Source organism: Mobula birostris, chromosome 24, assembly GCF_030028105.1.
Source record: "Mobula birostris isolate sMobBir1 chromosome 24, sMobBir1.hap1, whole genome shotgun sequence".
Taxonomy (NCBI): domain Eukaryota; kingdom Metazoa; phylum Chordata; class Chondrichthyes; order Myliobatiformes; family Myliobatidae; genus Mobula; species Mobula birostris.
Window position 1 is genome coordinate 51467510 of NC_092393.1, and position 72089 is coordinate 51539598.

The 72089-nt window shown below is 44.0% G+C and overlaps 2 protein-coding genes across 2 annotated transcripts; one reads left to right on the forward strand and one right to left on the reverse strand.

Moving 5' to 3' along the window:
• Positions 1–16141: 16141 nt before the first annotated feature.
• gpr142 (G protein-coupled receptor 142) lies at positions 16142–38848 on the reverse strand. The gene is made up of 3 exons (XM_072242257.1): positions 38807–38848; positions 36342–36500; positions 16142–17146 (listed from the first exon to the last, which is right to left on the reverse strand). Exons 2-3 carry the CDS (start codon positions 36469–36471, stop codon positions 16365–16367), a joined length of 912 nt encoding a protein of 303 aa, XP_072098358.1. The 5' UTR covers positions 36472–36500; positions 38807–38848; the 3' UTR covers positions 16142–16364.
• Positions 38849–53646: 14798 nt separating this feature from the next.
• Positions 53647–59086, forward strand: LOC140187261 (galactosylceramide sulfotransferase-like). The gene is made up of 3 exons (XM_072242394.1): positions 53647–53666; positions 56486–56605; positions 57901–59086. Exons 1-3 carry the CDS (start codon positions 53647–53649, stop codon positions 59027–59029), a joined length of 1269 nt encoding a protein of 422 aa, XP_072098495.1. The 3' UTR covers positions 59030–59086.
• The last annotated feature ends 13003 nt before the right edge of the window (positions 59087–72089 follow it).

A 72089-nucleotide genomic window follows, 5' to 3' on the forward strand; every position in this document is an offset into this window, starting at 1 on the left:
GATAAAGTGGATATGGAGAGGATGTTTCCTATGGTGGGAGAGTCTAAAATCTGAGGACACAGTTTCAGAATAGAGGGGCATCCTTTTAGAACAGAGATGAGGAGGAATTTCTTTATCCAGAGAGTGGTGAATCTGTGGAATTATTTGCCACAGGCAGATGTGGAGGCCAAGTCTTTATGTATATTTAAGGCAGAGGTTGATAGATTCTTGATTGCTCAGGGCATGAAGGGATATGGGGAGAAGGCAAGAGATTGGGGCTGAGAGGAAAATTGGGTCAGCCATGATGAAATGGCAGAGAAGATTCAATGGGCCAAATAGCCTAATTGTACTCCTATAGCTATGGTCTTATGGTCTTTTTGAAAGCCAACTCACACTGCTTTGTCCATTACCATTTCTTCCTCATCCATAGTAATGAGTTCAAAGTGTGAAGCACAGTAGCTAGGTTTGGCAGGAACCTGTTATAGTAATTGACAAATCCTTAAAAGGTCCACAACTTCGACATGTCCTTTGGTATTGGGGCATTCACCACTGTTTGAATTTTTCAGCACTCTTGTGTAAATCTTGTGCATCAATGGTGTGACCACAATATTACAGGTTCCTGCCAAACCTGGCTAATATGCTGCATACCTTGAACTCATTACTATGGATTGGGAAGAAATAGCAATAGACAAAGCAAAGATCAGACAATTTATTCAATTCAGCTATGTATCTTTCTTACATAAAAGTTGCTGGTGAATGCAGCAGGCCAGGCAGCATCTCTACGAAGAGGTGCAGTCGACGTCCTGACGAAGGGTCTTGGCCTGAAACGTCGACTGCACCTCTTCCTAGAGATGCTGCCTGGCCTGCTGCATTCACCAGCAACTTTTATGTGTGTTGCTTGAATTTCCAGCATCTGCAGAATTCCTGTTGTTTTATGTACCTTTCTTAACTTGCTTTTAGTTGACCCTATTACAGGGGATGTGGCATGTAAATAGTGAATGGATCTCCAATCAAGTTGTAGTTGTCTCAGCCAATCATGGCCCCACAATGCTGACCCTTCTGGTTCTACCACATAATGTGGCTTGTAAGTTGTTGTATTTCACTGTTACGAAAGTCATTCCCACGGGAGTTATCTTTTCTCCAGTGTATGTTCTAATTGGATATCTGTAGGTTTCAGTTCAATATCTTTGAAATGCCATTCAAATTTATTTTGTGGAATAACTGAAACAGATGAGCCAGTGTCCAATTCTATTTTTATTAATTTGCATTCACTTCTGGTGTAAGCTATGTTGCCTTTCTCCTGTTAGTTTTCACATTGTAAATCTCAAAGCTACTCAGTCCTGTGTCACTGTCATCATTATCAGATTTTTCATCAACAGGATGCAGATTAGTGCTCTTTTGGGAACTGCAACTTGACTTTTTATCTGTTTCTCTTCCCTGTGCTGTCCATTTATTTTTGTCTGCCTAACATGGTCTTTGGATATGTCCTACTTTGTTTCATTTTCTGCAAGTTGGTCTGGTGTGTGTGAGCCCCTGCCACAATGGTAATGCAATTGGTTTGGCCAGGCAAGTTTCTGTTAAGATACTTCAATTTTGTACACATTCACTTTCATTCCTGACTGCAACTCAGTTGCATCTCTGACTGCTTTTTTCATTGATACAGCAATTTCAACTGCTCTTTTAGAAGTGAGCTGTACTTCCGTTGGGAGCCATTTTTGAATGCTTTCTTTTAAGATTCCATGAACTGAACAAACTCTCAGTGCATCCTCAAGCCTTTCACTGAACGAACAATGTTCAATTCAATCACATAAGTTGAAATGGACTCCCCCTCCTTTTGATTCTGCTTATGAAATCTAAAGTTTTCTGCAAACGATGATGGTTTTAGTTCTAAATGCTCCTGCATTAAGTTCACGATATCAGCAAAGTTCATTTCAGCTGGTTTGGTTGGAGCAGTTAACTTTCTAAGTAATGTGTATGCTTTTCCACCTTTTGCACTCTGCAACACTGGCACTCTTTTTCCATTGACTATTTCATTTGCTTCAAAATATTGCTCAATTCATTCAGTATACATCATCCAGTTATCTGTTCCGTAATCGAATGCATTTATCTTTCTGATGTAACCAGCCATTTCTGCTTTTATTTATTTATTATTATCACCTATTGCTTACTGTATATGAAGCCATGGCCATACACATTGCTGCTTAATCTTGTACAATTTCTGACCTTTTTCTTTAACTAAAACATCTCTCTCCACTTCCAAAGAAAAACGTGCTACATTTATTTTTCAACTCAAGCTTCTCTCTGCTTCTGAAGAAAAAACTTGCTATGCTTCAGCAGGTAGATAGTCATCTCAAATTCATTTTAAAACTTCCTTGTCGTCACTGTTATGTTTTGTAACTCCAAAAACTAATCAAAGGGAAATCATGTGAGTCACAGATATGGGCCAACTTACTTTTCTCTTAGTGAGGCACTCACCCATGGTGTCTGGCCATTCACATACTTCTTACATATAACCCATAATGAACTATGTAACTAAACAAAGAATACTTAATCAAACAATATGTTTACGATATTACTCAAATATTAATGAACTATTAAATACACTACAGCCTCCATGATCAGATTTGGGAATGGTCTGTGAGCCCATGCACACTACTTCTTTATTTTGCTCTCTTTTAGCACTATTTATTTATTTTTAAAATACATTTTCTGTTGTAACTTATAGTAATTTTTGTGTTGCACTACATTGCTGCCATAAGACAATAAATTTCACAACGTACAGTATGTCAGTGATAATAAAGCTGATTCTGTTTCTCTGTTTCTTTCATTGTGAAGTCAGTTTTGTTACTACTTGTGGAATTTTCGAACAAGAACGTCCCTTTTGAATAGAGATAAGAAGGAACTTCCCTAACCAGAGGGTAGTGAATCTGTGAAATTCATCTGTGGAATCCATGGAGGCCATGTCATTGGGTATATTTAAAGCAGGAGTCAATAAGTTCTTGATTAGTAGGGATGTCGAAAGCTACAGGGAGAAGGGAGGAGAATGGAGTTGAGAGGGATAATAAATCAGCTATGGTCAAATGACGGACCAGACTCGATGGGCCAAATGACCCAATTGTGCTCCTATGCATTCTGGTCTTATGAACTTTGAATTAGTGCCATACGAACTGTTACACTCCCCTGAAGATTGAGGAGATGGAGGTGGGGGGGAAGGTGGAGATTTGATCGAACCACCTTACTGCTCAGACAACACACCACTCCTTCAATACTGCACTGAGGACGATGATGTTTAGTGTGAAAGCCTGAATGATGTGCTCACTGATTCAGAACACCAGCCTCACTTGGAAGAGTAGAACGTGATGAATACTGGTCTCTCTGTGGCTGCTATTTCCCCATAGGTCCACAATGAAGGATTAAGGATGGTCTGGGATACAAAGGGTGAAAATTAACCATACTTTATCAAGAAAAAAGAAGGAATTCAGAACTCCGTTGGGAAGGCTGGCATGCATAGATAATCTACTTATTTTTGTTAGAATCCCAAAGAATTGTCTACTTATCCAAGAATTCAAGTCTAAATTTTGGTATTGGTTTTTCTCTTTCACTCCTTGATGAACCTTCTTGAGGCATTGAAATGTTTCAAAACAAACTCCCAGAGAGGGACCTGGTAATGTGATGGAGTGCTCGGTTATATTTGTCAGGTTGGAGCCCCTTTGACAACACAGAGGGCAGGGCTCATCATTAGATGCTGTGTGTACACATTGTGTGATGTGTAAGACCATCAGACCATAAGAAAATGGAGCAGAATCAGGCCATTTGGCCCATCAAGTCTACCCTGCCTTTGCATCATGGGTGATTTATTACTGCTCTTTACACCATTCTCCTGCCTTCTCCCCATAATCTTTAACATCTGGACTAATCAAGAACCTATCAACCGCTGCTTTTAATACTCCCAATGACTTGGCCTCCACAGCCATTTGTGGCAATGAATTCCACAGATTCACCAACTTCTGGCTAGAGAAATTCCTCCTCATCTTGGTTCTAAATGGATGTCCACCTCTTCAGAGGTTGTGCCCTCTAGTTCTAGATTCCCCCTCTGTAAAAAATAACCTCTCCACATCCACCCTATCTAGGCCCTTCAATATTCAATAGGTTTCGATGAGATTTTCCCTTCATTCTTCTAAATTCCAGCAAGAAAAGGCCCAGAGCCATCAAACGCTCCTAAACATAGAAACATAGAAAATAGGTGCAGGAGTAGGCCATTCGGCCCTTCGAGCCTGCTCCGCCATTCAGTACGATCATGGCTGATCATCCAACTCAGAACCCTGTACCTGCCTTCTCCCCATACCCCCTGATCCCTTTAGCCACAAGGGCCATATCTAACTCCCTCTTAAATATAGCCAATGAACTGGTCTCAACCGTTTCCTGTGGCAGAGAGTTCCACAGATTCACCACTCCCTGTGTGAAGAAGTTTTTCCTCATCTCAGTCCTAAAAGGCTTCCCCTTTATCCTTAAACTGTGACCCCTCGTTCTGGACTTCCCCAACATTGGGAACAATCTTCCTGCTCCTCATACATTTACCCTTTCATTCCCGGAATCATTCTCATGTACCTCCTCTGGGCCCCCTCCGATGCCAGCACATCTTAGCTAAGGAGTGCGGTCTGACCAATGTCTTAAAAACCCAGAGCATTACGTTCTTGCTCTTATATTGTAATCCTCTCGAAACGGATGCTAACATTTCATTTGCCTTCCTTACCACAGACTCAACCTGCAAGTTAGTCTGAAGAAAATCTTGCACAAGAACTCCCAGGACCCTTTGCTCTTCTGACTTCTGAATTTGCTTCCCAATTAGAAAATAGTCTACATCTTTATTCCTTCTACCAAACTGCATGACCGTATAGAATATCTCCAGCACGTGTAACCCAATCTCTCTGGTCACATCACTCACCATTAGTCTAGTTCGAGTAGTGTATTGACACCACTCAATGAACAATGACTGATGTTGTTTTAAATAAATAATGCAGAGTTTTTGTAGTTGGGTTGTTTTTGCTTGTGCCATGACTTTCACAGATGCCCAGTTGAGAAAAGTACTTTGCAAACCAAAAGAATGTACCAAGCTATTGGACAAGACCAAAGTGGTCTACAAAATCCACTGGGAGGGGGCAGGGCTGCAACAAACATTATGTCGGCCATACTGGAAGAAAACTAGCCACAAGGATCTGTGAACTTCAACTGGTTGTAAAGCGGCATGACCAACTCTCCCTCGTCTCTACCCATGAAGATCAAGAGGAACACAAGTTTGACCAGGTATCAGTGAAAGTCTTGGCGCAAGCAAACACGCGGCATGCAAGAGAATTCCTAGAAGCATGGTTTTCCGTGAACAATTCTGTAAACAAACGTCTAGCCCTCGATCCTATCTATGAGCCAATGTGAGCAAAATTTCAGACCACAACACACAAAGTTCACTAAACAACCAATTAGCAATAGGACTTCCTCTGTGCATCACAACTGAATTTCCAAAATGACAACCAATCAGCTGATTGATCAGTATATAAAGGCCAAGGAGGACAGCTCACAGGTGAACAACACACTGATGATGTCTCCTTGTGTGATGACGAAACATTTGCAAATGGATTGGCAAGATTGGAGAACAACTCAACCCAACCATCAACCACCCACGCTACACACCTTCCAAATTATTTCCAATTTTTGTAGTGCCCTGAAGGTTTCACTTTGAGCAACGGGTAATCTTTCTGATGTCTAATGCCGTTTATTAAATTCTTGAGAATAATTCAGAACAATTAAGCAGGGAGATGAACGGTTTAAATTGGCACCATGGTCAGTATGGACATGATGGGCCAAATGGTCTCTTCCTCTAATGTACTGTTTACTGCTAAGCACACTGGGCACGGTATTGTGGCAGCACTTGCAGGCTGCCCCCAGCACATCCTTAATCTTCATTGCTACAGACGGTTGTGGAGGCCAGTTATTGCGTATATTTCAAAAATTCAAAGTACATTTACTATCAAAGTATGCCCACAGCCTGCCGGCTGGTGGGGTAGTGACATCAGCACTGGGGCGGAAGGTCCCAAGTTTGAATCCAGCGTTTGATTCCCTTGCATGCTTTCCACCCGTGCTGGGTTGAGCGGCGAGCTAGCAACTCGACCTCGTAAAAAAGAAATTGCCTGCTACAGAAACACCAACAGCAAAAAAGTTGATGGCCTATGCTCTCTCGTGAGTTTAAAGGCAATTCCTCTCTCTCTTTCTATGCCCGCAGCCACAAAACAAGTGGAATCTAGTCAAAGAAAAACATCAAACCCCCAACACACAGTAAAAAAGAACAATTCACGCAAATCGCAAAAAAAATGGGCGAGAAACACAGACTAGAAAACATCAAACCACTAAGTCAACAAAACAGAAGGGATGTTCAGTTTCAGCTCGGTTCAGTTCAATCTAGCACTCTATATTTAAAGCAGAGGTTGATAGGTTCTTGATTAACAAGAGAGTCAAAGGTTATGGGGAGAGAGCAGGAGAAGGGGATTGAGAGGGAAAATAAATCAGCCATGATTGAATGGTGGGCCCGGCTCAATGGGCTGAATGGCCTAACTCTACTCCTATGTCTTATGGTCATGATTGTTAACACAAACGATGCATTTCGCTATTTGATTTGCTGTACACGTGATAAGTTAATAAATCTGAATCTAAATTTAAATTATGTTCTATGAAGCAAGTTATTGACAAGAAATCATTTCACATTATTATCCAGACAAATTCCTGGTTTTGCTATTTCATCAAGGTCTGCAGGTTTTCTTTGTGTGTGTGTGTGTGGGGGGGGTGGTGGGATGAATGATCATCAATTTCTATAGAGTTTTCTAAAAAAAAACTAGAAAAAATGTTAGATGAAAGCAGACAGCAGAAAGCAATCTGATTATACACATTTTCTACTCTGATTAGATGCCCTGAGTTTAAACATCTCTCCTGCTGCCATGGAAACTTGACATGAATAAAATTGATATCCATGCAAACCTGCGCAGGGAACAGTTGTACTATTTTCTCTCTTTACAAAGCTCTGGTGACAAAAGCACTTGGGACACACATTCCACACTTCTGGGCAAAGCGCCATCAGGGCAACTGTGAATCGCACCTATTTTACACAGAAAATTTAATTTAATAGATAGAACGGACGTAGAAGACGATGTCTCCAATAGTGGGGGAGTCTCATCAGAGGGCACTGCCTGAGAACAGAAAGACATGCTTTGGAATGGAGATGAGGAGGAGTTTCTTTAGCCGGAGGGTGGTGAATCTGTGAAATCCATTGCCACAGACGGCCCTGGAGGCCAAGTCATTGGGTATATTTAAAGCAGAGGTTGGTAGGTTCTTGATTAGTAAGGGCGTCAATGGTTAAGGGGCGAAGCAGGAGAATGGGATTGTAAATCAGCCATCATGGAATGGTGAAGACCCAATGGCTCAAATGTTCCCCCATGTCTTATTATCATCTTAAAATTCCACTCCTCTCACAGCACCATTTTACACCAATGTTTGAGACTATTTGTCCTAAAATGCAGTCTGTGGTTGCTAGGTTCTTGGTTAGTAAGAGTGTCAAAGGTTATTGGGAGAAAGCAGGGGAACGGGATTGAGAGGGAAAGGAAATCAGCCAGAGTAGACTGTATGGGCCGAATGGCCTAATTCTGCTCAGATGGCTCGTGGTCACAATTGTTAACACAAATGACACATTCCACTATATGCTTCAATGTACAGCTCGAAATTGCTGAGGAAGTTGTGGTTGAGACTGCTTTCATGTCTGCAGAGCAGGCCGAGAATTACCCTCACTGAGGGTAGCGATACCAATTTGCAGTTTAATGTTCTGGACTCCACCCCCTCTTAAACATGCCATTTTCACCCTTACTCCAATCAATGCTATCCAAGGGAAGCATCGAATTAGCATAATACAGAAAGAAAGTAGGCCTTTCGGCCCAACTCATCCACGCCAACCAAGCTCGCCCCAATTGCCTGAATTTGGCCCATTTCTATCAATGTGTCTGTCCAAACAACTTTTAAATGTTGGTCACAGACTTATAGAGAAACATCATGGAAGCAGGCCCTATAGACCAACTCCGCTACATCACCTGCGCTGCCCAGGGAGTTAGTACCATCTGCCTACAGTTGGCTCATAGCCCTCCTCACCTCTCCCATCCATGCATATATCCAGATGGCTTTTAAGTGTTGCTGAGTTCCCTGCCTCAAATGCTATTTCTGGCTGCTCATTCCAAGCACATTCTGTTGCATGAAGAAACCGGCCCTAACGTCCATTTTACAACTCTGACCTTAAACTAATGCCCTTTGGATTTTAGCACCCTTTTTAGTATGTTGCTTACTTTATTTAGAGATACAGCACAGTAAAAGGCTATTCTGGCCCAACAAGCCCACACCGCCCAATTACACACCTACTAACCCGTGTGTCAATGCAATGTGGGAGGAAACCAGAGCACCCGGAGGAAAGCCACATGGTCGCAGAGAGAACATACAAACCCCTTACAGGCAGCAGCAGAATTGAACCGAGGTCATCGGCGCTACAATACTTAAACTGCAGAACAAACTCAGAGGAGAAAGCGGGAAAGGAGGAGGGGTGAAGGGGGGGAAGGAGTTGGGGGGGCATAATTGTCAATGTAAACATGAGGAAATCTACAGATGCTGGAAATTCAAGCAACACACACACAAAATGCTGGTGGAACGCAGGAAGAGGTACAGTCGACGTTTCGGGCCGAGACCCTTCGTCAGGTCTAACTGAAAGCAGAGATAGTAAGAGATTTGGAAGTGGGAGGGGGAGGGGGAGATCCAAAATGATAGAAGACAGGAGGGGGAGAGATGAAGCTAAGAGCTGGAAAGTTGATTTCCCACTTTCAAATCTCTTACTAGCTCTTCTTTCAGTTAGTACTAATGAAGGGTCTCGGCCCGTAACGTCATCTGTACTTCTTCCTATAGATGCTGCCTGGCCTGCTGCGTTCCACCAGCATTTTGTATGTGATAATTGTCAATGTTTCAGGTTGAGACTTTGCAGGACTGTGAGTGGAGAGGATGATTACTGGTATAAAGGGGAGGAGAAGTCGAGTTGGCTGGACGCCAGTAGGTGATAGCTGGACTAAAGAGAGATGAGAGATGATGGACAGATGGAGTCAAATGGATATACAATCTCCTGAGTCTTCATTGTATTGCTTTCTGCATAGTGTACACACATTAGGAGATAGCAGTCAAATCCATTGTGTGCAAGCCTAAGGCCAGGACCAGGTATAATTAAAGTAGAAGTCGCTTCATTTATCTGCACATGCTAACTGTGGTGTAAAAAGAGATTATTTTGTACAACTGTGATTGACTAATTGGTCACAAATGGCTGCCATTCAACTCAGTGTTAATTATTTTACAGTTTGTTAAGCACCAATTAGCAGGGAACTTGCAAATTTACTCAGCAGCTAATTTGTTTGATTAAGGTGTTGGTTTTTTTTTGCAATTAGAGCTTTGGAAAGAACTGGAGGAGTGAATGAATCAGGAGAAATAGAACATGCCAGAGATCAGGCAGCTGCTGGGCAGAATTCAAAATTCAAAGTTCGAATTTATTATCAAATACATACTGTATATGATACCATACACTTAGTGGCCCTAATTGGTGTTCCTAATACTGAGTCCAAAGGGCAGTAACACACAGTATTAGGAACACCAATACACCTGCCTTTTAATGTAAATATCTAATCAGCCAATCGCGTGGCAGCCACTCAATGCCAAAACGCATGTGGACATGGTCAAGAGGTTCAGCTGATCCAGGTAGGGGAAGTTAAGGATATGACGCAGGAAACTGGGTGAGGAGTCAGAAAACTTGATGCAGTGCTAGTTTTGTGCTGTGGGGAGTATGTTGCAGTTACTGACTGAAAAAGCAGAATTATTTGCAAAATCGTATGTCAGTGTACATAGTCTGGCCAGTTTAAGTGTAGAAGAGAGGTCATGCAGAGAAAGTTTTGGCAAACAATCCTCAGATTTCCAAGAGAAAAGAATGTTCCAGTTCCTGCTTGGATGTAGAATTTACGCTGTCAGAGCTATTATTGATGCTGGTCAGACACCGACTGGGAAAGATGATATTTGCTATAATATGTTTATATGGTTATCAGATTCTAAACTTAAGTTGGTTTTGAAATTCTTTAACACAATATGAGTTGAAGAGTGACTTCCTGCTTCCTTAAAATTAGCAGTTGTTATCTCTGTATTGAAACCTTGTAAAGGTCAATCAGACCCTTCCAATTATAGACCTATTTTGTTAACTTCACATGTATGTAAGATAATGGATCAAATAGTTATAGCAAGGCTTTCTTATTTTGTGGAAGGTAGTGGAAAATTACCTGTATACCAATCCGGATTTTGTAAAGGGGGAATGACCATGGACTCACTGTTAAGTTCGCAATCTGATATTCATAATCATTATCATCATCATGCTGTGTCATATTGACGCGAGAGATCCTGGTCTTTCCAGTGACCTTGATTGTTCTTTATAAATTTTTCTACAGAAGTAGTTTGCTCTTGCCTTCTTCTGGGTGGTGTCTTTACAAGATGGGTGACCCCAGCCATTGTCAATACTGTTCAGAGATTGTCTGCCTGCTGTCAGTGGTTGCATAACCAGGACTTGTGATGTGCACCAGCTGCTCGTACAGCCGTGCACCAGCTGCTCGTACAGCCATCCACCACCTGCTCCCATGGCTTCACATGACCCTGATCGGTGGGTGGGGGGCGGGGGAAGGCTGAGCAGGTGCTACACCTTGTCCAAGGATGACCTGCAGGCTAGCGGAGAGAAGGAACGCCTTCCACCCCCTTTGATAGAGACGTATCTCCACCTTGCCACCCATGACATTTCTAAAGCTCAGGTTGATAAAGAATCTCTGGTAGCAATTTTCTTTGATGTAGAGAAAGCTTGTGATATGTTATGGACACAACGATTGCTGCTCACACAGGAAAAGGTGGAAGTAGGTGTTAGAATATTCAATAGGGTTCAAGATTTTTTCATGTAATGGATACAAAGTAAAGTGGAAATAATATTCTCTAAGGTGCATGAGTGAGATTGGGATTCCACAAGAGAGTGTGCATAGCCCACTCCTTTTTAATAATATCATTAATGATTTTGTTAAATGTTCACTCATCCATATCTTTAAATGCTGATGATGATTCTGTGTGGAAGAGAGGCAGGAATATAATTATACACAGTACTGTTTGTTTTTTTCCCTCTTCCTCCCCCTCCCCTATCCTACTCTCCCCTCCCCTCTTCCCCTCTCATGATATGATTCACTCCAGGTTATTGAAGAAGGCAGGAGATTGAGATTGCTGGGCCCTTGACCAGTAATCAGGGAAGCTGAATGTTGATTTTGAAGCAGCTCCCATTTGATACTTCAGTTATACTAATACCAGTTACACCTCAAACGGGAGTGAAGAGAAGTTTTATATAATGCTCTGTAAAATCTGTGTAGGTGGTATAGTGGTACGGATGGAAACTGTGCAAGGAACCGGCCGGATTCAGACCTGACACTCCTTGATCCGAGATCCGCACCCAGGGTGGTATCCGCGCCCGGACTTTGGAACAAGGAGCCCCAGGTTCGAATCCAGCCGGCCCCTTGCCCACTTTCCAGCCGCACTGGGTGGAGTGTCGAGTTAGCCACTCGGCCTCTTAAAAAGAAAAGACAAACGCTCAAGGAAAGGCAAGTTTGCCGTCCAAGGCGCGGAGCGGAACTTTTTATTGAAACTACGGTTCGTCAATTTTAATCTTCATGCATCATAGCTTTGTTTATTCACATTCTGCTATCTCAGTGATGAAATGGGCCACTGGGTTATTTGGCAAGGGATTGTTTGATCTATTTGTGATTTACTGCTGTATGTTTATTCAGAGACACAGCACAGCAACAGGCACCTCCAGCCCAATGAACCTGCAAGGAAATGTCATTGGGAGAGACGTACACTGCGTTGGGCTTTTGCTTTGAGACTGGGCTGACGTGATGACATTATTACGCAAAGGTTTTTGAGCCCGCTTTTGTGTTTAGGTTTGGAGTTCAATAAAATGTGTTGGGGGTTTCACTAATCATAAAACGCCCCACATCATTTTATTTGCGAAACCCTACAAGCCCACGCCACCCAATTACACACACATGACCAGTTCTCATACAGCGGAAAAGTTGAGAGCTTGTGGTATTGGGAGAGATGTGAAAACTGGTTATCATGTAATAAAGAGGAGTTGGGATAAATGGCACAGTAGTGTAGTGGTTAGGGTAACGCTCGTCAGCGCCAGCGATTGAAAGATCAAGGTTCAATTCCTGCCACTGTTCTGTGGGGAGTTTGTAATTTATCCCCAGCTGTGTGGGTTTCCTCCCACATTACAAAGACATACAAGTTAGTAAATTCTGCGTTTGCTCTGTTGGTCCCAGAAGCTTGGCCCACAGTACATCCTCAGACTGTGATGCAAGTGGCTGAAAATTTCAATGTACATGTGACAAATAAAATTTATCAGATAAAAAAGAAAATGGGCCTTTTTTTCCTGGTTAGAAGGAAGTCCCTTGCAGTTCTTGGCCCTCAGTATTTACCATTTGCATTAATGACCTGGAAGAGGGAGCAAAGTGTAAGGTATCCACATTTACTGTGACAATTTACTGTGTCATTCCTGCCTGTGACCATCAAACTTTACAACTCCTCCCTTGGAGGGTCAGACACCCTGAGCCAATAGGCTGGTCCTGGACCTATTTCCTGGCATAATTTTCATATTACTATTTAATTATTTAAGGTGCAACTGTAACGAAAACCAATTTCCCTCGGGATCAATAAAGTATGACTATGACTATGACTATGAAAATAATAGGGAAAGGGCATGCTGAAATAAAGATATTGTGATCCTTCAACAGGATGTGGATAGATTGAGTGGTTGGGCAAATAGAACTCAGTTCTATGGGGAAGAGTGAGATCATGCACCTCAGGAAGAGGAATCAAAAGGCACCCCGATGCCAACACAGTGTACCCACAATGCTCAGCAGAGCAACACAGAACACAACAAGCTGACAGCAGCAAAACAAGCCCCCTTTCCTCCCTCCCACCCACACACAGGCACAGTCCTCCAACCCCCAAGACAGGCCATCTTCTTCGGCCTCCAGTCTCCATGAAGACTCGGATTTGGACTTGGACACGTAGACATTGGGCCTTCGACTCCTCCACGGATAGTCGTTTATCAATACAAACACAGGAGGTTCTGCAAACGCTTGAATAGGGATGCAGACGAATAAATTAATTAATTCTGATCGCGATACAAGGACGAAGATTGGAGCAGCATTTCTTAACTATGGCCCTCTTCCAGTCATCGTGGCGTACCCAGTGTTAACTAAAGGCCCACACACAACAATCGCTGGAGGAGCTCTGCAGGTCAGCCAGCATCTATGGAGAGGGATAGACAATTGACATCAGGACTGGAAAGAAGCGGGGGCGGGAAGAAGCCAGAATAAGAAGGTGGTGGAACAAAAGGAGTACAGGCTGGCAGGTGGCAGGTGAAGCAGGTGAGGGGGGATGAAGTGAGAGGCTGGGAGGTGACAGGTGGAACAGGTGTGGTAAACCATATATATTTATTGTAACTGGGTTACCTGCCTGGACACGCCCCTCTGCTGACTGGTCCTGTGGCTCCTCCCACAGACCCCTGAATAAAGGCGATTGTGCCATTGCTCCTCCTTCTCAGTCCAGGGGCAGATACTCAGCATGGTGGAGGTCACATTTTACTGCTAATAAAAGCCTTTCAGTATTTACTCTACTTCCTGTCTTTTGGAGTTATTGATGGTGCATCAACAGATAAAGGCCTGAAGAGGAAATCTGTGGAGAGGAGAGTTGGACCATGGGAAAAATGAAAGAAGGTGAGGCACCAGAGGGAGGTGATAAGCAGATGAGAAGAGAAAGGGGTAAACAGGGTGCCAGAATGGGGATAGTCATTTAACATTGGTAAAATAGAATCTTCAATTGAATTCCGAAGAATGTAAATCTTCACTAATGAAAAGTCAACAGCATGGACTCTTACTTCTCTGCAGATGCTTCCTGACCTGTTTGGTATTGTACTTTGCTTCCACATGGTCAAGATCTAGGGTTACGTACAAGAAGAGAAACTTTACCCAAGGTAAACTGAGACATTAGCACCGCTACATTCCCCCCAGGGTTGGTGGGAAAGTCAGAGAGGATTTCGTGGACTGGTGAGGGAGAGCAGGTCCTGGGGAAGAATCTAAGGAATGGGGTTGACTGAGAGCCAGCACAGACTCGTTCATCCATGAGGAATTACGATAAGAAAACATTTCAGACACCAGACTACATTTTGTGGACAAGGAGCACTAATTTATGGACCAATTCAGTGCACATTTTACGCATTTAATACAGGCAGCGATGAAGGAAACAAATGAGGTGGTCACAGAGGAAACCATGTTCTCATGACCTAATGTTCACGTATTTGGAACGAAAGCCACCCTGTTGGTGACACTGTCTTAAGTAAATGAAGCAACTCGTATGAAATGCTGGAGGAGCTCAACAGGTCAGGCAGCATCGATGGAGATGAATAAACAGTCAATGTTCCAGGCCGACACCCTTCTTCAGGATTGAGAAGGAAGGGGAAGATGCCAGAATAAAAAGCTAGGGGGGAGGGAAAAGAGGCTAGCTGGAAGGTGATGGGTGAAGACAGGTGGGTGGGAAAGGTCAAGGGCTGGAGAAGAAGGAATCTGATAGGAGATGAGAGTGGACCATGGGAAAAAGGGAAGGAGGAGGGGACCTATGGTTTGTACAAATGAATTTTGTACAAGAAACCAAAAAGTCACTCAAGGAAAAGTACAATTAGTTCTTGAGAACTTCTAATTTTTAATCAACCTTATTCACATTGGAGAGTAGACCTTGGATACATAGAATTAGATCAACGTTATTGCTCAGGAGCAGGCTGATCAACCTAACTTGTCCATGCCCCCCACCTCATACTATCAGAGTAACCTTACACTCTTCTTCTCAAAATTTGCTGTTAATCTGCTTGTTGTGGCTCGATTAATTCAGGGTTCATTTTATTGTTACTAGAAATTATGAAACAATAATTATTCTCAAACCACCTGCCTCATGAAGTTTAACTATGGGAGTGCAGTTTTTATACTGGTGAATTTAGACTGGTCACCGATCAATTTCGTCCTTTTAAACGGCAACTGAATAAATTGCATTCCATTAAGGTTCCAATTGGAATTATTGAAATTGTCTTTTTTTTAATTTATGCTGCAAGGGATTGATTGCAAATGATTAGCTGTAAAACAGATGAGTATTTCCTTCTGGACATCCCGTTCCCCTCAGTTAGCTGGTGGGGGTGGGGTCGTTGCCTTGCTGATGCTTGTGCGTAGGAGGGGGAGCTGGGGGTGGGTTTGGGGTTCTAATGTTTAACTGTCATTCACTCTTTGGGCACTCCTCTGCTTTCGGGGATGTTTGCAAAAATAAAATAATTCAGGATGTATATTTTATACATTTCTCTGACATTAAATGTATCTATTGAACCTATTGAAATAAAGATTACTATTTCATGTCCTATTCCACTCTCATTGCTGCTATCTCTCCAAGGAGCATTGCAAGAGAATACTCTTAAAATATAACAATTTCTACTCTGGTTAACCTGTATCCCTGGCAAAAAGTTTTTCCCTTGATGGGTTACAGCAATGGGGGTACGGGTGTTACTCTAAAGCCATGATTGTTGATTTGGTTATCATCATACACTTAGTGGCCACTTTATGAGTTACACCTGTACACCTGCTCATTAATGCAAAATCTAATCAGCCAATCATGTGGCAGCAACTCAACGCATACAAGCATGCAGACATGGTCAAGAGGTTCAGTTGTTGTGCAGACCAAACATCAGAATGGGGAAGAAATGAGATCTAAGTGACTTTGACTGTGGAATGACTGTTGGTGCCAGATGGGGTGGTTTAAGTATCTCAAAACCTGCTGATCTCCTGGGATTTTCACGCACAACACCCTATAGAGTTTACTGAAAATGGTGCGAGAAACAAAAGACATCCAGTGAGAGACAGTTCAAGTTCAAAGTTCAAAGTAAATTTATTATGAACTAGTTGGCAAAAATGCCTTGTTAATGAGAGAGGTCAGCGGAGAGTAGCCAGACTGGATCAAGCTGTCAGGAAGCTGAGAGTAACTCAAGTGCTGCACATTAGAGGAGTAGTGTGCAGAAGAGCATCTCTGAATGCACAACACGTCAAGCCTTGAGGTGGATGTGTTACAGCAGCGGAAGGTCACACTGGGTCGCACTCCCATTTGTAAACTCAAGATGGGCCAGCTTTTTAAGGTCTTCATGGTTTACAGTTGCCTCTCCCTCAGTGCTTGCAGAAGGACAGGATTACCTCCTTCACCGTTACGCGGAACTGCTTGCTCACAAAGCAGTACAGAAAGAAGTTGATTGCGGTGCTTAACATGGCCAGCATGTTGGCCAGGTCGAGCATCAGGTGGACCTTCCAGTTCCTGTTAGCTGAAGAAACGTACAGGTGGTAGATAACAACCACGGTCCGAGGTGCCCAGAGAATGGCGAAAACGGTAGTAACTGTGAGAAGAATCGCGGTAGTCTTCCCTGAACGGTTGGCCGGAGCTTTCTTCTTCAGCTTGTAGACGATCAGTGAGTTGACGATGAGAAATAGTGAGCACGGAATGAAGTAGATAATGAAGCAATGGATCCATATCAGAACTTGGTCCAAAACGGTGGGTGGGTTACTGACTCGCCACATATCAGACCACCAGTAAAACGGGATGCCCGTGATTAAAGCCATTGCAAAGACCATTGCTATTACTCTGTGGGTACGTTCTGGGTATGACACCATGCGGTATCTCAGGGGGTGACAAAGGGCATAATACCGATCGATCGTCATCACCACTGTAATCCAGATGGAAGCGTGATTGGCCGCAAATTCCAGGACGCTGATTGTGTGCGCCAGTGGGTCGGGAATTTTGCGCTGGAGAATAGCCGTCTTCAGGATGAAGCCAATAAAGATGATGAAGAACTGAGTGAGGATGTCGGAAGCAGAGAGAGAGAGAAGGTAGCAGTAGGAGGATTTCTGTGTCTTGATGGCCAGATGGGAGAGGACAATTACGTTCAGAATATTCACTGAAAGATAAAATGTGGCATGTTACTGGCAAGTCATAAACACAGGAGATTCTGTTGTCCTCTATGTCGTTAGGAACAAATACATAACTCATTTCAACAGGATAAAAATTTCTTTCCCTTTAAGCCAATATATTGAACAATTTTGTGTGGAATGGGTAAAGAATAGTGCACTTTCATTCCTACCAGAATTTATGTTAAGGTGCTACAAAAAAATTTAAACTCAGACATTTTTATAAACGCAGGAGATTCTGCAGATACCAGAAATCCAGAGCAACACACACAACTCAGCAGATCAGGCAGCAGAGGAGAATAAACAGTTGACGTTTCCAGGCTGAGAACTTTCATCAGTCTGGCATTTTGAGCATGTTAGTAGCTCTTCATTTGAATACCGTAGGTGTAGAGTTCTCAGTAATATTAACTGTCATGTTAACTGGTAACTGCTAATTATAAAATGGCTCCTCTGAAGTGTAATAATGAAATGGCTTCTTTGCAATGTTAACTATGAGGTAATGTTCTCTGTAGCTGAAATGTTTGGGTTATAGTTATAGGTAACGGAGGAACTAACCAATGGAAGCTACGTTATCCTATCTGTATGTATGGGAACCTGGGTAAGTGCGCGGGTTTTTTTCGGGAGGAGAACCGAAGAGGAAGGACGTGCTGGACGCGCTCTGGTCGACCACCGTGGTTGGTCCCAGGTGGCGGGTCGAGGGGGTCGGAGGGGATCGAATGGTGGAACGAAGACCCCATTAATTGAGCTCCAACGGTTGTGCACAAAGTGGTTGAACTCTGATAAGTTTGGCGCCTTTTACTTTCCTTTTATATTGTATCTCTGTTAATTACATAGTTCCGATAAGATCTATGAAGTGTAATCTGTAAATCGTACATTGTGTGCTGTCTGATATTTGATGTGCGAGTTTGAACCAGGTGGCATTACACAGCAACGACGCAACCGTGAGACACGGTTTGGCGGGCAGACGGGGTTTCCCCTAGATAAACACGTGCCAATAGCCCTGAGCGTTACATAGGTAAAACTGCACATTATTTATTAGTGATACAGCCTGAGGTAGGCCCTTCTGTCCCTTTGAGCCATGCTGCCCCAGCAACACCCAGCAAACTCAATTAACCCTAACCCAATCACAGAACTATTTCAATGACTTATTAACCTCCCCGGGTGCTCTGGTTTCCTGCCACAGTAAGTCTGTGGGAAGAAACTAGAGCACTCGGGGTAAACCCCTGCATTCCACAGGGAGGACGTACAGACTCCTTACAGAACGGGGCCAGACTGAACTCTGAATTCCGGAAAGCCCCGAGCTGTGATAACGTCACACTACACTACCATGGCACACTGTAACTGTAACGCGATATTCTGCACGCTGTTTGATTTTTTAAAATTTACTACCTTCATGTAACCTCACAGATTTCCATCTTCCTCTGAAGCATAAGAACACAGGTACCTGGAAGAGGGGGAGAACATTCTGGCCTTCGAGCCTGTTTGGCCATTCACCAAGATCACAGCTAACCATTCATGGGACCCTGATCATAGAACACTACAGCGCATGATCAGGCCATTTGGCCCATCTAGTCTGTGCTGAACTATTATCTGCCTAGTCTCGTCAACCTATACCCAGTCCATAGCGCCCCCACCATACCCTTCTCATGCATGTACCTATCCAAATTTCTCTTAAATGTTGAAGTGAAACCGCATCCTCTGCTTGCACTGGTGGCTCATTTCACACTCTCACCACCCTCTGAGTGAATAAGATGGCCCCCAAGTTCCCATTAAACATTTCATCTTTACTCTTAACCCATGACCTCTAGTCTAGTCTCACCCAACCTCAATGGAAAAAGCCTGCTTGCATTTACCCTGTCTACACCCCTCATAGAACCAAGTTTTAACATAATTTAACAGATAATATATGGCATATTAAGTGGCGCATGGCCAAGTGGTTAGGTTGTTGGGCTCGCGATCTGAAGGTCGTGGGTTCGAGTCTCAGCCAAGGCAGCGTGTTGTGTCTTTGAGCAAGGCACTTAACCACGCACTGCTCCAGTCCACCCAGCTGAAAATGAGTACCAGCGAATGCTGGGGTTAACCTCGTGATAGACTGGCATCCTATCCGGGGGGAGGGTGGGGGGAGTCTCGTACTCTCAGTCGCTTTATCTGGCATAAGCATCGGCCTGATGGGCCACAAGGCTTGGGACAGACTTTAACTAACTTATATAGCATATTATTATAGCAGTTATTATTGCCACTTCAAACACCCTGGTAACCAGTTCACCTTTTCCCACCCTGATCATACGAGGAACGTTTGATGGCTCTGGGCCTCTACTCACTGGAATTCAGAAGAATGAAGGGTGACCTCATTGCATCCTATCGAATGGTGAAAGTCTTGATGGAGTGGATATGGAGAGGATGTTTCATATGGTTGGGGAGTCTAAGACCCGAGGACACAGCCTCAGAATGGGGAGGGGAGGGGATGCCCTTTTAGAACGGAGATGAGGAGGAATTTCTTTAGCCAGAGGGTGGTGAATCTGTGGAATTCGTTGCCACGGGCCACTGTGGAAGCCAAGTCATTGGGTATATTTAAGGCAGAGGTTGATAGATTCTTGCTCGTCAGGGCATGAAGGGATACAGGGAGAAGGCAGAAGAATGGTGCTGAGTGGGAAATGGATCAGCCATGATGAAATAGTGGAGCCGACTTGATGGGCCAAATGGCCTAATTCTAACCCTATATCTTATACCTTATTCACTCTTCTCCCCCCTCCCCCCATTGGGCAGAAGATACAAAAGCCCAGGAGCATGAGCTACCAGGCTGAAAGACAACTTCTATCCCACTGTTATCAGATTCTAGAACAGACCATTCATGTACTAAAGAATAAACTCTTTGTTTTCCTGATCTACCTCTTTGTGGCCCGTACATTTTAGTTGTCTACCTGCTCTGTAATTCTCTGCACATTGCTCTATAGTTTGCAAAGTTTTCCTCTTTTACTACCTCAATGTAACTATGTTCAGAGTGATCTGTCCAGATGATATGCAAGCAAAAGCTTTTCGCAGTTTCCCCAGTGCATGTGACAGTATTAAACCAATTATCAAGGGCCCCTCTCACTCAGTCAGTCTCACTTCTCCACTCTCCTACTGAGCAGCAGTTTGAGAGCACGTACCACCAGACCGGAGGACAGTTTCTATCTCACTGCTTTCAGACTCTTGAATAGACTTCTCATAAGATGAATGATTGAACTCTGGATCTCCCAATCTACCTTGTAGTGGCCTTTGTACTTTATTTGCCTACCTGCATTATACCCTCTCTACAACTGCAATATAAAATTCTGCATTCAGTTTTCCTTTTACTATCGTAATGTAATTATGCATGGCACGATCTTCATAATTGTTCAATGTTGTTGCTCTTTTGTTGCATGTCGCACCAACACACCACAGCAATTTCTTAATACATGTACAGTTGTGGTAAAGCATGTATATAGGTTGTAACTGGGTTACCTGCCTGGACACACCCCTCTGCTGACTGCTCCTGTGGCTCCTCCCACTGACCCCTGAATAAAGGCGATTGTGTCACTGCTCCTCCCTCAGTCCAGGGCAGATACTCAGCATGGTGGAGGTCACATTTTACTGTTAATAAAAGCCTTTCAGTATTTACTCCACTTCCAGTCTTTTGGAGTAATTGATAGTGCATCAACGGTACTGTGCAAAAATCTTGGGCACATATACATATATAGCTAGGATGCTTCAGACTTTTGCATTTGTCAATGTGGAGCAGAGAGCAAATTTGTAAATCCAGTGGGAGCAAAGAATGTTGGGAATGGCCAGGAAGGTGTGGGATAAGTGGCAGAGATGAGGTGCCAGGGTAGGGACTGGCATGGGTACAGATACACCCAGCCCTGAGACATTAAGCAAGGTCATTTGATTGCAAACAATTGGTTTATTGATCATTACAGAATGTCTCTCTGCTGTTTCCCACTCCCTCCTCTCTTCCCTCTCCCTTCTTCTTTTCCCAACCATCGTTCCCCTCTCCGTTCCCTTTTCCCAACCATGATTCCCCTCTCCCTGCCCCCTTCCCACTCTTAGTCCGCAATAGAGGCCCATATCAGAATCAGGATCATCCCTCACATACATCATGAAATTTGTTTTTTTTTTGGCAGCAGTAGAGTGCAATACATAAAATTACTACAGTACTGTGCAAAGGTCTTAGGCACCCGAGCTATATGGTGAATAACGTTGATCCTTTATCAGTGTGGATGCATGCAGAACAAAAGGCACTGGTGAGGCCTCACCTTGAGTATTGTGAACAGTTTTGGGCTCCTCATCTTAAAAAAGATGTGCTGGCATTGGAGAGGGTCCAGAGGAGGTTCACAAGGTTGATTCCAGGAATGAAGGGGTTATTATATGAGGAACATTTGATGGCTCTGGGTCTGTACTCACTGGAATTCAGAAGGATGACGGATGATCTCATTGAAACTTTTTAAATGTTGAAAGGCCTAGACAGAGTAGATGTGGAAAGGATGATTTCCATGGTGGGGAGTCTAGGACAAGAGGGCACAGCCTCAGGATAGAGGGGCGCCCTTTTAAAACAGAGATGCGGAGAAATTTACTTAGCCAAAGGGTGGTGAAATTGTGGAATTTGTTGCCAGAGGCAGCTGTGAAGGCCAGGTTGTTCAGTGTATTTAAGGCAGAGGTTGATATGTTCTTGATTGGACATGGCATCAAAGGTTACAGGGAGAAGGCCGGGAACTGGAGTTGAGGAGAGGATAGCAAAAAATGATCAGCCATGATTGAATGGCGGAGCAGATTCGATGGGCAAGATGGCCTAATTCTGCTCCTATGTCTTATGGTCTAGAAGCTTTTCACTGTATCTGGTATAGACAATAAAGCCAGCAAGAAGGATAGGTGATACAACAGTAGGCATTTCTTAAATTGAAGATGATAAAAGGACACCCCATATTCACAGGTAAACAGGGCCGTAAGGAGAGCTTTTGGCAGATTGGCCTTCGTAAATCAAAGATTTGAGTACAGGAGATGGAATGTTACGTTACAGTTGTAAAAGATGTTGGTGAAGCGTAATTTGGAGCACTGTTTGCAGTTTAGGTCATCTACCTACAGGAAAGATATTAATATTGAAAGGGTGAAGAGAAATTTTTTAAGGATGTTGCCAGGACTTGAGGAACTGAGTTTTTTTGGGACAGGTTGAATAGATTAGGACTGTATTCCCTGAAGCGTAGGGGAAAGAGGAGAGATTTGATAAAGGTATTCAAAATTCAAAATTATGAGGGTATAGATAGGGTTAATGCAAACAGGCTTTTTCCACTGAGGTTGAGTGGGTGGGACTAGAACAAGAGGTCCTGGGTTAAGGGTGAAAGGTGAAATGTTTAAAGGGAACACGATGGGAACTTCTTCACTCAGAGGGTGGTGAGAGTGCGGAATGTGCTGCCAGCACAGGTGGTGGTTGTGGGTTGAATTTCAGCACTCAAGATGGGGATATACGTTTGTAGATGGGAGGGGTATGGAGGGCTATTCTCAGGGTGCAGGTCGATGGGACTTGGCCAATTAATAGTTCGGCATGGACTAGATGGGCCAAAGGGCCTGTTTCTGTGCTGTGGTGGGTCTATGACTCTTTTCACTACTTGCAAATGGTGAGATTCCACTTTACACAGTTTCCTATTCAAAACTTTCCCTGACTTAATCCATCCAGACTTCTTTGCGTGTGTGCTTAATGAGAACGAACCTCTCTCGCTGCCAGCCGTTGATTGTTCCTCTCATTTAAAACCTTGCTTGCAGTCTCCCACTCTTTCATCATTCACGGAACTCGCAGTCCAACCTTATTGTTTCTAATAAGCATTTCTCTTCGCTTGCTCACGTCTCCCGCCCTTTCCAGCGTGCACCCTCCATGATTTACAATTTGCTCCCACATCGTTTGAGTTGTCTACTGTGTCTGTGCTGCTGAGGTGTGCAGTTATTTCAGTCAGCGCCTCTCAGCAGGCCTCTGATAAATGTCTCCGCGGTCCCATTAACAATGTCTAGTGGGAGATTAATACCAACCCTTTAAGCAGGGACGGTTGAGTGAATTGCAATCTTCAGAATAATTGTCTTTGTAATTAATGTGCTAAATACAAGGATTCTCATAATCGCTAATAAATCCAAAGCACCATAGGGGATGATTGTATCAGGGTTAAAATACTTAATTTTGACAGTCTCTTGAGTAAAACGCTTATGTTATCCGAATTTCAATTGGCACATTGGTTTTGCTATTCACTTGAAATATTTAACAATTTATTGCCTCAAAGAACAAAAGAAAAGGAATTTTGGTCCAATAAATCCACTCTTTGCACCATCCACATAAACTAAATCCTGACATAGGTTTTCTTCCATTCAGCTCATCTTCTGAGGAAATCTTTTTTTATGGAAGAACATTGATCTTCAAAGATTATTCAGTAAGTCACTAGGGTATGAATCTGATCATTATTCAGTGTTTATTCCCGTGATTTTTCATTCCGTGATGCTGAGGTACATCCTAGGACACGTCATCAGTAGTGTAACCTGGGATCATCGGGTGTTTTGGGCCTTTCAGCATCAGACACTCTCATCCAGATTGACCCAGCCAGGGTTGATCAAGCCCCAGCTTGCGTCCCAGCAGCACTTGCCCACGGTCACACCCCTTGATCATGATGGTCCTCATGGCTCTCTTCTTTGCAGCCCCCATAATGCCAAGGAGCGAGTTACTTCTGCAGAGAGAACAGCCAACAAAACCGCCTCACCTCACTTCTATAGGCTCACAACTTGCCCTCCACCCCTATCTCTGGCAATGCTCTACCAGCTCTTTCTACCTGGCTTTTTTACCCTCAAACACCTCCTCAATCCGGTCTTCCCAAGGCACCACTGGTATGTTCTGTAACCTCAAAACATTAAACTAAAACACAGAAAACACAGGAGTCCGAGTGGTTTTTACAATCCATTGGTTTCCCGTTCATCATTACTGACAGCAGCTTCTTAATTCTTGATTGATTTAAATTCCCCATTTCTCTAATGGGAATCCATTATGTTCACTGCCATGGGTACCAGTCCAGCATCAGAAACTCTGTGTCATTGCATCATTAAAGAAATTACTTAAAATCCTCAAATTGATACAAACCACAGAACCTAATTAGTTAATTTCAGAGCCAAGCTCTTCAATATAGCTGTGTTTTGCAAGTATGCAACCATGTACAGAGTGAAAACAGGAAGTGGCGAGGTATTTGTCAGGTCCTGGAACATGATATGACCTTTGGATTTATTCTGCGTGTTCTGCACTACAGGGCACCCGTCTGCTCATTTACTGTGTCAAAGGCTCCTTGCTCTAGGCTTCAATCTAACTCAATGGGCATTGAAATCAGCACTAGCTGTTCTGACACATTGTTTATTGATTAAAAACAGCTCACAGCATCAACACATCCCAAAGCCCCAACTTGGAAGCAACATTTTCAATAATGTTTTCCAATATTTATTGTTGTCCCTGGACAGCAGTGTGAAGAAATTGTCCTCTTGGTCTGTATTAATATTTCACATCCCCATGACCTATATCACAATGTTGATATCCAGCAAGTAATGCATTTGTCTTTTGCTGTGTCTGTGGTCCTCAGTTCACTACAGCTGGATTGAGGAATATTAAATTTACTTTTGGAACATATTTCTGATGTTTGGTACTTGTGTGAGCCATGAAGGATGCAGTTTAAACAGCTATGAACAAACAAACACCTGATCCTTAAGAGTAAAGATACAGGAAATCTTTGCCTTGTTTTGACCTATGTAATAAGACCATAAGACTTAGGAACAGGATGAGACCATTCGGCCCATTGAATCTGCTCTGCCATTTGGTCATGCCATGAACTGTGATCTAAGTGACTGACTGTGGAATGATTGTTGGTGCCAGATGGGGTGGTTTGAGTATTTCAGGAACTGCTGATCTTCTGGGATGTTTATGCACAACAGTGAATGGTGAGAAAAATAAAATATATCCAGTGAGCTGTGGGTGAAAGTGTCTTGTTATTGAGAGAATGGCCAGACTGGTTCAAGCTGACAGGAAGGTGACAATAACTCGGATAACCACGGGTTGCAACAGTGGTGTGCAGAAGAGCATCCCTGAATGCACAACACTTCAAACCTCAAAGTAGATGGGCTACAGCAGCAGAAGATCATGATCGGTTCCCTACTAAATTAAGTGTACCTAATAAAATGGGGACTAAGTATATTGCTAGTTTATTACAATGATATTAAGAAGTCAAGATCACAATAAGCTTATCCTCACTCCATTACAATGATGTTCATATTCATTGTGTTTCTTCAGTGTCTCACTAAGTTCCCAGGTGTCTCAATCTCACCACGTTCTCCAGATGTTTCATTACCTCAGTGCCCCAGACGTTACCCTCTCACAACACTCCCCCAGCTGTTCCACGCTCCCTGTGCTCATCAGATCTTTCTCACTCACAGTGTTCCTGACGTTTTACTCTCACTGCATTAGAGTGAGCACGATAACCTGGTGGTTAGCGCACTTCCTTTACGGCACCAGCAATCTTTCCCGCCGCTGCCTGTATGAAGTCTCTACATTCTCCCCATGACCGCATAGGTTTCCTCCGGGTGTGCCAGTTTCCTCCCACAATACAACAGGGTGTGCAGAAGAACATCTCTGATTGCACAACACTTCAAACTTTGCAGCAGATGGGCTATATCCGCAGAAGACCATGAAAGTACACTCAATGGCCTTTTACAAGGAGGTACCTAATAAAGTGGCCACTGAGTGTAATTATAAGATCTTCCACAGCTCAACAAGGTTTAGCACATGAGGAACCAACCTGGAGGAACTTGGTGGAGTGTTGATGATCATTCAGTTGGCTTTGCCCAGGGCTTGCATTGGTTTCAGTGATCCTGGGTTAAGCAGTGTGAACAATGAGCATGGTTCTTGTTTGTGATCACTCTCCTGGCACCCTCGTTCAGAAATATCCACACTCATCTAGGTGAATTGACAGGATCAATACATGATGCTCTGCAGCCCACTTGCTGTGAAATGGCCTCACATCAGGAGTGTTTTAGGCCTCGAGATCCAGGAACTGTTATTCATCCCTGAGTCAACAAGGACTCCTACCCAGACAGGTGACTGTCTGGATCTCGCTGTTCGAACCCTGCACCAGCATGTGGTTAATATGTCAGGAAGAAGTCAACAGGGTTAGACTGAGGACTCTTTCTCCTGTCCCCCCCCCACCCCACACTTTAGAAGAAAGAAGAACTTTCAAAGAATGAGGAGGTATCTCATTGAAACCTATTGAATATTGAAAGGGTTTAAGTCAGGGGTTCTTAACCTGTGGTCCACAGAAACCTTGCTTAATAATATTGGTCCATGGCATAAAAGAGATTTGGAGCTGTTAGGACCTACTCTGGAATTAGGCTATAGAGCAAGATGTTAACTTCAGCAACCAATCTTCAGACCTGAACATGGATTGTAGATTAAATTTAAAATGCAGCCCTGCAAAGTAGTTTCCTGGTGCTGTGAACAGCAGTTAATTGAAAACCAGACTATGCTGTTTAACATTCATTCTGGGTGTCCAGAGTGTGGGTGCAAAGAAGCAAGTGTGAAAATTATATGCAATTCAATGGAAGTATTGTAGATACGTTATAACTATAGAATTGTCCCTTTAGGACAGAGATAAGGAGGAATTTCTTCAGCCAGAGGTGTGGAATTCATTGCCTCAGGCAGCTGTGGAGGCCAAGTCATTGAGTATATTTAAAGCAGAGGTTGATATGTTCTTAATTAGTAAAGGCGTCAAATGTTATGGGGAGAAGGCAGGAGAATGGGGTTGTTGCTTCCTTATCAAGTCTTGTAGACCAATGGGCAGCATTTTTGCCGCTTCTGTAGCATTTGACTGTTTTTTTTACGAGGCAGAGTTGCTAGCTTGACACTCAACCAAGCGTGCAAGGAAATGGCCGGAATCGAACTGTACATTTGCCTCAAAGTCCAATACTGATGCCACTACACCACCGTCTGTCTGAGAATGAGGTTGAGAGGGATAATAAACCTGCCATGTCAGAATCAGGGAGCAGACGCAATGGGCCAAGTGTCCTAATTCTGCTTCTATGTCTTATGGTCAAGATCTCAAGATCCATGAGCTGTTATTTCCCCCTATTCACCACCATATGGTTAATGTGTCAGGAGATGGTCAATGACCTGGTGCTAGACGGAAGGCTCCTTCTCCTGCCTCCGCCCCCATTCCTTTCTATGCAGGATGTGAATAACTAAATTCATTCAAGAGAAGTGTTGGAACTCAGGAGTCAGCATTACTGTTACTAGGGACATATTATTTGCCACATGATTGAAGTCACAGCGTTATCGAGTCTGGAATCTGATCATTTTATTCCTCTGTGGTATACCCACGTTCTACCACACAGAAACTACCTTGCCTCACTTCTTTGCCTTGACCATAGATACGCAATGGCCACTTTATTAGGTACACCTGCACACCCACTCGTTCATGCAGATATCTAATCAGCCAATCGTATGGCAGCAACTCAATGCATAAAACTCTGCAGACATGGTCAAGAGGTTCAGTTGCTGTTCAAAGAGAACATCAGAATGAGGAAGAAATGTAATCCAAGTGACTTTGACCCTAGAATGATTGCTGGTGCCAGATGGGGTGGTTTGAGTATCTGAGAAACTGTTGATCTCCTGGGATTTTAGTCATAGTCATAGTCATAGTCATAGTTTATTGATCCCAGAGGAAATTGGTTTTCATTACAGTTGCACCATAAATAATAAATAGTAATAGAACCATAAAAAATTAAATAGTAATATTAAATTATGAAATAAGTCCAGGACCAGCCTATTGGCTCAGGGTGTCTGACCCTCCAAGGGAGGAGTTGTAAAGTTTGATGGCCACAGGCAGGAATGACTTCCTATGACGTTCTGTGCTGCATCTCGGAGGAATGAGTCCATGGCTAAATGAACTCCTGCGCCCACCCAGTACATTATGTAGTGGACGGGAGACATTGACCAAGATGGCATGCAACTTAGACAGCATCCTCTTTTCAGACACCACTGTAAGAGAGTCCAATTCCATCCCCACAACATCACTGGCCTTACGAATGAGTTTGCTGATTCTGTTGGTGTCTGCTACCCTCAGCCTGCTGCCCCAGCACACAACAGCAAACTTAATCTCACTGGCCACCACAAACTCGTAGAACATCATCCGGCAGATGTTAAAGGACCTCAGTCTCCTCAGGAAATAGAGATGGCTCTGACCCTTCTTGTAGACAGCCTCAGTGTTCCTTGACCAGTCCAGTTTATTGTCAATTCGTATCCTTAGGTATTTGTAATCCTCCACCATGTCCACACTGACCCCCTGGATGGAAACAGGGGTCACTGTTGCCTTAGTTCTCCTCAGGTCTACCACCAGCTCCTTACTATTTTTCACATTAAGTTGCAGATAATTCTGCTCACACCATGTAACAAAGTTTCCTACCATAGCCCTGTACTCAGCCTCATCTCCCTTGCTGATGCATCCAACTATGGCAGAGTCATCCGAAAACTTCCGAAGATGACAAGACTCTGTGCAGTAGTTGAAGTCCGAGGTGTAAATGGTGAAGAGAAAGGGAGACAAGACAGTCCCCTGTGGAGCCCCAGTGCTGCTGATCACTCTGTTGGACACACAGTGTTGCAAGCACACGTACTGTGGTCTGCCAGTCAGGTAATCAAGAATCCATGATACAAGGGAAGCATCCACCTGCATCACTGTCAGCTTCTCCCCCAGCAGAGCAGGGCGGATGGTGTTGAATGCACTGGAGAAGTCAAAAAACATGACCCTCACAGTGCTCGCTGGCTTGTCCAGGTGGGCGTAGACACGGTTCAGCAGGTAGACGATGGCATCCTCAACTCCTAGTCGGGGCTAGTAGGTGAACTGGAGGGGATCTAAGTGTGGCCTGACCATAGGCCGGAGCAGCTCCAGAACAAGTCTCTCCAGGGTCTTCATAATGTGGGAGGTCAATGCCACCGGTCTGTAGTCATTGAGGCCGCTGGGGCGCGGCGTCTTCAGCACAGGGACGAGGCAGGATGTCTTCCACAGTACAGGAGCCCTCCGGAGCCTCGTATACTAGTCTCTAGAGTTTACAGAGAATGGCGCGAGAACAAAGAAACATTCTGTGGCAAAAATACTTTGTTAATGAGAGAGGCCAGACTGGTTCTACCTGACAGGAAGGTGATAGTAACTCAAATAACCACGCATTACAACAGTGGTGTGCAGAAGAGCATCTCTGAACATACAACACGTCAAACCTTGAAGTGGATGGGCTACAGCAGTAGAAGACCATGTATATACACTCAGTGGCCACTTTATTAATTACAGGAGGTACCTAATAACGTGGCCACTGAATTAGTGTGTTAACTATCCTCTTTTACATAGTCCATCATTTTAATAGTATATGCAGCTCATCTTCCCTCACTGCAACCAAGAAGTCCACAATCTAATCATGTCTATGTGAAACAATGGTTTCCTTAATTTCCCCTTGAATGGTCTTTATGATTAATTTATGCCCTTCTCTTTTTGACAAACACAAGCTATCAAATGGATATTGGATGTAGTGTCGAGACACAAGGGACTACAGATGCAGAATCTGACACAATAACCAAACTGCTGGAGCTAAACACACAAAATGCTGAAGGAATTCAGCAGCCCAATGTCGATGAAGGGTCTCCACCTGAAACATCTCCCCTTTATTCCTCTCCATCCATGCAGCCTGATCTGCTGAGTCCTTCAGCACTTTATGTGTGTTGTTCTGGCTTTCCAGCACCTGCAGAACCTCTTGTACTTTTAATCAGCTGGAGGCTAAATCACCAGGCTAGCAACCAGAGTTTTGGATCATTATTCCAGAATTGCGAGTTTGAATCTCACAATGGGAAATTTGAAATTGGCTGACTAAATTAATCAATTTTAAAAATTCACTGTATAAGCAATAGGAACCATAACTATACAATGACGGGATTGCTGTAAAATCCCATCTGGTTCAAGGAGACCAGGTGTGTCTTGAGGGACACCAACATGGTTCACAAAGACAAGAAAATCTGCAGATGCTGGAAATCCAAAGCAACACACACAAAATGCTGGAGGAGCTCAACAGGTCAGGCAGCATCTACAGAAAAGAGTAAATAGTCGACATTTCAAGGAGGACAACAACGTGGTTGACTCTTTAAATCAGAGGCAATTGGGGACAGACCATAAATGCTGGCGTAGCCTGCAATGTCCACATCCTGTGTTCAAATTATTTAAAAAAATACTGCAACTCTTTTTGTCTGTTTTTAATAGCTTGAAAATATGCAACTTCATTTAATGCAGGGGTTCCCAACCTTTTTTTAACGTATGGATCCAACCTGCCTCAGAGTACTGAAATGCTACGTTTATCCAGTTATGTTATATGGCTCAGAACATTGGACAATATCTAGTAACATGAGGAAATGAATTGAAGCAGCAGAGATGTGGTTTTTGAGGAGGATGCAAAGAATATCATGGACGAAATGAATATCTAACGAGGATGTCATGAACAGAGAAATAATGTATGAGATCATAAAAAGGCAACATAACTTCATTGGACATGTGATTAGGAAAGAGGAGTTAGAATGCACAGTAATTATGGGAAAGATTGAAGAGAAGAAAGCAAGAGGAAGGCAAAGACAAATGATGATGGAGACAGCAGCCAGAGAACTGGAAATGAATACCAATGAATTGATCCACTTGACCCGAAACAGGAGTGTGTGGGCCATGGCAGTCAAAGCTCAAACTGGGCACAGCACCTGATGATGATGATGATGATCGATCTTTACAATTAATTGAAGGTTCTGTGGACCTCAGATTGGGAACCCCTGATTTAATGTAACATGCAGATAGAACTACCTCAAATTGAGAGATAATGGATAACTTGGTAATGCCATGAAATCAAAATCAGACATACATCTAAAAAAAAGGCCTGTATTTATACAGCATCTTCCACATCTTATCCTACTAGGGAACTGTCGAATAGTCTTATAACAACAAGATAGAAGCGGTTCCTGAGTCTGCTGGTACATACTTTCAGGCTTTTGTATTGTCTGACCAATGGGAGGGGGCAGACAACAGAATGTCTGGGGTGGTTGAGGTCTTTGATTATGTTGGCTGCCTTACAGAAGCAGCAGAGTGTAGACAGAGTCCACGGAGGGGAGGCTGGTTTCCGTGATGTGCAGAGCTGTGTCCACAACTCTCTGGGGGTTCTTGTGGTCACAGAGAGAGAAAGCAGCTGCCACACCAAGTCATGATGCACCAGAGAGAATCTTTTCAACTTGCATCCATAAACATTGGTGAAGGTTCGAGGTACGTGCCAAATTTATTTAGCCTCCTGAGGAAGTAGAGGTGTTGGTGAGTTTTCCTGGCCTTGACATCATTGCAGGTGGACCAGGACAGGCTGTTGGTTATGTTCACTCTGAGGAACCTGAAGCTCTCAAGCCTTCTGACCTCAGCACCATTGATGTAAACAGTAGCATTTGCACTCTGCCCTCTTCCTGAAGTCAACGACCAGCTCTTTTGTTTTTCTGACATTCAGGGAAAGGTTGATGACACCAGGTCACTAGGCTCTCGATCTCCTTCCTGTACTCCAATTCATCATTACTTGAGATACAGCCCACTGTGGTAATATCATCTTCAATCATATAGATAAGTGGTTCCCAACCTGGGGTCCATGGATGCCTTGGTTAATGGTACGGGTCCATGGTATAAGAAAAGGTTGGGAATGCCTGGTATAGATGTAGACAGAGCAGACAGGGCACATGGTCATGAGTCTTCAGGGAGTACAGAGGGGGGTGGTGGGGGGATTCAGGATGCAGCCTTGTGGGATACTGACGTTGAGGATAGTCATGACAGAGGTGTTGCTGTCTATCCTTACCGACTGCAGCCTGTTGGTCAGTCAGTCAAGGGTCCAGTTGCAAAGGGAGGTGTTGTGTCCCAGGTCGAGGAATTTAGGGATGAGTTTGCTTGGCTGAAATCTTGACCTCACACTTTACCTCATGATGCTCTTGCACCAGATTGTCTATCTGCATTGCACTCTGTCATTGTAAAACTTTATTCTGTACTGTTTTATTGCTTTACCTTGCTGTATTTCAATACACCATTGGAGTGGATTGTTTTACACCGTGTTCATATAGATCAATTGCTTTGACTGTACCACTTTTATTATTATTTATGTATTGTATAGTACTGCTGCCGCAAAGACAACAAATTTCTTAACAGATACTGGTGATATTAAATCTGATTCTCATTCTGAGTACATGAGACAATAGTAAACCAATTTACTAAATTACATACATCTTAGTGTATACATCATTCATGTAAATCATTTATTTATATAAGCAGGGCTATTTTCATTCTTGAAAAGGAATAGTAATTCATTATCTTCATAGTAATCATCAATTTAACCTATCTACAGGTTTTGTCTCCACTATTGACACAAGTTATTTTGATATTACATCTACTCCTTGACCTGAGAGAGCTGTCATCTCTTAACTCCATTTAGTAGAACCTTGTAGTTTCTGCCAGAGTGCCCTCCGGGTCAACTTCTCCAACTCACGTCAAATCATGTAACTCTTCGGTATTGCATATCTCCTGCAGGATTTAAATGATCGACTGAACACTTCAGATTTTTCTCAAATTATCTCTTAGTTCTAATACCTTAAAATCATTCTGACATTCTTTTGGGGGTATGGTATTGATGTGGATAGAGAATTGGTGGGCAGACAGGAAGCAAGGAGTGGGAATAAACAGGACCTTTTCAGAATGGTAGGCGGTGACTAGTGGGGTACCTCAAGGCTCAGTGCTGGGACCCCAGTTGTTTTCAATATATATTAATAACTTAGATGAGGGAATTAGATTTAGCATCTCCAAGTTTGCAGATGACACAAAGCTGGGCGGCAGTGTTAGCTGTGAGAAGGATGCTAAGAGGATGCAGGGTGACTTGGATAGATTAGGTGAGTGGGCAAATTCATGGCAGATGCAATTTAATGTGGATAAATATGAGGTTATCCACTTTGGTGGCAAGAACAGGAAAACAGATTATTATCTGAATGGTGGCCGATTAGGAGAAGGGGAGGTGCAACAAGACCTGGGTGTCATTATACACCAGTCATTGAAAGTGGGCATGCAGGTACAGCAGGTGATGAAAAAGGCGAATGGTATGCTGGCATTTATAGCAAGATGATTCGAGTACAGGAGCAGGGAGGTACTACTGCAGTTGTACAAGGCCTTGGTGAGACCACACCTGGAGTATTGTGTGCAGTTTTGGTCCCCTAATCTGAGGAAAGACATCCTTGCCATAGAGGGAATACAAAGAAGGTTCACCAGATTGATTCCTGGGATGGCAGTACTTTCATATGAAGAAAGACTGGATGAACTGGGCTTGTACTCGTTGGAATTTAGAAGATTGAGGGGGGATCTGATTGAAACGTATAAAATTCTAAAGGGATTGGACAGGCTAGATGTAGGAAGATTGTTCCCGATGTTAGGGAAGTCCAGAACAAGGGGTCACAGTTTGAGGATAAAGGGGAAGCCTTTTAGGACCAAGATGAGGAAAAACTTTTTCACACAGAGAGTGGTGAATCTGTGGAATTCTCTGCCACAGGAAACAGTTGAGGCCAGCTCATTGGCTATATTTAAGAGGGAGTTAGATATGGCCTTTGTGGCTAAAGGAATCAGGGGGTATGGAGAGAAGGCAGGTACAGGGTTCTGAATTGGATGATCAGTCATGATCGTACTGAATGGCGCTGCAAGCTCGAAGGGCCAAATGGCCTACTCCTGCACCTATTTTCTATGTTTCTATGTTTCTAACTGTAGGGCTCATCAGATGATATTATTGCACAAATTCTGTTGTGTTGTTTAAACTATCTCCCCTAATGGCTGGAGTCAGAATTTCTTTCCCAGTCCTTGCCTCCTCTTTATGAATTTATGTTTGAGTGCATAGATGTACCTACACTCAGTGGCCACTGGTACCTCCCGTACCTGATAAAGTGGCCACTGAGGGTTCTTTTGGTAGTCTTCTGCAGTTGGTTGTAGTTCATCCACTTCAAAGTTCAATGTGTTGTGCTTTCAGAGATGCTCTTCTGCACACCGCTGTTGTAACGTGTGGTTATTTGAGTTACTGTCACCTTCCCGTCAGCTTGAACCAGTCTGGCCATTCTCCTCTGACCTCTCTCATTAACAAGGCGTTTTCACCCACAGAACTGCCGCTCACTGGATTTTTTTTTGTTATTCACACCATTCACTGTCAATCCCAGAGACTGTTCTACCTGAAAATCCCCAGAGATCAGCAGTATCTGAGGTGCTCAGATCACCCCGTCTGGCACCAACAATGATTCCACGGTCAAAGTCACTTAGATCACTTTTCTTCGCCATTGTGATGTTTGGTCTGAACACCAACTGAACCTCTTGACCACGTCGGCATGCTTCCATGCATTGAGATGCCGCAACGTGATTGACTGATTAGATACCTGCATTAATGAGCAGATGTAACTAATAATGGGGAAACTGAGTGTATGTTCTTGTTTGTCTGGATCGATTAATCCTGTTCGTCTTAATCTTGATTTACCTACCAGCAGTTCAAGGTCTTCATCTGTCACAGGCCATTAGATAAAACTTTAGGCCATTGTCTTTCTACTCACACTGCTGCTTCTCTGTAACCTACCTTCTCACTACACCTGGTTTACCAACTGTGCCCACCTTTCCATGGATCGGACTGCGCCCTCATCTTCAGTCATCGGATTCAGTTCATCCTTTTAAAGCAATTTTTTTCTCATATGTTCATTTTGGATTGAAGATATTTTTGTTTCTTTTCCATTGTTGCAACTGGAAACCTGTTTTCTATGATTTTTAATATCAGTTATGAACACCTATTGTTACATTAAGACCATCACCACACGGGAAGAATTGTGCCATGTGCTCAATTACTCCCTGTGATGCAGCTATATTTGCAGAAAGTTCCTGAGACAGCCTGTGAGGAACCATTGCATAAGCACAAACACTCTGTTTAAGCTCTGCATGTCTTCTGTAAGAGAGCCTACGTTCTGCAAAAGGTTAAGAATTCACTGACCTTGCCTAGAGTGTCAATGTAAAGATTGTGTTTTCACATCGTGGATCTAAATTTTCATTTGATAATGCTGGCTACACATCATTGATTGTTTTTTTGAACTTCTATATTTGATCGTCTAATCATATTTGGATAAGAGTGTGGCTCAATATTGCATTCCCCATGCAATAATAGTTAGTTTTAGAAACATAAAATAAAGACTTGCTAGGAATGAATCATGGTGCATATGTTAGAAGTAAAATATCTGTCAAACAGGAAATGATTAAACTTAGTTTAATCCAATGGTAATTCCTAATGTGCCTTTAGCATAGAGTAATTCATTTCGCTCTTCAATGTGGCCACTTTATTAGGTACCCATGTACACCTGCTCGTTAATGCAAATATCTAATCAGCCAATCATGTGGCAGCAACTCAATGCATTAAAGCACACAGACATGGTCAAGAGGTTCAGTTGTTGTTTAGACCAAACATCAGAATGGGGAAGAAATGTGATCTGTGACTTTGAATGTAGCATGCTTATTGGCGCCAGACTGGGTGGTTTGAGTATCTCAGAAACTGGTGATGTCCTGGGATTTCCACAGATAGCAGTCTCTAGAGTCTGGTGTGAGAAGCAAAATAAAAAAAAAAAATTGGTGCGGAGAAGTAAAAAAAATCCAGTGGGCAGTAGTCCTGTGGGTGAAAACGCCTTGTTAATGAGAGAGGTCAGACGTGAAAGGCCAGACTGGTTCAAGCTGACAGAAAGTCAACAGTAACTCAAACAACCACATATTGCAACAGTGGTGTGCAAAAAAGCATCTCTGAATGCACCATGCGTAGAACCTTGAAGAGGATGGGCTACAGCAGCAGAAGAACACAAACGTGCACTCAATGTCCACTTAATTAGGTAGAGGTGTACCAAATAAAGTGGCCACTGAATGTATGTACAAGTAAATCTACAGCTTGTGTATATACAGTACAATACTTATTTACGTACACTGACAGTGTAGCTGTTGAAATTATTTGATTGCCTCTCTACGTTTTAGTATAAATCAGAGTGAATTCCCAAGCCCTAAAAAGAATGAACTTTGAACTCACCTGGTAAGCCCAAACAGAGCAGGCCGCTGTAGTAAATGATGGGAAGGGCTCCAAGCATGCACGGTGAATTCTCTGATTCACCTCCTTCCTGCCAGAGGTCAGGGGAGGTCATGTTGTGCACTTCAACCATCTTCTTTGCTAGGAAGCACTTCAATTCACCTGTAAAAGGCAAAGGTTATGTCCAGCTAATCCACATACAAATGGGAAGGAACAAATGGTCATCAGCCTCGGAATGATTATTGTAACCTGATGAGATTTAATAAAAATATGACGAGTGGGGCTTTAGTACCTATCGCTTCCTATTCGGGGCCACAGTGACACTCTTTAAAGAGTTCAAGTTAGCATGTTAATTCTACACCTTACCCCGTATGAATCTGGAATTGTCTCTCTTTTCATCTACCATCCCTGATGCCAAGAAAGAGGAAGTTCTAGAGATCATCAGCAGTATCTCGTTTTGATAGGTGCTGCGTCCAGTGTGAAAATGAATCTCAAAGTTGTATATGGTAACAGATATGTACATTGAAAATAATTTACTTTGAACTTTGATTTGACAAGCATTTAATGATTCACTTGTCACCAGTTTCTAACAATAGTACCATCTTCTTAATTGTACCATTAACAATTGGCCAGTTGCTGGGGGATGACACTAAAGAAAGGGGGGATGATTTGTGTCTGTAAGGAACTGACATAAAAAGTAAAGATGGAAGTCGTGTAAATGATTTATTTAAACCCATGACTCGGTACTAGAGCAATGCACACAAAATGCTGGAGGAATTTGACTAGTTAGGTAGCATCTATGGATAGGAACAGACAGTCAATAGCTGCTGCCTGAACTGCTGAGTTTTTCCAGTATTTGTATGTGTGTTTCACTGGATTTCCAGCATCTGCTGAATCTCTTGTGTTTACTCAGTATGAGACAGTTATTTTCTGGGACAATATTAAACGTGGCATAATCATCTCTCCAGCTCATCGCTAGCCTTTTCTTTGGTCCTTTTCATAGCTTGGCTTCCATGCCAAAAGCATGTTTATCTGGGACGTCCACTGGAACCCATTAACCCTGTTTTTTTCCCTCTATATTTGTTTCCTGTCCTGGTAAGCTTCGTCAGCATTCTCTGTCTCCATTATAAGTGCAGCTTCCTATTTTCTAAGTGTTTTTAAACCAATTTCAGCAAATTCCATTTTGAAAATTTCAGAGTAGAAAATAGAAAAGCTGCAAAATCTTGGTAAGAGAGAATGATTATCAGCAAATAAGTATATTTGTTTTGGTAATTTTGCATGTATTAGGAGTACAATTTTTTTTTAACTGCCTTAAGAGCTCAGCAGGTTGGACGGCATCTATGGAGAAAGCATCAGAGGTCATGCTTCAGGTTGATGAAACTATTTAGCCACAAATCTTGTTGAAAGACATCACTGTAATCAAACCGGAGGTGAATAATTAAGAAGATAAACACAAGAGATTCTGCACACACTGGAAATCCAGAGTAACGCACACAAAATGTTGGAGGAACTCAGCGTGTCAGGCAGCATCTATGGAGGAGAACAAACAAGTCAACGCTTTAGGCCAGGCTCTTGGTTCAAAAGGTTGACCACTTAATGCCCTCCATGGATGCTACTGAGTTCTTCCACAATTTTGTGTGTGTTTCGGTGAATATTTGAGAACGGTTTTCATTGTAGTGTCTTTCAGCAAGACTTATGTTACTAAATGCAGAGAAAAATATAATTAACCCGAGAATCAGGAATCTTCTTTCATGCTTGATTAAAAATAAATTGATTTTTTTTCTATAATGTGAGCTCTGAGATCTTTTAACTACTGTACAAAATAATTTCCTTGGCAAATATAATTGCTGAAGGTATCTCCCTTTCCAAACTGACTATAGTCTCAAAAGGACAGTCGAAACCAATTATTGATATTCTGTCTATTGTAATTGACTCAGTATTGTTTCTCATCGACTCCTCTAACAGGAGATATGAAATAAGCCCTGGTATGGAGGGGCCACTGCACAGGATGGGAAGAAACTGCAGAATGTTGTAAATTCAGTCAGCCCCATCATGGGCATGAACCTTCCCTTTATCGAGGATATCTTTAAAAGACAATGTTTTCAATCCAGGGCGTCCCATCATTAAGGACCCCCATTATCCAGAACATGCTCTATTCTCATTATTACAGGAGCCTGAAGACACACACTCAACAGTTTAGGAACAGGTTCTTCCCCTCCACCATCAGATTTATGAATGGACATTAAACTTCCTCATTATTGTACTCCAGGGAGCGGGAAGCGCAGAATCAAATATCGCTGTGATGATTGTACGTTCTAGTATCAATTGTTTGGCAACAATAAAGTATAAAGTATTTTGCTTTTTGCACTATTTAATGATTTATATATTATATTTCTTATTATAATTTATAGTTTATTTTTTATATTGCACTGTACTGCTGCTGCAAAACAACAAATTTCATAACATACCATAGTCAGGGAAAATAAACCAGATTCTAATTCTGAAGAATACCAGAAGGTTTTTGATAGTTGTTTTTAATTTCTCTGATCAAGTCTGTTGCAAAGTCCAAAATTTATAACTTTTCACAAGAGATTCTGCAGGTGCTGGAAATCCAGAGTAACACACACAAAATGCTGGAGGAACTCAGCAGGTCAGGCAGCATCAATGGAAATGAGTGAACAGTCGATGTTTTGGGCTGAAACCCTTCAGTAGGACTCAATTTATAGTTAATACTTTTGCACAGATAGCAATGTAAGAAAATTTAGTTCTTTTTGGTGAGTTCAGTGAATTATAAAGAGTTTCCATATGTTGAAAGTCTCAATGAAGAATTTTCCTGTGCGTGACAAAGTTGAAACCTTGTTCATTTTGAAGAATTGCTGAAGAGGATTCTTTAACATCTAAAAACTAAAACAATTTTTCTTCCTGGATGGCCCCGTTCAAGAATCAACTGTACGTCTTTAACACTATGCTATGCTTTCAAACAGAAACGGCTGTGCCGTTCCCACATAAAAATGATCGACAATCCAACAGCCGTGTAAACAGCCCATTACAGTGTGGATCGTAAAACAGTTCAGCCACCTTGCAATAAAAGCTAAGGCAATTGCTTTAAAAGTAAATTTCCTCTACCCTACAGAAGTGGAATTTATAGGGTGATCAACAGATCTTGGCAAGAATGAGCCAGATATAATTACTATGATAGTGCATTGTCGCAAGTCATTGACGATACATTACGAGGATAGATCTTAGCCACACTCGCAATGTTCCAAAATCAACAATCCCTGGAATTCATCTTACGCGTCCATTGATGTAAGCTGCTTCACAGTTGAGTTAGCAAATAAAATCTGGTGCCGAGTTACTATATTAAGGTAAGCTTGATCAAAGAAATACATTTTAAAGCTCAAAAGTTCAAATACAAAGTACATAAATATTATCATATACAGTACAGCCCTGAGATTTTTTTTGCAGGCATTCAAAACAACAAAAAATACGGTACAATAGAATCAATGAAAAACTGCACACAAAGACTGACAACTAACCAGTGCACAAGAGAGGGCAAACTGTGCAAGTAAAGTTAAATAGATAATACAGAAAATATGAGTTGTGGAGATCTTTGAAAGTGAGTCCATAGGTAATAATTATTTGAGGAAGGGAGTGGGATGGAGACAGGTTTAGGGAGGAATTACGGAGCTTGGAGATCTAGAGGCTGATGGTATATCCTTCAGTGGTGGAGTAACTACATTTAGGAGGCCAGAGTCGTGAATACAGAGGGAAATTTTAGGGTCACGGGAAGAGCTCAGAGGCCAACAAAGAAAGATGCGATTTTTAAAACTGAGGCATGGCTTCACTGTGAGCCAATGCCGAACGGCAAGAAGTCCATCAAGATTGCATCAGCAAGGGAGATGAGGCTGAGGACAGGGCTACGGTAGGAAACTTTTTCACATGGTGTGAGCAGAATTATCTGCAGCTTAATGTGAGAAGGACTAAGGAGCTGGTGGTAGACCTGAGGAGAGCTAAGGTACCGGCAACCCCTGTTTCCTTCCAGGGGGTCAGTGTGAACATGGTGGAGGATTACAAATACCTGAGGATACGAATTGACAATAAACTGGACTGGTCAAAGAACACTGAGGCTGTCTACAAGAAGGGTCAGAGCCGTCTCTATTTCCTGAGGAGACTAAGGTCCTTTAACATCTGCCGGACGATGCTGAGGATGTTCTACGAGTCTGTGGTGGCCAGTGCGATCATGTTTGCTGTTGTGTGCTGGGACAGCAGGCTGAGGGTAGCAGACACCAATAGAATCAACAAACTCATTCGTAAGGCCAGTGATGTTGTGGGGATGGAACTGGACTCTCTGACGGTGGTGTCTGAAAAGAGGATGCTGTCCAATTTGCATGCCATCTTGGACAATGTCTCCCATCCGCTACGTAATGTACTGGTTGGGCACAGGAGTACATTCAACCAGAGACTCATTCCACTGAGATGCAACACTGAGCGTCATAGGAAGTCATTCCTGCCTGTGGCCATCAAACTTTACAACTCTTCCCTTGGAGGGTCAGACACCCTGAGCCAATAGGCTGGTCCTGGACTTATTTCCTGGCATAGTTTACATGTTACTATTTAACTATTTGTGGTTTTTATTACTATTTAATTATTTATGGTGCAACTGTAATGAAAACCAATTTCCCCCGGGATGAATAAAGTATGACTATGACTTGTGGAAACATTTGAGGCAATTTTTTTTACAGAAAGGGTAGTGTGCATGTATGCAGAATAAGCTGTCAGCTCTTAAAAGATAGACAGGTACATGGAGAGGAAAGATTTATTTGATAATGGGTCAAACGTAATCAAATAGACATTTCCCCTTTCCTTTCCAGTCCTGAAAAAGGGTCTTGGCCTGAAACGCTGACTGTTTATTCATTTCCAAAGAAGCTGCCTGACCTGCTGAGTTCCTCCATCATTTTGTGTGTGTAGCGATCAAATAGGACTAGCGTTGATGGGAGTATCTTGGTCAGCAGGAACCAGTTGGGCCAAACGGCCTGCTTCCAAGCTGTAGATTCAAGATTCAAGTTTATTTTTAAAGTTCAAAGTTCAAAGTGAATTTATTATCAAAGTACATCAACGTCACCACATACTGAGATTGGTTTTCTTGCGAGCATATACAGTAAATCTAAGAAACAATAGAATCAATGAATGACTAACCCCAACAGGACAGACAAACAACCAATGTGCAAAAGACAAAAATAGTAATAATAATAAATAATAAGCAATAAATATTGAGAACATGGGATGAAAAATCCTTGAAAGTGAGTCCATAGGTTGTGGGAACAATCCAATGAAAGAGCAACTGAAGTTGAATGAAGTTATCCCCTCTAGTTCAAGAGCTTGATGATTGAGGGGTAATAGCTGTTCCTGACCCTGGTGGTGTGAGTCCTGAGGCTCCTGTACCTTCTTCCCGACGGCAGCTGTGAGAAGTGAGCATGTTCTGGGTGGTGGGGGTCCTTGACGACGGATGCTGCTCTCCTGCGACAGCGCTCCACGTAGATATGCTCAATGGTGGGGAGGGATTTACCCGTGATGTACTGGGCAATATCCACTGCTTTGTGTAGGATTTCCCATTCAGGGGCATTGGTGTTTCCATACCAGGCCATAGTGCAACCAATCAATATACTCTCCACCACACATCTGTAGAAGTTTGTCTGAGCTTCAGATGTCACGCCAAATCACATGGACCTCGAAACATACACTGAAATGCATCCTTTGCATTAACAGCCAATACATCCAAGGGTGTGCTGGGGGCAGCCTGCAAGAGTCACCACGCACTCTGGCACCAACATAGCATGCCCACAATGCCTGGAAGCACAACAAACAACAAAACAGCAACAGCAAAAAAAAGCCCCGTTCTTCTCTCCCACCGAAACACATGGAAAGACCTTTAACCCGAGGTTAGGCCTCCAGCCTCCAGTGGACTCAGACTCGGGCTTGCAGGCGTTGAGCTTTGACTTCCGCAGTGGACACAGCTGAGGGATTGCAGACTTGTCTTTGGTGCTCTATAACTCTATAACTATAACTTTGGGATGGGATAGTGGAAGGGTATCAAGTAATGGGGAGAAGGCAGGAGACTGGGGTTGAGAGGGAAGTGGATCAGCCATGATGAAATGGTGGAGTGATGGGACGAGTGGCCTAATGCTGCTCCTATGTCTTGCGGTCTTGTGGGCTAGGTCCTAGACCACTTTGTGTATCGAACTAAACAAGCAAATGTAGAAGCATTAGACTGATCAGGACACTCCCCTGATTAAGCTCTCGATCCCGCTTTGTCCTTTAGTTACAGAAAGGCAACAAAACTGGAATAAAGGTACCGCTGGAAAACACAGCAAGTCAGGCAGCATCTGTGGCGATTGAAACAATGTTGTTTCAGGCTGCCATCAGAGAGAGCATCCTCTCGTCAGCCATTACCATCTGGTCTGCAGCGGCATCTTCTCACAACGTACGAAAACTACAGCGAGCTGTCGGGTCAGCAAGAAAGGTCACTGGCCACAGTCTGCCATCACTGCAGAACCTTTCGGAGTCCAGGACAACGAAACGGGCAGGAAAATTTATTGTGGACACTACCCACTGGTCAAACTCCCTTTTCAAAATGCTTCCTTGTGGAACGCGATACAGGGCCATTAAAACAGAAACTTCACACTATCTTAAAAGTTTCTTCCCTCAGGCAATTAATCTGATCAACCATTCTAGTTAGCCACCGTCGCCCACCTCATCTATTACCTCTGTCACTGCACTGTAAAAACTTTGAACCACCTTTTATAATGCTGCTTACATTGTGAATACGTGCTGGGATTTAAGCACATTTTATTCCATATCCCAACTTCAACCTGTAAGTTTACTTTTTTTAATGCAATTCTTTATTCTCTGTAATTCTTGAATTTTGTTGCTTTTTTGTTGCATGCCATGCAACACAGCATCACAAATTCCTAATAGATGTAAATGTATATGGTGAATAAAGTTGATCCTTGATCCTCAGGGCGGAGGATCTTTCTGCCAAACTTTTGGTTAGTTCATGATGACCTATTGGCCAGTTAGCTAGCATTTCTCACCAGTGCTGGAGCAGTCCAGTTAGCTTCTGTGTCTGAGAACCACAGCACAGCATTTTCTCCTCAATCAAACTTGGCATTAATATTGAGAATGCAACTTAATACAGCTATTCCTTCCACATTATCATGAAGGAATACTTGGTGCTGTTCCTTGACATTAATTCAGATCTTCCTGTGTAGTCTTCGAATTAGAATCAGAATCAGGTTTATTATCACTGATACAAGTCATGAAATTTGTTGTTTTTCAGCAGAAGTACAGTGCAGTATATATATATTCAAAAGAATTAAATAACTAGTGTAAAACGACAAAAAAAATCAGTGGAGTAGTGTTCATTGTCCATTCAGAAACGTGAGGCAGCTGTTTCTAAAACACTGAGTGTGTCTTCAGGCTCCTGTGCCTCTTTGATGGTAGTAATGAGGAGAGAACATTTCCTGAGTAATGAGGGTCCTTAATGATGGATGACACCTCTTTGAGACATCTCCTCTTGAAGATGTCCTCAATGCCGGGGAGGCTCGTGCCCATGATGGATCCGGCTGAGATTACAACTTCTGCAGCTTTTTCTGATCCAGTGCAGTGGCCCCTTAAAGGTGTTATAGCCCAGGGGTGGTAGTGCTCCCAATGGCGTGCATCTCAATAGCCTCTGGCAACCAAGCTCAGCTCCTGGCCTTCATGTGTGGCTTAGCCACTAAGCCCAGCAGAAACATTTCTACTGACAGGTGAAGGGGCAAGTGCAGGTTACTGGCACCTTAAAACCAGTCACTTTGGGAAGATGGGGCTCATCGTCCATGGTTGGGAGTTTATCTAGGAGAAGGAAAAATCTAACCCAAACCTCTGCTGCCTTGCACCTATACCCACTCACGGGGAAGGCTTTGGAGTAAACCCAGAGGAAAGATCCAGAACTGGAGTCCCTCGGGCAGTCCTATGCTGAGTTCAACGCTGACTGGCAACTCCTGCGACACTGCCGGTGCCAAACTGTATCGGTCTCTGGCGTTCCTTGGATCCATCAAGCTGGGTGGAGAGGGGGACCTTGCTACATTGACGACAGTTTGCCCTCTATATCGTACTGCTCTGGCTTGCATGTCACCTAGAGAGCTGGGACACAACACCCCTGGTCAGCCTGACCAATGAAGAGCCTCAAGCAGTAGCTCCTCAATATGTTACCATATTTTCACCTAAACCATAACAATAGGTATTATATCTTAAATTAGGTAAATGTCCTAATCTGCTTCTGATAAGAAGAAAGTTGTAAAAACTCACATAACTAAAAATGTGTTTAAACGAATGTGAATAGAGGGTGAGACTAGTCTCACCATTTTGAATCCTGTCCTCCATTTCATAAGATCGCAGCTGATCAGGTTGTAGCTTCAAACTCTGCATGGCTGATGACCTGTATAACCTTTCTCTTCCTTGCTGATCGGGCAACCATTAAGCTTGGTCAAAGAGATCAGTTTTAAATTGCTCCTCACCGGAGGAGGAAAGATGTGAGAAGTTTAAGGAGACACAAGAAAGATTGCAGGTGCTGGAAATCTGGAGCAATACACACACACACACACACACACACACACACACAATGCCAGAGGAACTCAGCAAGTAGGCAGCATTTATGGAGGAGAATAAACAGTCGACGTTTCAGACTGAGACCCTTCACCCACCATCTCGTACTTCTCTCCCTACCCCACCCTTTGATTCTGGCTTCCCCACTTTTTCTTTCCATCCCTGATGAAGGGTCTCAGCTTCAGACGTCAACTGTTCATTTCAAAGTTTAAAGTAAATTTATTATCTTTAAAGACGTGGGAATACGGAGGAACATCTGGAGAAACTTCTGAAATGCCCGCTTCGCTGCCGCTGCTAATGTGTGGTCCGGAATCTCCGGAGAAGAAGACCCCGAATCCTCGGCTTTGCTTGTTTTGGCGGCTGGGATGAGGTCGAAGGTGCTCGGGAGGCTGTATCGGAGGGGCTGGTCGGAGGCTCGAAGTTTTCAGACGGACAGACTCAGTGTCGGCTGTTGTCGGGTGCTTCCAATGCATCGGCAATTGTCGGTGCCTGGAGGTTCATGGCAGGGAGTTTCTCCCTTTGCCGCCTGCTATCGGGGACTCTCGACTCAGGACTTTGAGACTTCTTTTTACTGTGTCCATGGTCTGTTCTTTATCAAATTATGGTATTGCTTTGCACTGCTGTAACTATATGTTATAATTATGTGGTTCTGTCAATGTTAGTCTTTGGTTTGTCCTGTTGTTCTGTGATATCACTCTGGAGGAACATTGTATCATTTCTTAATGCATGCATGCATTTCTAAATGACAATAAACGAGGGCTGAGTGTTCTCATAATCTAAAAAATAGAAAAGAATCTATGAAAAGCTACACATAAAGACTGAAGAATGACCAATGTGCAAAAGAAAATATGCAAATAGAAAAAAAATGTAAATAAATAATACTGAGAACATGAGTTGCAGAGTTCTTGAGAGTGAGTGCATGAGTTGTGGAATCAGTTCAGAGTTGAGGTGAATGAAGTTATCCATGCTGGTTCAGGAGCCTGATGGTTGAGGGGTCATAACTGTTCCTGAATGTTGCGTCTTTAGTATTTCAGTGATATTTGAGTAATATTGTAAATATATTGTTTGATTAAGCATTCTCTGTTTGTTTAAATAAGTCATTATTGGTTATATGTAAAAGTATGTGAATGGCACACATCATAACGTTACCACATCACAAGCGGTGCCTCACCACTGTGAATAATGAAGTCCACACGTTCATCTTTGGGCTCCCTGTTGTTTGGAGTTAGAAAACATAACACTAAACCGGTGATGTGGGGCCTAAGGCTCCTGTACCTCACTCCCTATGACAACAGCGAGAAAAGAGATACATCCATAGACGCTGCCTGAACCTGCTGAGCATTTTGAGAAGTTTGAGGAGGTATTTTCACAGGCTAGAGCCTCTATATAGAGTCATGTAATCATACAGTATAGGAAAGGCCTGTTGGCCCATCAAAAATAGTCAGGCACCTGATTTATATCAGCACTGCACTAATCACATGTTATTATCCAAATGTTCCCATCACCTCCCCCGCAGATTCTGTCACCCAAAGGCTATTGATAATGGTCATTCGCACACATCTTTGGGATGTGGGAGAAACTGTGCCCGAAGGAAACCTATGTGGTCACAGGGAGGACATGACAGCTCCAAACAGACAGCACTGGAGGTCAGGATTGAACCCGGATTGGCTGAAACAACAAGGCCGTTCCACCAATCACGTCACGTTAGGGCAGCCAATGGGCAGCAATCAAAATGGGGGAACATTCCATTTCCAAGGAGAAATCATTATTTATATTTTTAAATAAAATAAAATCTATCTTATTAAATCAATTTAATAAATCTACTTTATTAATCAAAATCAGAATCAAGTTCATTATCTTGATTCTGCGTGTGTCGTGAAATTTGTTAACTTAGCAGCAGCAGTCCAATGCAATACATAATATAGAAGAAAACCAAGTAAAAATAAATAAATAAGTAAATCAATTGCAGTATATGTATATTCAATAGATTAAAAATCATGCAAAAACAGAAATAATATTTATTAAGAAAGTGAGGTGGTGTTCATGGGTTTAATGTCCATTTAGGAATTGGATGGCAGAGGGGAAGAAGCTGTTCCTGAATCACTGAGTGTGTGCCTGATGATAACATGAGAAAAGGGCAGGCCCTGGGTATTGGGCGTCCTTAATAATGCACGCTGCCTTTCTGAGACACTGCTCCTTGAAGATGTCCTGGCTGCTTTGTAGGCTAGTACTCAAGATGGAGCCAACTAAATTCATGACCCTCTGCAGCTTCTTTCGGTCCTGTGTAGTACCACCCCCACCCCGCCGCCCCAATACCATACAGCGATGACGCCTGTCAGAATGCTCTCCACGGAATATCTGTAGAAGTTTTCGAGTGGTTTTGTTGACATACCAAATGTGTTGGTCTGTAGGGTCTTAATATCGACTAACATGAACAATCACAATAAAAGGTAAGAGGTGATAGAAATACAATATATTGTGGTCTCTAATCAACCTGAACCCTACCTCATCGGGTGGGACAGAGTAAATGGAGTGATGGGTGAGGGGTTAAGATGGTCAGAGGAGAGAATCCCTGGACACACACCCATCCCCCTGGAAGAGATCACAGCTCTACAGATGTGTGGAGGCAGCCCAACCACTCACAGGGGGGAGTGTTCTAGGTCTTAAGGAGTGCTATTCTCCAGCTCGCAAGGAGAGCTTGAATCATCAGACACACTGATGACACACAAACCGTAAACACAAGAGATTCTGCAGGTGCTGGAAATCCAGAGTAACACACACAAAATACTGGAGGAACTGAATAGGTCAGGCAGCATCTATGGAGAAGAATAAAGAGCCAACATTTTGACACTTCATCATGTCGACTGTTTAGTTTTTAATCCACATCACAAGGGTCTTGGCCTGAAATATCCACTCTTTATTCCTCTCCCTAGATGCTGCCTGACCTGCTGAGTTCCTCCAACATTTTGTGTACCATAATGTAATGCACATTGTGGCTGTATCTTTAATAAAACAACAGTCATTCCAATCATAAGCAAGGGAAAATCTGCGGGTGCTGGAAATCCAAGCAACACACACAAAATGTTGGAGGAACTCAGCAGGCCAGGCAGCATCTATGGAAAAAAAGTACAGTTGACTTTTCGTCCTGCCGAAGGATTTTGGCCTGAAACATCGACTACTCTGCAAGATCTCTTCCAAGGATACCTACTCTGATCTGGTCCTGCTGAAGAGTTTGAGCCCGTAACTTCAACTGTACTTTTTCCATAGATGCTACCTGGCCTGCTGAGTTCCTCCAGCATTTTGTGTGTGTCATTCCAATCATTACCATTTTCTCAAAGCCAATGAGAAATAGTGTCAGAGACATAGAACACTACCACCACAGACACAGTCCAACTAGTCCATGCTGAGCTATTAATCTGCCTAGTCCCATTGACCAGCACCTGGACCATATCCCTCCATGCCTCTCCCTGCAAGAACAAACTTTTCCAACAGTATCTTTGGTAATTAATGGAAATTGGGGGAATTGTTGGGGAGGAGTCTTGAAATGCAAAGGTGAAATCCTATTTCAAGCCTTATCAATCTGATCACATTTCTGTGATAATGTAGTACCTTATGTATGCAGATGGATTGTTGGCTAAAATACACTATCAGTATCAGCACACACCTGTCCTGATGCAGGGTCTCGGCCCAAAATGTCGACTGTTTGTTCCTCTCCATAGATGCTGCTTGACTTGCTGAGTTCCTCCAGCGTTTTGTGTGTGCATGCACTATGGACATAATGCATTCCCAAGCGCAGGCTTTGCAAATCTCTGCCCAGCTTTGGGGTCGGGGTGGGGGAATCGTAGTGAACAGAAACCCTGTAACGGTCCTTTCAGCCCATCAGATCTTCACCTCCACAACGTGGGGTAGCAGTCAAGGTTGGCGCAAGGTTACCCTGGCTATCAGGCAATGGGAGAACCTCGACAGCAGTCTCTGCTGCTCTCCCTGTCTCAAGTCAAGGATGCTGAATCCACGTGTTAATAATGTCAAACAAATAAGGGCGAATTTTTAAAGTTCTGGCTCAAGGGTAAATCCTCTCCCAAATTTATGTTGCATGTCATAAGGAATGAAAGTGAAACGGCTGAGTAATATGGTGGGAGTGAACAACTGGCAAAAACTGAGGAAACATTTCAGAATAGTGTGAGGGTAAAACATCTGGGAAAACAGCGAAACATCTGGAATTATGAGGGTAAACATCTGGAGAATACAGAGTGCAACATTTGGGGAATATTATAAGTGTAAACATCTGGTGAAATCAGAGTGAAATCTGGAGACTATTCTGAGGGAAAAACATCTGGGGAATTACAGAGTGAAACTTCTGGGGTACCCAGAGGAAACATTTGCAGAATATGTTGAGGATAAGGCACTGGGAAATACAAAATGAAACATGTGGGGAAGATAGAATAGATTAGATTTGCTTTATTTGCCACGTGTACATCAAAATGTACAGTGAAATACGTCATTTGGTCAAATCAAATCAGTGAGATTGTGCTGAAGGCAGCCTATCACAAGCCTATCCTATTCACCTTTCCTCAGCAAGACCACCTTAAATAAGATCCACTTTGTTTCTCACACACATGTCGAAACACACAGTACAGTGAAATGCACCATCTGCATCAAAGACCATTGTTCGGGGATGTGCTGGGGGCAGCCTGCAAGTGTCGCCTCGCCTTCAGCGACAAAACAGCATGCCTAGTGCTCATTAACCCTAACCTGTCCATCTTGAGAATGTGGGAAGAAACCAGAGCACCCAGCAGAAACCTACGCGGTCACGGGGAGAACATAGAGTCTCCTTACAGGCAGCGGCGGGAATGATCGCTGGTGCTGTAAAGTGAGTGCGCTAACCACTACGTTACATGCCGTCCCTAATACAGTGAGAGTAAAACGACAGGAACACAGTGAGTGAGAAAGATCTGATCAGCACTGGGAGAGTGCAGTGAAAGGGTAACTTCTAGAAGACTAAGGTATGGAGAATGTGGTGAGATTGAGACATCTGACGAAACAGTGAAAGTGAAAATCATTACAAAGGGGTGAAGATAAACTTATTGTGATCTCAACTTCTTAACATCATTGTAATAAACTGGCAGTGCACTCTGTGGCCCCTTCTTGTCCCTTGCACCATTCTCTGTAAACTCCACCGACTGTGAAAGTCCCAGGACATTAGCAGTTCCTGAGATACTCAGAACACCCCATCTGGCACCGGTAAACAATCCACGATCAAAGTCACGTAGATCACATTTCTTCCCCATTCTGATGTTTGGTCTGAACAACAGCTGAACCTCTTGACCATGTCTGTATGCTTTTTTGCGTTGAGTTGCTGCCACATGATCGGCTGATTAGATATTTGCATGGATGAGCAGGTGTACAGGTGTAGATGGCCACTGAGTGTATGTTGAACTTTGACTTGAATACAGCACAGAGAAAGGGGAAACACGGGACTGCAGAAGGTCAGGAAAGGGTTAAGAAAGTGTGCAATTCACCAAGCATATGGAAATTCTATGTGCTGTGGGAAACAGCTCCTCAGCCTTCTTTATGGGTTTGAATTTCTAGCTCAGTCCATCCTCTGCTCTTCACCTTTATATTGCAATGTTCAGACAAGATATCCTGCGTTGTGTTGTTTCCCATTCCAGCTGCCCGATATATTATGCACTGCCCTCGTATACAACAGGTGTAGTTTCTGACCTGTGAATGGCTTTTTGAAGAATTGGAAGCCAATCACTGGTTTGGAATTTTAAAGAAAGCACAGAATCCAGATTCTCAAAGAAACGTTGCATTTCACTGAAGATAGACGAGAAACAAAAAAAAACATTTAAATGCTGGAGGAACTCAGCAGGTCAGGCAGCATCTATGAAAATGAATAAACAGTTGACGTTTCAAGCTGAGACCCTTCTTCAGGACTGATTAACTACGTTAAAGCAAAAATGGTTAATTGTTTTAATGTAGTTAATTAGTCCTGATGAGGAGTCCTGACTGCTTATTCATTACCATAGGTGCTGCCTGACCTGCTGAGTTCCTCCAGCATTTTGTGTGCGTGTTGCTTTGGATTTCCAGCATCTTCAGAGTTTCTCCTGTTTAAAAAAAACACTTAAGTCTTGTTTAACGTTTAAAATGAATGTTTTTTCTACCACATAACCTTTCATGCTTTTTTTTTTGTGAAACCTGTGTTCTTTGTTGTCTTTCACCTAAGCCACTGCATTAGAGACATACCGAGCAGAAATCCTAGCTTCAAAAGATTTGGAACCCACTTACCCCCATCATTTGCCAGCTGAAATCCTTTGTCAGTTTGGTAAGGCACATTTTTTTCCTTGACATACCAGCTTCACCGCAGCAATTTTTTAGCAAGTGATACATCGCAGCTCTGATCCCCAAGAGGAAATAAAAATTTGAAGGGATCCTGTCTTCTGGGGCAAGTGCAAGCCTTCATTCAGCCCTGGCTGCAGTCAGCACCTGAGCTTTGGATGCACGAGTGTGCGAAACAGAACTGATCTGAGAGACAATGAATTAAATCAGCCAACCTCTCTCTCTCTCTGCTGCTTTCATCTCCGGTCTGTAAATGATCATAAAGAGAAGAGGGAGGGTACAAAGATGCACGCAATTAAATGTTAAAATGATGGGGAGGAAGGTGAGAGTCCAACACCATACCATAAACGAGGCTAAAAGCAATCTGCAGCATACACACTGTCGCCAAGGGACAAGTCAATCAAGCAAAGTGCGTACTTGTTGGTTTAGCCCCTGAGCAAGAATCAGCAAACATGAAGCACACTGAAACTTCATAAATCAGAGAAGGCAGTTATCTCTGCCCATTATGAAACAATAATATCTTGATACTACTTTGCATTTGTGCTACAACCGTCCGTCAAATTTATGAGAAGTGAAATCTCATTTAGCATTATATCTACGCATTTGAAATTTAAATTACGTAAATGTACTGAGGCAATAACCTACAATGTGTAATTGATATTTAAATCGCAACGCCATACACGCTTTATACACTTCTAGAATCATGGTTTCATGTTACACTCAGAGGCCACTTTATTAGATACCTCTTGTACCCAATGAAGTGCCCACAGGGTGTATAGCCGTGGTCTTCTGCTGCTACCACTTCACGGTTCGATGTGTTGGGCATTCAGAGCTGTTCTTCAGCACACCACTGTTGTAACTCATGGTTATTTGAGTTACTGTCACCTTCCTGTCAGCGTGAAGCAGTCTGGCCATTCTCCTCTGACTGCTCTTACTAACAATGCTTTAACTACCGCTCACTGGATGCTTTTTCGTACTTTGCATCATTCTCTGTAAACTCTAGAGAATGAAAATCCCAGGAGATCAGCAGTTTCTGAGATACTCAAACCACCCCATCTGGCACCGACAATCATTCCGTGGTAAAGTCACTTAGATCACGTTTCCTCCCCATTCTGATGTTTGGTCTGAATGACAACTGACCATGCCTGCCTGCTTTTATGCATTTAGATTCTGACATATGATTAGCTGATTAGGTGTTCGCATTAATGAGCAGGTATACAGGAGTACCTAATAAACTGGCTACTGAGTCTATGTGTGATTGCAGTTTTCCAAGGAAGTGACAACCCACGCTGGTTCTGTGTATAATGCCACTCTGGATGGATTTGCTTCCATCGGTGCAAAATGTTATAGTGTTCGCTGCTGGTGTTGAAGGAAGATGCCCATAAAGGTGAAACTGTCTCTGAGGATAACTATCAGGTTCTAGTTCCACAGGATCACTGGCACCCAGTAGCCATGATGTCTTTATCAGTCTCAACATCTGATCACCCGCAGAATTTATCACAAAGAACAAAATAGGAATGAAAATGCACAGTCTTTTATTGACACAAAACAAAGACGGAAACATTAATAGGAAACGTTTAAATTTCATGAATTTAAGGCCACGCGGTACTGTAGTGATTAGCGCGACCCTATTAAAGCTCAGTGTTCCGAGTTCAATTCCGACTTCAACTGCATGTCCTCCCTGTGGAATGCTGAGTTTTCTGTGGGTGCTCCAGTTTCCTCCCACTTTCCAAAGACGTACAGGTTAGTAGGTTAATTGGTTGTTCTAAATTGTCCCATGATTAAGTTAGGGTTAAATCAGGGTTGTCAGGGGTTGCAATTCACATACAAGGTTAATACACAGGGTTATAGAATTTGTTAATGTCTAACTGCGGCTTCAAACACAATTTTAAAAGTCATTTAACACTTGTAATGGAATGTTAAAGTTTCAGTACATTTTACGATAAGGCAAGCAAATGAACGTCTTGAGTTCAGCACTCACCCCACCTTCCTGCCATTGGAATAGAGATAGAATTCATCTTGTCCTTATCTACCACCCCATCAGCTTCCGCATCCAACACTTGCTCCTCTGCAACTTCCGCCATCTCCAAAGGGATCCTACCACCAAACATATCTTTACCTCCTCCTCCCCCCATCTGCTTTCCACGATTCCCTTGTCCATTCGTTGCTCCCCACTAATCTCCCTCCTGGTACTTTTCCCTGCAAATGGCCAAGTGCTGCAGCTGACCATTCACCTCCTCCCTCACCGCCCCAAACAGTCCTTCCAGGTGAGGCAACGCTTCGCCTGCGAATCTGCTGGGGTCGTCTATTGCGTCCAGTGCTCCCGATGCGGCCTCCCCTATACTGGTAAGACCCGTCGGAAATTAGGGGACGGCTTCATCGAGCACCTCCACACCATCCACCACAAGCAGGGCTTCCCGATGGCCAAACATTTTAACTCCCATTCCCATTCCGACATGTCAATCCACGGCCTCATCTTCTGTCAAGATGAGGCCACCCTCAAGGTGGAGGACCAACATCTTAGATTCCATCTGGGCACTCTCCAACAAGATGGTATGAATATCAATTTCTCCTTCTGGTGAACGAAATTCACCTTACTTCGTCTCACTTGCCTATTACTTAGCTCTGGTCCCCTCCTCCTTCCCTTTCTCCTATTGTCCACTCTCCTCTCCTATCAGATTCCTTAACCCCTAGCCTTTGACCTTCCCCCCCCACCTGGCTTCAGCCATCTCTTTCCAGCAAGCCTCTCTATTCTTGCCCCCCCGACCCTTTGGCATTTCCCTCCTTCCTTCTCAGTCCCGAAGAAGGGCCTCGGCACTTAACGTCGACTCTTTTCCACAGATGCTGCCTTATTTGCTGAGTTGCTCCAGCATTTTGTCTGTGTTGCTTTGGATTTCCAGCATCTTGCAGAATTTTCTCATGTTCTGAGTTCAGGTCAGTTTGGTTGGTTCCCCCTGAATTAGTCGACGAAACCTGAAAACACCAAAGTCAAAGTCAAGTTTATTCTTATTCGCACATGTAAATAAATGTGCAATAATAAAATACTACCTTGTAGCAGCATCACAGGCAGAGGGCACTGACAAAAAACATAGAAATTAAGCACAAGAAAGAGCACAATTTGAACAAAAAAGCAGTCCATTGTTGTGAAAATGGTCGTAGTGTCGCTGATTTCCAGTGATCAGGGATCTGCCGGTTGATCCAGCTGCTCCTGAACCTGCTGGAGAGGGACTTTAGGCTTCTGTATCTCCTGCCTGGTGGTAACTTCGAAAACATGGCAGGGATCTCAGATGTTTGATGTGTGTTCATGAAGGTGCTCTCAATGGTGGAGAGGGATGCTTTTCATTACACACAATGTTGTGCATGACAGTCAACGTGACTTCGAAACTTTGAGGTAATGTTTGCCTTGTCCTTGACTTGGCTTTTGTCCTGTGACAAGCAGGATCCCAGATCCAATACTCCCTGTGAGTAGGGTCTTTAGTTACTTTAAAGTACCAGAGATTCAGTTCCAGTACTGACTGCAATGTACTGGGGTTCACTGCCCTACTATCTTGTTAACACACTGGCAAACCCTTAATGCCCTAAAACCCTCCTTAATTTCTACAACTCCCACTAATCTGTACACCCTTCCCTATCTCTTTAACCCCTCTTGCCCTGACACCCTTCTTTCTCTGTAACCCCTCCTGCTTCTAACCCACACATCACTGTAACCACCTCCAACCTGACACACCTCCCCATCTCTGTAACCCCCTCCAATCCAACACCCCTCCCTGTCTCTATAACCCCCTCCAATCTGACACCCCTCCATCTCTGTAACCCCCTCCAACCTGACACCCCTCCCCGTCTCTGTAACCCCGTCCATTCCAACACCCCTCCCTGTCTCTGTAACCCACTCAAAGTCAACTCCCCTCCCTATCTCTGTAACCCCCTCTAACCCAACACCCCTCCCCATCACTGTAACCCTCTCTAATCTGACATCCTTCCCTGTCTCTATAACCCCCTCCAACCCAACACCCCTCCCTGTCTCTGTAACCCCCTCCAAACCAACACCCTTTTTGTCTCTGTAACCCCCTCCAACCTGACACCCCTCCCTGTCTCTGTAACCCCCTCCAATCCGTATACCCCTCCCTGTCTCTGTAACCCCCTCCAACCCCTATACCCATCCCAGTGTCTGTAGCTCCCTCCAACCCAACACCCCTTCCTGACTCTGAAACCTATACCATTCCCTTTCTCTTTTAACCTCTGACTCCTATACCCCTCCCCTTCTCTTTAACAACCTCTGACTCCTATACCCCTCCCCTTCTCTTTAACAACCTCTGACTCCTATACCCCTCCCCTTCTCTTTAAAAATCTCTGACACCTATACACCTTCCCTTCTCTTTAAAAATCTCTGACACCTATACCCCTCACCAGCTCTTTAACAACCTCCCTGTTTCTGCAAAAGCATTCTGTCCCTACACCCCTCTCAATCTCTGCAATGACCTCCGACCCCAATAGCCCACCCTACCCACAATTCCCTGCTTTGGCTGATTTCTGGGCCCAGAACAATCCAGGTGGGACCTCTTCCCTTTCCTAGATGGCTTGCCGCTTCCCAAAATCCAGAGCACCTCAGGCTAAGGTCCAGGCAGGTTTTCTGAGTTCTCCTTGATATTGCTGAACGGTAGTGTCTCCCAAATTCGTCCTTCCAGTGTAACTCCTTCTAAATTCCTTCCCTCCCATTCAATTTCGACCCCAAATCTAACTCTGCAATAGGATTCATCCATAATTCGCTCCCCTTTTGATCCACATTCTTCCCAGAGTTCCTTAATGCCAGTCAGCTCCTCCCAAAATCTCCAACTCTGATCCCTTTCCTAGTGAAATTTCTCCCTCCACTCCAAAACCTCTCAAAATCCATCCCTGCGATCCAGCACTTCCTAAACTCCTTCTAATTCGAGAATATCCACACTCCAATCTGATTCTTCCCAAATTCCTTCTGTCTGATCCATGTTCTTCATGAAATTCCTTCCTCTGAAACATCTCTTCCTGAAATCCCTCCCTGTGATCCGGCTCACTCAAAATCTCCCCCTGCCCTCCACCTGAAAATTCCCAATATCTGGACAGGACCACAGAATGTTAGGGCAGGTTTCCTAAAGCGTTTTTTCAAAGTCATCCGTGTGCTTCCTTTCTAGGGAAAGGATGAAGTTCCAGGAAAATTTCGTACGGAACTGGAAGCAAATGTATCGGGGGTTACTAACGCTTGTAATCGCGATGTTCTTGTTCATCGTCCTGTACACAATGTACAATGACCAGTGAGTGTATGGGGGGGGGTTGTTACAGCGAAGGGGGAGGGATGTTAAGGGCCAGAGGGGGTTACGGAGACAGGGAAGAGTGTAGGGGCAGAAGGGGATTACAGAGATGGGGAGGGCTGTAGGAGCTGGGAGGGGTTTATAAAAGGGTGGTGCCAGAGGGTTTACAGATACAGGGAGGAGTGTAGGGACTGGAGCGAGTTATACAGTGAGGGGTGTTGGCGCCAGAGTGAGTTACAGGAACGTGGAGGGTTGTCGGAGTCAGAGACAGAGAGGGGATTTAAGGTCAGAGAGGGTTAGAGAGACAGGGAGGGGTGTAGGGGCTGGAGGCGGTTACAGACACAGAGAGGGGTGTGGGCGCTGAGAGGGTTACAGAGACAGGGAAGGCTGCAGTGATCGGAGCGCTTTACAGAGACAATGACAGGTGTAGGAGCCGGAAGGTGTTACAGAGACAGTGAGGGGAGTAGAGGCCGGACGGTGTTATACAGACAGTGGGGTATAGGTTCTGAGGGAGTAACAGAGACAGGGAGGTGGAGTAGGTGCTAAGGAGTTATAGAGACAAGGAGGGGTGTAGGTGCTGAGGGGATTATAGAGATAGGGAGGTGGTGTAGGCTCTGAGGGGGTAACAGAGACGGGGAGGGGGTGTAGGTGCTGAGGGTGTTATGGAGACGGAGGGGGTGTATGGCCAGAGGGGTTGTAGGTACCAAGGGAGTTATAGAGACAGGGAGGGGGTGTAGGTGCCGAGGGGGTTACAGAGACAGAGAGGGGATGATTGTGTTACAGAGAAATGGAGATGCCCATTCCCTGCTAATGGTTTCTCTTTCCCCTCCACTCCCCTTCCCTCTCTCTCTCCCTCCCTCCCTCTTTCCCCTCTCTCCCCCGCAACCCCTCTCTTCCACCCCTCTCCCTGTCCTTCTCCTTCTCCCAACTCCCCATCTTCACACTTACTCTGTTCCCCACCCTCCCACTCTCCTCACCTGTCTATCACCTTCCCCCTTTCTGTCTTCCTGCTGCCCTTTTTCCCCTACTCCCCTCTCTCTGCCACACTATCACCACCCCTCTATCCCTCTCTCTCTCTGTCTGCTCTTTCTCCTCCTCTCCCCTTGCCCCTCTCTCTTTCTCTCTTTCCCTTCCCCTTCCTTGCCTTCCACTTTTCTCTCCTCCTCTTGTCTCCTCGCCATTGTACATGTCTCTCTCCCCTCTGTCCCTCTCTCTCCCCTTCGCTTTCCTCTCTCTGTTTCTTCTCCCCACACTCCCCACTCTCTGCATGCCCTCCTGCATCGCCCCCTCTTCCACAGCTCAGCCTCCCCACTTCAATGTGCCCGCCCCGGGCCTCCCTCCCACTCCGGGACCCCCGCTGCCTGCTCCCCTCGCTGGAACCTCCTCTTCCTCAAGACCCACAAGACGGGAAGCAGCACCATCCTCAACATTCTGCTGCGCTTTGCCGAGCGCCGGGGCCTGAGCGTGGCCCTGCCGGCCGGCGGGCGCCACGACTTCGCCTACCCGAACCCCTTCTCCCACCGCGCCGTGGCTGGCTTCACCCCAGACTCCTGCTTCAACCTGGTGGCCAGCCACATGCGCTTCGAGCCGGGTGAGGTTAGCCGCCTCCAGCCCCCCGAGCGCGTCTACTTCACCATCCTACGCCACCCCGCCCGCCTCTTTGAGTCCAGCTTCCGTTACTTTGGCCCCAGCGTCCCCCTCACCTGGGTCATCCCAGGGCCCAATAAGATGGCCACCTTCCTCCGCCACCCTTGGACCTACTACAGGCCCAATGCCTACAATGCCCACTACCTGCGCAACCTCCAGTTCTTCGACCTGGGCTACAACAAGGACATGGATCCCAACCACTCGGCCCTTCCCGGCATTTTCCGGGCTCTGGAGGACCACTTCCCGCTCGTGATGTTGACCGAGTACTTCGACGAGTCCATGGTGCTGTTGAAGGAGCTCCTGTGCTGGGAGCTGGACGATGTGGTCTACTTCCGCCTCAACGCGCGTGATCCCGATGACAGGCCTCCCCTGGATCCTGCCCTGGAGGAACTGGCCCTGTCCTGGAATGAGCTGGACTCCCTCCTCTACGCTCACTTCAACCGCACCTTCTGGCGCAAGGTGGAGGCATTCGGTCGCAGGCGCATGGCGTGGGAGGTCGCGCAGCTGCGCTGGGCCAACAGCAAGATGGCCGAGGCCTGCCTGGAAGGGAGGGGGCCAGTGAGGGCCGGGCTGGTGAGAGAGGCCTCGCTCAAGCCTTGGCAACCAGCTGGAGGCAGGGGCAACATCCTGGGTTACAACCTCCGGCCCGACATTGAGGAGGCCCACCGCGACCTCTGCGTTGCCATGCTGACTCCTGAGATGCAGTACCTGTCCAGGATGGGTGCCAGCCTGTGGCGGGTCAAGGCCTGGTCCGCCCTGCGTGGGATCCTGGGATTGTAAGAATGGGTGGGATTCCTCACTTTATTGTTTCAGTTTATACTCCAATGACTAATTTAGTTGACTCACTCTCTTTTTCAAAGAGGTAAAACTGATCGCTATTTCTAGTGCTGGGTCCCCTCCTGGCCAAGGAGAGATACTTTCACCTAACAAAGCATATTAAACTCAGTTATTTTATCTTAAATGGAGCTTGTCTTATTTTGAGGAGCTATTACCTTGATCGAAACATCACAACATACAGTGAAATGTGTCGTTTGCGTCAACGATCAACACAGTCCAAGGATGTCCTGGCGAGTTCTGGCGCCAAAATTTGATGTCTTCAACTTACTGACCCTAACTCATGCGTGTTTGGACTGTGGGAGGAAACCCGTGTGGTCACGGGGAGAACGTACAAACTCCTTACAGACAGCGGTGGGAATTGAACCCCAATCGATTTTACAGCCGGCGCCGTGAAGCGTCGCACTAACCGCTAGGCTACCATGAGGCTCTCCATTACACTGAATATCGGGGGGGGGGCAGCAATAATTGATAACTTTGCCTCAGCAATTAGTCATTAGACTACACTACAAAGATTTTGTCTTGATTCACAGTGCGAATCCTCAGGATTTGCTCCAGGTGCATCCACCAGTGGGACACGGCAGCTGATACTCAGAAACTATTGATCAGCTTTTCAGAAGTGTTCAGGACAGCAACTCATTGTTTTGATCTATGATAGAATAAATGACTGCAAACATTCACATTTTTTTAACTTTGGAACGACTGAACCCATTTAGAAGCAAATTGATTTAGGAACAGCATAACCTAATGAGAAAAGGCCTTTGGGCTAAAAGAAAACAGTTTAAATAATCTTTTTTTCTGGTGAGCAAGCAGTTTATTTGGTTTGCATGTTATCCCCTATGTCGTTAGGAACAAATACATGACTCACTTCAGCAGGATAAAATTTTCTTTCTCTTTAAGCTAATGAATTGAACAATTCTGTGTGGAATGGTTAAAGAGTCATGCATTGCATTTTCATTCCTGCAGGATTTTTATGGTGAAGGTGTTAAAAGAAAGTAAAGTCATGGATTTCATAAACACGAGCCACTGGGCATCTTGAGCGAGGCACACAAAATGCTGGAGGAACTCAGCAGGTCAGGCAGCATCTATGGAGAGGAAAAATACAGTTGATGTGTAGGGCCAAGATACTCCATCAGGACTGGAGAGGAAGGGGAAAGAAGCCAGAATAAGAAGGTGGGGGGAGGGAGAAGTTTACAAGCTGGCAGGTAACGGGTGAGATTAGGTGAAGGAGGAGGTGTGAGGCTGGGTGATGTAAGAGGCTGGGAGGGGATAGGTGGAGGATGTAGAGGGTTGAAGAAGGAATCTTATAGGAGAGGAGAGTGCAGTATGGAAGAAAAGGAAGGAGGAGGGGCACCAGAGGGAGACGATGGGCAGTGAGTAGAAGATAAGGGGTGAGAGGATAACCAGAATAGGAAATTGGAAAAGAGAGGAGGGGCAAGGAATAATTACCAGAAGCTAGAGAAATCAATGTTCATACCATCAGGTTGGAGGCTAGACAGATGGAATAGGAGGTATTGCTCCTCTAACTGACTTTGACTTGCTGGCTCCTACAGTATTTTGTGTGCGTCAGTTCAATGTGACTGAACTGCTCCATCCCAGGCCACAGCCTGGTGAATCTTCTCCACACCCCCTCCAGCGCCGTCACATCCTTCCCACGTGACAGTAAATGCACGCAGTACTCCAGCAGAGACCTGCCCAACGTTTGATAAAGGAACACACACAAGATGCTGGAGAAACTCAGCCGGCCGGGCAGCATCTATGGAAAAGAGTGAACAGTCGCTGTTTTGGGCCGAGACACTAAATCAGGACTCAACATCTGCAGATTTTCTCTATATGTTTTATAAAGTTGAAATATCACCTCCCAGCACAGCCTCAGAATACAAGGACTTCCCTCTAGAACAGAGATGAGAATGGCTTTCTTTAGCCAGGGGATAGTAAAATGGTTTAATTCATTGCCACAGGTACTGAGGAGGCCAGATCACTGGGCATTTTTAAAGGGGAGGTTGATTAGTTCTTGCTGAATAAGGGGTGGGGGGTCAAAGGTTATGGAGAGAAGGCCATGAGGTTGAGGGAGATAATAAATCGGCCATGATGGAATAGCACAGCATACTGGATAGGCCGAATGACCTAATTCTGCTCTTTGCCTCAATTAATGAACATCAGCATCCCATTCACCTTCTTACCTACCTGTGTTGCAATTTCAATATGTACATTGAGGTAACTCTGTTCCTCAAAATGCCTAAGGATATACAGTACTATGCAAAAGTCTTAGGTACATATCTATAGCTAGATTTTTGTATAGTACTGTATTTGGCAACATGGAGCAGAAAGCGAGTTTATAAATCTGACGGGAGTAAAGGACGTTGGGAATAGTGAGGGTGCAGCGCTGTGGGAGGGATGTGGGCCAGGTGGCAGAGAAGGAGTGCCAGGGTAGGGAGTGGTTTAGTGAGGGTGCAGTGCAGATACATCCAGCCCTGAGACACCAGGCGAGACCATTTGATTCCAAAAATTGGCTTATAGATCATTACAGTGGAGTAAAGGGATTTACAGAGGTGTAAGAGAGGAATTGGCCAGAATTGATTGTAAAAGAACATTGGTAGAGATGATGGCAGAGCAACAATGGCTGGAATTTCTGGAAGCAATTTGGAAGGCACAGGATATGTACAACCCCAAGAGGAAGAAGTATTCTAAAGGAAAGATGACACAATCGTGGCTAACAAGAGACGCCTGAGTTAACATACAAGCCAAAGAGAGGGCATATAAAATTAGTGGGAAGTTAGAGGATTGGAAAGCTTTTAAAAACCAAAAGAATGCAACTAAAAAACTCATTAAGAAGGTAAAGATGGAATACAAATGCAAGCTAACCAATAATATTAAAGAGGATACCAAAAGTTTCTTCAGATACATGAAGTGAAAAAGAGAGGCAAGAGTGGATATCAGACTGCTGGAAAACAGTGTTGGAGATTTAGTAATGGGGGATGAACTGAATAAGTATCTTGCAGCAGTCTTCACAGTGGAAGCTACTTGCAGTATGGTGGAAGTTCCAGGTGTCAGGGGTCATGAAGTGTGTGAAGTTGCCATTACCAGAGAGAAGGTTCTTGGGAAAATGAAAGGTCTGAAGTTAGATAAGTCACCTGGACCAGATGGTCTACACTCCAGGGTCCTAAAAGAGGTGGCTGAAGAGCTTGTGGTGGCATTAGTAATGACCTTTCAAGGATTACTAGATTCTGGAATGGTTCCAGAAGACTGCAAAATTGCAAATGTCATTCCACTCTTCAAGAAGGGAAAGAGGCAGAAGAAAGGCCAAGTTTGCAGATGATATGAAGATAGCTGGAGGGGCAGGTGGTTTTGAGGAAATAGGGAGGCTACAGAAGGATTTAGACAGATTAGGAGAATGGGTAGCAAAATGACAGTGTGTCATGCACTTTGCAAGAAGAAATGAAAGGGTTGCCTATTTTCTAAATGGAGAGAAAACACAAAAAAAAAACTGAGGTACAGAGGGGCTTGGGAGTCCTTGTGCAAGATTCTCTAAAGGTTAATTTGCAGGCTGAGTCCATGATGAGGAAGGCAATTGCAATGTTAGTATTTGTTTCAAGAGGATTAGAATAGAAAAGCAAGGATGAAATGTTGAGACTTTAAAAAGCACTAGTGAGGCCTGAGGTGGAGTATTGTAAGCAGTTTTGAAAGGATGTGCTAAAATTGGAGAGGATTCAAAGGAGGTTCACAAAAATGATTCCAGAATTGAATGTCTTGTCATATGAAGTGTGTCTGATGGCTTTGGACCTGTACTCACTAGAATTCAGAAGAGTGAGGGGTGACCTCATTGAAACCTATCAAATGCTGAAAGGCCTTGATAGAGTGGATGTGGAGATGATGTTTCCTATGGGGGAGAGTCTAAGACAGGAGGACATAGCCTCATAATAGAGGGGTGCTTTTTAGAGTGGAGATGAGGAGAAATTTCTTTAGCCAGAGAGCAGTGAATCTGTGGAATTCTTTGCCACAGGCAGCTGTGGAGGCCAAGTGTTTATGAAAGTTTAAGGCAGAGGATGATCGAGCCTTGATTAGTCAGGGCATGAAGGGACACAAATGGCAGAGCAGACTCAATGGGCCAAATGACCTAATTCTGCACCTATTTCTTATGGTCTTATTACAGAATGTCTCGCTGGTGTTCCACGCTCCCTCCCCTCTCTCTTCCATTTTTCCCAACCATGATTCACTTCTCCTTGCTCCCTTCCCACTCTCAGTCTACAGTACAGACTCATATCAGAATCAGGCTGACCATCACTCACATAAGTCATGAAATGTGTTTTTTTTTAATTTTTGTGGCAGCAGTCCAGTGCAATACATAAAATTAATACAGCACTGTGCAGAAGTCTTAGGCACCCTGGTGAAATATACATGCCTAAGACTTTTGAACAGTACTCTATGTCCTAGCCTCATTAGTGTTCCCAAAGTGCATCTGCTTACATTTATTACAATTAAACTCCATCTGCCATTCCTCAGCCCCCTTCACCAACATGCTGATATCTGTAACACACAAAATGCTGGAGAAACTCAGCAAGTCAGGCGGCATTTATGTAGAGGAATAAATAGTCGACACTTTGGGCTGAGACCTTTCATCAAGACTGGAAAGGAAGAGGGCAGAAGTCAGAATAATAGTTGGTAGAAATAGGATTCCTGTCAGTTTGTTCTTATTCCCCTCCCATTTATTCTCAGATTGGGTCCTATCCCCTTCCATTCCAGTGAAGGGTCTCAGGTCAAAATATCAACTGCTCACTCCCCACTCGAGACGCTGCCTGATATACTTCTCTCCTTTGGTGTTTTGTGTGTTTTGCTGGAGATTTGGTATCACCTTGTAAGACTAAACTCTACACTCTCAACTACTCCAGCAATCTTTGTGTTATTTACAAACTTAGTGATCCTTCCTCCTACAGATCCCTGTAGTCAAAGGCACTCAATCACAAATACAACTCTCTGTATTCAATACCAAACCATTTCTATATCCAATCTACCTGCCCTGCATAGCATGAACCCTATGCTGTTGAGCCAGTTTCCCATGTGGGTCCTTGTCAAAGATCTTACTGAAGTCCATGGAGACTGTAGGTAATGCACTACCCTCATCAATAGGCTCTAACCTCCTCAAAAAACTTCAGTCAGACTGGTCAGTTAGTCAGGATCCGCTCTTGGCAATGCCATGCTGGCTGTCTCTGATTAGTCCCCACCTTTCCAAGTGATCATTTATCCTGACCCTTCAAAGTTTAAAGTAAATATATTATCAAGGTATATATTAACAAGGTTGTGGGATGGAAGTAAGATTTAAATAAATTCCAATATGTCACTGTATACTACCTTGAGATTCAGTTGATTTAAGTTTAAGCTCCCTTAAATTTGAACCGAACTGTCCACCAATCACAGCCCCTCCCCACATTTCCCTTCTGCCAGTCTCTTCGCCAGATCACCGCTGACTCCGAGCAGAAGATCATCACTGAAACTCCTCCACCAACACCATCAGTCTCAATCCTTGTCCTCCTCCTGCACCGGGGGTTCAAAGGTCAAAGTTCAAAAGTTCAAAGTAGATGTCCGTCTCAAAGTGCATACGTGTCACCATTAACAACCCTGAGATTCATTTCCTTGTGGGCATACTCAACAAATCTATAGAATAGTAACTGGAACAGAATCGATGAGTGACTTCACAACTAGGGCGTTCAACCAGAATGCAGAAGATAATAATTTGTGCAAATGCAAAAAGAAGAAACAATACTAATATTTCTCTGAAATAATAACACCTAGGAATTTAATGGCCCCAATATATTTTTATGCCATGTACCAATACCACTGAGCAAGGGGTCCATGGACCTTAGATTGGGATACCCTGCCCTACACTGACAATAACTTCCCAGGCACAACCCTAACCCCAGAGTGACCTGATTTCCTTCATATCCCTCCCACTGTTGGAGCATGGGAGAGAACATCTTTACCTGGTGGAACAGTCTGCCCAGTCACCCAAGAGGTGTTGGCCTCAATGTTCTAACACAGCTCAGATGCACCAAGGTTGGAGAATGTTCAGTCAGAGACAGATCCAGGACGGGACTCAAGGTGGAACTTCCTGCTTTCCTCCGAATCAGGTGCCATGCAATCTCTGAAGCCCAAATCAGAGGGCAGATGGAGACTCCAGCTAAACATTCTGGTTGAGAATCGTCACCTCTAGGAGTGTACCACTTCCCTTAGTGCAACATCATGCTTTGACCTAGATTCAATAACTCGAGACAAGTTCAACAGCTTGAAACTAAGACACTTACAGAGCTCTCTAAGGAACATTAGGGGAAGGATTATATAATTAAAGACAGCAAGGGAATAAAATGATAGAAACCCATGCCCAAAATACCTCAAAATTGGCATGCAAGTTGATAGGATGATTAAGAAGGTGTATGATGTGTTGCCTCTCATTAGTCAGGCAACAGAGCTCAAAAGCTGTGAGGTAATGTTACAGCTCTATAAAACTCTAGTTAGCCCACACTTGTTCAGGATCTGGTCATCTCATTATAGGAAGAATATGGAAGCTCCAGAGAAAATTTATCAGGATGCTGCCTGGATTAAAGAGCATATCTCATGAGGAGAGACTGAAGGAGCTGGGGCTTTTCCCTTTGGAGCAAAGGAGGATGAGAGGTGACTCGGTAGAGGAATACAAGATGCTAAGAGTCATAGATAGAGTGGATAGCCAGAGACTTCCATCCCAGAGCAGAACTGGCAAATACGAGGGGGTCATAATTTTAAGGTGATTGGGGGAAAGTATGGGGGGGGGGGAATGTCAGAGGCAAGTTCTTTATACAGAGGATGGTGGGTGCGTAAAACGTTTTGCCAGGGGAGGTGGTTGAGGCAGATATATTAGGAACATTTATGAGACTTTTGAATAGGCACATGGATGAAAGAAAAATCGAGGGCTATGGAGGAGGGAAGGGTTAGATTAATCTTAGTGTAGGTTAAAGGGTCAGTAAACATTGTGGGCTGAAGAGCCTGTACTGTTCTATAAACTTGTTCATGCCCTGCTCTACCAGGAAATAGTTAAAGCTTTTCCCACTTTCAGTTAGCACAAAGCCAATCTGAAAGGTTTTTTTAAAAAGTACATATTAGAAAACCCTGGCTAAATAACTGATTAAATTATGGAAATTTTAAATGATTAGTATAAGCATGAATGGCCCCAGCCTGAAAATGGATTTCTAGTCTCATAATGCATGTTGAAAGCTAATATATTACAAGATAAGGTGTTCCAGAGAAAGAGCAAGCCAGTGTTGCTTTTGTTAAAGTACAATGTCTAAACTCTTGTGCATCTTTCCAGTAGAATAAATTGGGTCAACACCAAAGGATAATCAGTCAAGAAAATGGTTGTGCATCACACCTATTTTAGCAACTGGTGCTAAATCCATGGATCCCACCTGTGGCTTTCTCATGGAGCAAGCATTTGAGTCCTTGTACATGGTGTTATTATTTCAGAGGACCTGCCCTAGGTCCAACATGTAAGTGCAGTTACGAAGAAAGAACAGCAGCACCTCTACTTCCTTAGCAGTTTGCAGAGATTTGCCACGTCATCTAAAATTCTGACAAACGTCTATAGATTTGTGGTTAAGGGTGTATTGACCGGCTGCATCTCAGCCTGATATGGGAATACCAATGCGTTTGAACAGAAGATCCTGCAGAAAGTAGTGGGCACAGGCCATGTCCATCACGGGTAAAGCCCTCCCCACCATTGAGCACATCTACGCAAAGTGTTGTCGCAGGAAAGTAGCATCCATCACCAGGGACCCCTACCACCCAGGACGTGCTTTTTTCTCACTACTACCATTGGGCAGGAGGTACAGGAGCATTAAGTCCCAATACACCAGATTCAGGAACAGATATTAACCATACGACCATCAGGCTCCTGAACCAGTGAGGATAACTTCATTCACCTCAACACTGAACTGATTCCACAACCTATGGAATCACTTTACTCTTTTTTATTAATTGATTGATCTGCCTCCTTTTGCACATTGGTTGTTTTTCAGTCTTTATTTATGTATAGTTTTTCGTAAGTTCTATGAGATTTCTTCATTTTCCTGTAAGTGCCTGCAAGAAAAAAGAATCTCGATAGTATATGGTGACGCATGCTTTGACAATAAATTTACTTTGACTTTGAAGTGCTAGAAGGATGACCAAAACCTTAGTCAAAGTGATGTTTTAAGGAGTATCTTATGTCAGAGGAGGGAGGGTTAGGGTTGGAGTGTGAATGCAGTTTCACCTCTTGTGAGAATCAGTGTCATCTCCTGAGGTTTCTAACTTCACTGGTTAATTATTCCTTTGATGTAATTCAGTGTGTTGGCATGTGGCCAAGTGGTTAAGGCATCGGTGTAGTGATTTGAAGGTCTCTAGTTCGAGCCTTGGCCGAGGCAACGTGTTGTGTCCTTGAGCAAGGCACTTAACCACACATTGCTCTGCGAGGACACCGGTGCCAAGCTGTATCAGCCCTTGCCCTTCCCTTGGACAACATCGGTGACGTGGAGAGGGGAGACTTGCAGCATGGGCAACTGCCGGTCTTCCATACAACCTTGCCTAGGCCTGCACCCTGGAAACCTTCCAAGGCACAAATCCATGGTCTCACGAGACTAATGGATGCTTATAGATGTAGTTCAGGATCTTAATTACTTAATGTTCTGCCACGATCCACCTCAAACCGGTGTAATATTGACGCAATCAAATTAAATATCCAGTCCTTAAAGGAGAGAATATGTATTTGGAAGGACAGCTAGCCCAAGGATTATCACACAAAATGCCTGAGGAACTCAGCAGGTCAGGCAGCTTCTATGGAGGGGAACAATCAGTCGATGCTTCGGGCTGAGACCCTTCATCAGGACTGGAGCCCTATGATTACATTGAGGATCTTTAAGTTAGTCTAGTGTAAAGGTAATTTTATTGGTTTGGGTTTCTTTAAGAGTGGTCTAGGGAAGAGAGTTGGGTTTGAGACCTCTAACTTCCGCTAATGCCCCACCTCCCCCTCGTATCCCATCCGTTATTTATCTTTATACACACATTCTTTCTCTCCTTTTTCTCCTTCTGTCCCTCTGACTATACCCTTTGCCCATCCTCTGGGTTCCCCCCCCCCCTTGTCTTTCTCCCCGGATCTCCTGTCCCATGATCCTCTCATACCCCCTTTGCCAATCACCTGTCCAGCTCTTGGCTCCATCCCTCCCCCTCCTGTCTTCTACTATCATTTTGGATCTCCTCCTCCCCTTCCAACTTTCAAATCTCTTACTAGCTCTTCTTTCAGTTAGTCCTGACAAAGGGTCTCGGCCTGAAACGTCGACTAGAGATGCTGTCTGGCCTGTTGCGTTCAGCAGCAACTTTGATGTGTGTTCCCTGGGCAATTTCAATGTACGTTGATACCTGCTTTTATGCTCAGCACAATTTCACATCTGATCCAATGGATGGCTCTTATTCATTGAAGTGGTTGAAAGACCTAATGAAATCCTTCCGCTGTATCAGTCTAACCACCACTGGATTGTCAGAGGGTTGTTAGTTTGTTATGTACCATGTTGTATGATGTGGGCAATCATGACTTTTCCCTGACCACGATTGTTCTTGGCAATTTTTTTCTACAGAAGTGTTTTGCTATTGTCTTCTTCTGGGCAGTGTCTTTACAAGACAGATGACCCCAGCCATTATCAATACTGTTCAGAGATTGCCTGCCTGCTGTCAGTGGTCGCGTAACCAGGACTTGTGATGTGCACCAGCTACTCATACGACCATCCGCCACTTGTTCCCATGAAGTCGGGGGATAAGCAGGTGCTACATCTTGCCCAAGGGTGAATTCCAAGCTAGTGAAGGAAAGATGTATCTTACACCTCCTTTGGTAGAGACGTATCTCCATCCCCACCCATGTTAGAGGAAGGGTGATGGATAAAACAATCATGAACTGCCAAACCAGCTTGACCATCCCCACATCTTCCCCAAAGGGAGGAGTCTGGTGATACGGAAAACAATATCGCCTTGAGGGAATTTGCAGGTTGATGCTGAGATATACCCTAGGGTACATTGTGACACTAAGTAGGTACAGAGGAGATGTCAGAAGTAAGTTTTTTATGCAGAGAGCAGTGAGTGTGTAGAATGGGCTGCCGGCGATGGTGGTGGAGGCAGAAACGATAGGGTATTTTAAGAGGCTCCTGGATAGGTCCATGGAGCTTAGAAAAATAGAGGGCTATGGGTAACTCTAGGTAATTTCTAAGGACATGTTCGGCACAGCTTTGTGGACCAAAGGGCCTGTATTGTGCTGTAGGTTTTCTATGTTTCTATGTTCTATGTTCAGCAGTGATGTAATCTGGGGTCATCAGGTGTTTCGGGTCTTTCAACATCAGACAGCCTCAGCCAGGCGACCCAGCCAGGGTTGATCAGTCCCCGGCTTGTGTCCCAGCAGCATTGACCTCAAGTCACGCCTCCTGATCCATAGTCATTTGGAGGCTCACTCGGCAGCCACTGTGATGGTTCTGACAGCTCTTTCCTTTGCAGCCTTTGTAATCCCAAGGACAGAATAGGTCTTGCGCAGCGAGCAGCCAGCAAAACCTCTACACCCCACCTCCTTAGGCTCACATTGTGCCTTCCACCCCTATCTCTAGCATTGCTCTACCTGCTCCTGCTATTTGGCTTTCTTACACTCAAATACCTCCTCAGTCTGGTCTTCCCAAAGACCTGTCAGTTCTACCATCACTACTGGCTTCAAGGTTTCTGAGAGAACGACCGTGTCAGGCCTCAGGGATGACGATGCGATGAAGTCGATGCGTTAAGGACCTTTATGGAAGAATATGAATGGAAGGACCTTTCAAACAAGAATACACTGATGAATTCACTTTCATTGAGATAGATTTAACTGGACATGTGAGAATGCTTTGTTGGCACCGAATGTGTGACCAATACTAGCAGGCTGCCCCCAGCACATCCTTGGTTGTTAATGCATTTGACTGCAGCTTTTGATATACAAGTGACAAATAAACTTGAATCTTCAATCTTCAACACCCTCAACACTCCAGAGCCTCAAAGCAATCTGATACCAGTATGAAATAAAATCAGATGATTTCAGAAACTCTCAGGAGGTCAGGCAGCGTCTATGGAAAGAGAAAGAGTGTTAATAGAAGATATAGAACATAGAACGTTACAGCACAGTACAGGACCTTCGCCCTCAATATTCTGTTGACCTTTTAACCCACTACAAGATCAATCTAACTCTTCCCTCTTGCGTCGCCCTCCATTTCTCATTCATCCAGGTACCAATCTAAGAGTCTCTTAAATATCCCTAATGTATCTGCCTCCACCACCACCCCTGGCAGCGTGTTCTACACACCCACCAGAATCAGGATCAGATTTATTGTCACTGGCACATATAGACTAGATTAAAAATAGTGCATCAGAAGATAAATAATAAATATTTTTTTAAAAAGTGAGGCAGTGTTCATGGGTTCAGTGTCCATTTAGGAATCGGATGGCAGAGGGGAAGTAGCTGTGCCTGAATCATTGAGTGTGTGCCTTCAGGCTTCTGACCAATTTTTTGATGGCAACAATGAGAAGAGGGCATGTTCTGGGTGACGGGGGTCTTTAATAATGGACGATGCCTTTCTGAGGCACCTTGAAGGTGTTTAGGGTACCATGGAAGCTAACTAATTTTACAACCTTCTATAGTTTCTCATGGTCCTGTGCTCTCTCTGTGTAAAAAAAAATCTGCTTCTGACATCCTCCAATCACCTTAAAATGATGCCTCCTCATATTAACAAGCTCCACCCTGAGAAAAAGTCTCTGGCTAGCCACTCTACGCCTCTTTCCATCTTGTACACCTCTATCAAGTCACCTCTCCTAGCAGTGTATTCCATGTAACAGGTTTCAGATACTTTGGTCAGAACAGTTTCACCACTGGAACCGATGATTGTGGCCACTCAACCTGGAAATTGTCCTTTACGCTCAGACTCTTTCTGAAGCGTTCCATTGCATAACTTAAATATTGCTCCTGGATAAATACAGAAAACACTGAACAGGTCAGGCAGCATCTGTGGAAAGAGAAACAGATCTGAGACACTGGAGACGCAAGAGACTGCAGACGCTGGATTAAACAATCTGGTTTGGAAATGCAGCAAGTCGAGCAGTATCACACCTGGGCGCTGTTTGACCTGCTGAGTCCCTGTAGCAGACCAATCATTGCTCGAGAACATTATTTCTCTCTCCCCAGATGCTGCCTGACCTGTTGAGTGTTGAAAGCATTTTCTGTTTTTTTATATCACTTACTCAGTCTCAAGAGTAATTCAGGAGGAACTCAGTAGGTCGGATAGTACCTATGGAAAGGATTAAATGGTTGATGTTTCAGGCTGTGACACTTCATCAGGACTGGAAAGGAACGGAAAAAAAAAGACAGAATAACATGGTGGGAGGAGGGTGAAAGGAAGGCACGCTGGAAGGTGATAAGTGAAACCAGGTTGTGGGGGGGGAGTCAGGATGAAGTAAGAATCTGGGAGGTGATAGGAGGAAAAGGTAAAGGACTGGAGAAGAAGGAATCAGATAGGAGAGGAGAGTAGACCGTGGGAGAAAGGGAAGGAGAAGAGGCACCAGAGGGAGGTGATAGGCAGCTGAGAAGAAGAGAAGGGGTAAGAGAGGAGCGAAAATGGGGAATGAGAAAAAGGGAGAAGGGGAGACCATCTGAAGTTAGAGAAATAATATTCATTCCATCCTGCTGAGTTCCTCGAGCATTTTGTGTGCATTACGGTGGATTTCCAGCATCTGCAGAATCCCCTGTGTTTGTGATTTCTCAGTCTTAAGATGGTAAAAGTAGACACAAGTTAAGCATTTATACATAACATTAGCATGATATTAGAAAAGGAACATCTGTCAGAGCAGGAGGGGATACACATATTAAGCAGTAGAGAAAAGGCCCAGATGGGACCTTAAACTGAAACATTAGATCAAAACAGCTTCTTCAGAAGAGTGTGAAACTATTTCT

Coding starts and splice junctions, on each gene's coding strand:
- LOC140187261 (XM_072242394.1), top strand. CDS start 53,647: ATGCGGCCTCCCCTATACTG. Junction 53,667..56,485: donor ATGCGGCCTCCCCTATACTG/GTAAGACCCGTC, acceptor CTTCCTTTCTAG/GGAAAGGATGAAGTTCCAGG. Junction 56,606..57,900: donor TACACAATGTACAATGACCA/GTGAGTGTATGG, acceptor CCTCTTCCACAG/CTCAGCCTCCCCACTTCAAT.
- gpr142 (XM_072242257.1), bottom strand. CDS start 36,471: ATGGTTGAAGTGCACAACATGACCTCCCCTGACCTCTGGCAGGAAGGA. Junction 17,147..36,341: donor GCTCTGTTTGGGCTTACCAG/GTGAGTTCAAAG, acceptor TTTATCTTTCAG/TGAATATTCTGAACGTAATT.